Here is a 70572-nt window from a genome sequence, read left to right on the forward strand (position 1 = left end):
CTAGATTACGGTAGTGCCAATCATCTGGAGTTAATTTAGCTTTATACATATATGTAGTTCGAAGCAAGCTTTTTCCCTTAAGCCTTGAGGTGTTCGAGGAAATTAGTCACTTTATTTTCTATTATTTTTTTGTTTTTCTTTTTGTGTAGTATACATATAGAAAGAGAGAGAAGGCCAGAAGATCCATAGATTATGGTGGAATGTGGATTGACGATTTAAATTAGTTTCTGTCAGTCTTACGACTTTACAAATGCAACGTGTTGAAACACGTAATATCCCCTTCTAATTCGGTTTAATTCTGTACAGATAGTTTGCGTTGTTATATGTATACGACTTTTAGCTTGATTTTACGTGTTATTTCGAACAACACGAAAGGCGGACACATTTGTCAGTGTCAAGCTGTAGGCGGCGAAGCAGTCCTCTGAATATTTGACTAAAGGAGGAAGAATTTATCGTGAACTCAGATAATTCAATTGATAAAGGCAGCTGATCCGTGAACAGACGGTTTCAGATTCCTTGAGCGGAATCCCTCTGGCCTAGGTTTTTTTTCCTTTGTACCTCGCCGTCTATTTTTCTCAATTCTACTACGTAACGTGAAACATCACCGAAGCCTGATGTTTCAGCACTATTTTTGCAATTGCCAGTATATACTGTTTCGTGTTCATGGATGTGCCTGATGATTGCTAATAAACGTGTTGTTAGCGGACGTTACATAGGTGTAGTTAGCGAGCTAATAAAAACGCACCCAAATATACGTCTTTGTAACCGATTGAACATTTTTACGTCACTCGTGGCGTGTACTGTCTACAACCCCTTAACCCGGGTAGAAAGTGATCTACGGTTTCCCCAAGATCGTTTCCAAGGTTTCACCCCTCGGTTGGGGACGAAAAAACTCGGTTTCCTAATTTAAAAGACTCCTCTTCCGTAGTTATGCGTGACGAAGAACGAGGTGCCTTACTATTTCGGGTAGCAACTCCGTGGGAGTGTTCTACACGTTCATACTGAAGAGAAGATGCTCGACATCTGCTCTACCACTTAAATACCCGGTATGGACAAGCAATTTACCGTGTATCTTGCTCGTATCGTCTAAACTCTAAAACACAAAAGAATATTAACCTCGTCTCGAGAATTAAATACTACCACAAAATATACCGTACGAACGCATAATCGGCTGTATACATATAGTTTAGTATATTATCTTCGCAAGAGAGAAAAAAACGTGTCCGTGAAGACATCAACGTCTCCCTAATAAAAGGCTGATCGTTTAACTTGTCTGTGGCCAGAAAATCGCGAAGCGTAAACGCGAGCCAGCAAAACGAACCGGTTCCGTTGGCAAAAGTGTTCCTCGGATTATATTTCGCCCGCCACCTCCGGTTGTGCAAAATTTTCGTCGAGTCGCTGAAATTTGGCTCTTCAATTTCATCCCCGTTCTCCCCAGCAAGCTACTCCCCTTGGACGGCACTTCTAAAATTATCCCCGTTGCCCTCGACACTGCGAGGAGGCGAGAGACCAACATCGAACGATTTTTCCACCGGCGAGTAAAACCCAAAGAGCCATTAATATTTGAGACCGTCGAGAGCGTGTGGAACAGCTTCCGTCAAATTGTGGCTTGTAATGCGAGTCACGTTAACTTTCCCCCCGACTTCGAGACACCGCGCCCGGAACTAACGGAAATAAAAGTTTTAACAACCGTAGGTTTACCATGTGTAGACGGCGAACAGTCGACGATGCCAAGTTCATGGTTCCGCCAAAGTATTTTCATATATCACTTTCCACGGTTAATAAGAGTCTGTCTAGAATTTCACTTTTTATTTTTTGTGAAAACTAGAGACACCATGCTATCGATCATTTCTGTAAGTAATGGCACAGAATTCTTCTATTTTGTAAGGGCAATTGTGGCAGGAAAGCCATCAGTAGCACATGCTGTCCGCAAGACATCAATTAGGATAGCCACAGGTGGGACGTGCTGTCTGTACTAGTCTGTAGACGCCTTGATTAATCGTACTACATAGGAAGGATGGTTACGCTGTTCTGAATGTAATTGTTTGATTTGTACAGTCGCCTGTAAACGATTTTCCTCTCTAGTAATTTCCCCCCTCCAGTTTACCCGCAGATTCCATGCGTTCCATGATTGATTCGACATTGAAAATGAAAGTTGCGTTGTAGGTATATTTTAGTAGAGGTATTACTTTAAATATAAAAGATAGAATGCCCTTATTAAAGATGTGTGTGTGTGTGTGTGTGTGTGTGTGTGTATAAACGACAGATACTATATATTTGTCCAGCACGTCGTATCGTAACCTTAATTCAAGCATGTTGTATCCGATTTCCTTTTGCCCACCCTTTTCGCCGGATCGGTAATGCTCATGCGCCGCCTGAACAACCGTGCACCGTGCACCATAGGCGCAGAGTTAAAATGAATTTCTAACTATGAACGACAGTCGGGTTGTTGCCATATGGTCGCGGGTATGAGTGTTTTCGGTGAGCATTTATCGAGCGTAAATATTTTCCGTAGAACTGGATTCCCAGCAACCGTGGCGAGATGAGGTGGAAAAGGATCTTCCGAGGTACGACTTTGAACTTAATCCGAAAATAGTTCCCTGTTTATTTCACATAAAATATATCTCATTCTATCGGAAGGAATTCGGTAGATAATAAACATTATCAGAAAATACATTTAAGCATCTTCGTAACAATTTGTCATGTCACATTCACTGTTAACAATGAACGATCCACATATGAGTTGTGTAGAACCGTATCGCATCTCTGTAAGCGGATCAAGCGTATAGAATAAAATTGAAATCGTGAGAACGATTTCGTGACACGCCACGCGTTAAATACCACATGTTCCATTCGGATGTTTTCGTCTTGTCCTCGGAATGACATATATATACATACTTATCTTCGATGGAATCATTTCGAGCGGCCTTCTTCAATCACGCATGGATCTATGTACATAGATCCGTTTAGATCTCTGAGTCACATGATGAATTCTTTTTTTTCTGTTTTTATAGAGATTCGAAGAAAGGTGGTTAAATAACTTCGTACATCCTTTGTTTGTTTTTCACGGCGTTGTTGACTGCCGCCCAATCTAAAATTAACATGTTTCGTTCGATCGATTAATTATTTATTACGTGACAACTAACCTTAAAACACGCCCTCTCGAGAGCGCCGCGATGACGCGCAGCCTTGATCATCCCCGATACGGAGCACGGGGCACGGGCGCACTCGCTCAAATGCGTCCGCCATAACCTTAGCCTGACGTCATTCACTGACAATTCTACTTTATCGTGAACATTCCACGGGTGCACGGAGAGGAGGAAAATACTGACATCCTTATCAGTGTGTCGTTGGTGGTTTTATCGGAACTAATTCGGTGACTTCTCCTCTCGCCGCAGAAATGTCATACGTCGTTTATTACGGCTTCGTTGCCACTGTGTGCGCGTTACATCGATAAAGAACGGTTGTCAGGTATACTTAGGTACAGAATTTTTCTACCTCCTCAATTTAGACGATCTACCGATTTCACGCTTGTTTCTCCATGTGATCCTTGTAATCTACATACTGCAGAGGTAGCTGAACCCCAGTTGTATAGGCATCTGTCATGAGCCACAACAGAGATGTAAACAATACAAATATGCTTGACCAAATCACCTAATTATTGACAGTTGAGACCCTCTTGGGTTACCATAGCATTTACTATGTTGCATTATCAGAAAGGAATACCATGTTTGAGAAACCTTGACATTGCTTTGTGTATGTGAGATATACATTGTTTCTTTATTTGATTTTTTATTGGAGACTATTCTTTTATTAGTGTTGTTTATTCATGTTGTCGCGTCTATTTTAGGTGCAGGCAAAGGGGCTGCAGTGATGGAAGATCCACAAACACCTGGATCTGATTGCAATTCCAATCCTGCCACAGATTCCATACAACATGACTTGATTGGTTCAGAATTTGTGCAGGATAATGTGGAATATCAGTGGTTCATTGATTATGGGTAAATTTACAGCATAACCGAATATATCTGGGTTTTTAATTGGTTTTTGAAGAATTCACATATTTATATATAAAATTTCAGCTACAGAGATGGAGGACTTCATATTCATCCTAGTGTATTATCCTCGCTCTCTGCTTCATATTCCCGGGAGGATTTGGGTTACTATGATGATCTTTCCCGTAATCTGGATGCTAACTTGGCTGAAATTGATATGGAAAGTTTTCGTACAGCAGACATTCATACTTTGCTTACAGCTTTGCCTGTAATGTGCACAGACCCAGTTCAGCATTCAGAGGTAAATATCAGGGGAGTAATTATATAAGCTGTTAATTTTATAACTTGTTATTATCGATGTTATGTTGCAAGTAAAATTGCATAATTTGATTCTTAGAAAAATGTTTTCTGTTATTCAAATTCGGACAGGTGGTTGTTTTAGAAAATATCTTATTTCGGTAGATAACATCTTATATCATATTTAAATTGTGAATGACAATTAATCGCTCCATTGTCATAAGAATATACATACGAGAATGGTTCTATTTCTTCCACACTTTCTGTAAATAGTTTGTTCTAAACATATTGTGTATTCCAATTTGGTGGCAGTTTAACTATCAAAGGGAACGATATGCCAGTATATCTGGATCTGTTATGGAAAAGCTTGACATCGGTTCATCTATCAGCCCTCATACTAGCAGCCAGGTATGACAATGGCTGAGAACATTAAACATCTTTTAGCTCGTGTCGACAATGAGAAAAAGTGATTTGAATTGACTTGAGTTTTGCTTATTATAAAGGTAAAATGCAGTTTGGTTGCAGTTCCTCTCTGCATGGCCAGTGAAAGAAATAAGTTTAAGCTGATTCGATTGTGTAACAAAGAAAACGTTGTTACATATTGTTCGACTAATAAAACGAATTATGCCATTTAACCAGTGCATGGAAATAAGCTGTGCTAGTTCTGCAAAGTGCATGAAAGATCGTGTATCGACATATAAAATATAATAATATAACGTGTCTTGATTTAAAGGGAGAAGATTCAGCCTGTTCAACGACAGACACAATCTCCATTTGCAAGTCGTCGTTGCTCTTTTCTCCCCTGAAAGAGACACCCGTACTACCACCAGGGGGTAGTTACAGCGTTGACTCTCTGGACTGCGAAGACATGTTACTAACATGCCAAGTGAACAACAAAGATAACTACACAATTGCCTTCGAGGGTAGTATCACAATGTATTCGGATGGCTCTCAAGATTTTGAAAATCAAGGTACAGATATAAACGATTTCCGATCTATAGTAGTAATAGCACACAAAAGTTATTTTCGTGTGTTTTTCACAGAGAAGCAGAAAAATTATGAAGCAACAGAAACATATTATAATAGGAACACGGACTTGAAAAATGTATTAGATTTATCAATGGCATGTTCTGATTCTAAAATTTATACCACATGGAGTAATTTAAAGCATTCTTCCATGAACAAAATCATGACTCGTCATCCATCAGGCAATAACAATACTATACCAGAATTTTTACAAGGTGTCGGCGGGAATATTTCTGGGACAAATAAAAGAAGTCAGAGTTTGCCGGACCTTACTAAGGCTACGCAATTACAGCACATTAATATACCTCTAAATTTTTCCGTAAGTCTTTTGTGACATTTTCCATTTCGATAAGCTAACGAAATGCAGTCTTTCTTAATTGAAACTATTTTTTTAATAGGTCGATTCTGCAGAATCAAATAATCATGTACAACAGTTACATAGTTCAGGATCCGTAATGAGCCGGTCTATAAATGAAGAAAGTTCAGATAGCGGAGAACATAATTCATCAGGGAAAAAGCTGCAGAACTTGAGTCTTGTGAAATTATTTATGAAACAAAAAAGTATGAGTGCAGAAGGAATGAGTCTTACTTTCGATCAGTCGGACTCTGTTAGCGATAATGGATGGCCTACAAGCAATAGCGCTAGTGATAGTGGTACTAATACAAATACAAATACCCAAATACAACGGCAAAATATAAATAATACCTCGAAATGTCAGGTACCGGGGGGCGATTTTTCTATCAATTGGGTTAAAGGTGATCTTCATAATAATAAAGAAGTAGAAAATCAGAAGGTCGTTTCTGATGACATTCCAAAGCATTCGTCCGTAATCGTCGATCACAAAAAAGATGATATGATGTCATCAGCATCTGTAGAAGAATTATCAGAAAGCATGTCGAGGTCGTCGGATTTGACGCATGACAATGATAATAATGTTCAGAACAGTTTTGACGTCATTCCTAACGCGTTCGATCATCAACGAAAATCAGCGTGTATTCGATCGTACGAAAAAAAGTATTCAATTTGTAAAACGACGGGCATTCAGGCGATAGCCGAAACAGAGGACAATGGAGTACAGACATCGTTAGTATTTACAACAGCCGTCGCCGCCGCTGCCGCCGCCGCCACTGCGGAGAAAGAGAAAAATCTACCTTTACGAGAAACAATTGTTAATAAGAAACCAGTATACGTTGTATATCCGAATTATGCGTTACCTGATTTATCGTTTCTCAATATCAAAGACACGAGGTTAGATAATGTAGCCTTAAAACCGCAGTGCTATGGTAAGAATAGGGTTAGCTGGAAACAGCGTACTGGTAGATCCGGTAGACCGTTTTCCTGTAACGACATAGATGCGTTGCGTCAACGTGGATTCTCGCATGTTAAAGATTGGGAGTCGTTGACATTCCTTCTGCCTGTCGAGTACAAGAAGATTTTGCACGACGTACCAGAAGTGTCGAGACACATCAACATCAACGAAGAGGTGAAGAAACCATTGTTCTGTCTGTCGCCCCCGATGCGTCATAAATCTCGACCTGTAAGCGAAATTATACCAAATAACTCATCATCTACAAGCAGCACCGCGACTCAACCATCTTCCGGGTACCGAGGTTCTTCCACGATATTAACAGATTCCTCGACGAACCAGCAAACGTCGAACAACGCGACTAATCCACTATATCTTTACCGTTACGATAGTATTAGTTCCGAGGCCAGTCTAATGAGTAACGAGAAAAAAGCGTACAAGCAGGTGATTAGTAAAACCAAGACTGCGGCGGCGGTCTGTCCGTCTCTTCCGAAACGATCTATCTCATTGCCACACGGAGATCGCGAGTCCGACGTTTCTAACGGGAAAGTGCCACCAAGACCACCTTTACCTAGAAGTATTTTAAGAAAAAACAAGGTTCCTGCGACCAAGAGGTACAGCATGTTCGAGATGGGCGATGTGGAAGAAATAGAGGATCAAACACCTGAGGCGAATAAGCGAATGTCGTTGCAAGAGCCATATTACATGAACAATGATCTGCAGCTGTTGTACCGTGGACGAATCATCGACTCGGAGAAAGACGTCGATGAGACGGAAGAGAGATACCACGAGAGGATAAATGATGTAACAAGCACGGGAGATATAGAGACTGAAACTTCAGAACACAGCGAGGACGATGTGAAACAGTTGGAGGACTATCTGAAACGTAGTGGTTTCTCTTCGCAGAGTAGCGATGGGGATACAGAGGATCCTGATGTTAAATTGAGATCGTATGTAAGAAAGTTTTTAGCTCTCAGAATGAACAAAGATGTTACCAAAACTACGGATATGTTAGAATCGCAGAAAAAGACTGTCAGTTTTGCTGTAAACCAAAGGAAAACGTATTTAGACAATAAGGTGGTAATATTGAGACTAGAGAATGATTCGCTTGGTAAGCTTGAATATTATATAAATTTTTCATTCATTTCAGACCAGTAACATAAATGCCGTTGCAAACGAGCAAACTAAAGATTGTGCATTTACGGAAGAGAGAAGGGATACAAGTCCTGAGAATAAACCGTTAGATTTAGACGAGAAGAGAAGTAAATATAAGTTTATTATTACATATGTTTCAAAGTAATTGTGTCGGCGAGATATTAAAATGTGTGAACGAACTTTCAGAAATGATATTATCCACGAATAAAGCGGTAGATTTATTGTTGAAATATTGGAACGGAGAATCTATTCATAGTAGACAGAGTTATGGTGATAAAAATGAGTGTGCTCAAATCTGTCTTAGTAATCTGTGTCCGGCATTATACGCCATTATGTCGGATGGTTTGAAACCACATTTAAATTCTACATTTGGACCAATAACGAATAGCGTTTGGCAGGTGGTAGAAGCGTCTTCGCAACAAGGGCCGGTTACTAAGACGTTGAACGAACTAGTACAAAAAATCAACGGCGAGGATATCATTACAGAAGGAATGTTGAAATTTCATGCATTTGTATTTGGTTTATTGAAGTAAGTTAACCGTGTTCGCGATGTGATATATGTATTTTTCATAAGTATATCCTATGATCAGATTCGCTGACGATTTTTCTTTATATTTTCAGTTTAAGAGCTTTAGACGCGTGGTTCGCATATCTATGTACAAGGGAATCAATCTTGAGGAAACACTACAATAATAATAGTTTATTCGTGAACGCTTTGGCCAATGCCAACGCACGAGAAGCCGTCGACGCTCTCCTCCACATACTGAATCCCCTTGCTTTTTGTCCATTTCAGTTAGATCTTCTGTATCAATATCGCCAGCTTCACAATAGTTTCGGAAACTTGAATAATCATAATATAAGTGTAAGTACCATCGTAAAAAAGTATCCAGTATTATCACGCCATCTACGATCAAGTACGATGAATCTAAAACAATAAGAACTACATACATACAATTCGACTGTTAAAATTTCTTTCACTGTGTTCGTTCAAGTCCTTGTCTAACAGAACCTATCGGAAGGCCTTTTATTGAAATTTTCGTATTACTGACTTAAAATCCAATTCTGTAGGCCGTAAACTTTCGGAATGTCGATGCTACCCCGAAGGAACAACATCATTTCGACAAGACAGACAGTTGTGCAATGGTTTCTAGTCCAAGGAAAGTACGGCCAAGATCCTGCATCGCTTACAGCAACTACGACGATAAATCTGGAACGCATAAGTCAGATATGGAAACCGTGAAGAAACGTTTGTGCAATCCAATCGGGTCAAAAGTATTTCGGGCTCTGGATAAATTGGCTTCCGAGGACTCTGAAGATTACACCGACAGTTTAGAACACTCGCCGTTGAACAGGGCGTCGAACAAGCATCGTCCTGTGACTCGTGTGAAATCTCATAGTCCAGTGAACAGAAGAAACGACGAAGACAACATGTCCGGAGAGGCAAAGTTCCGAAAGCTTCGGGAGAAATGGGAATTGATCGGCGGAAAGGAGGACGCAAAGAATCAGCCAGCCACGTCGTCGTCGTCGTCGTCGTCGTCGTCGTCGTCGTCGTCGTCGTCGTCGTCGTCACCTTTGTCGCCGACGCGGACACCGACCAGTTTAGGGAAATCAAAGATTCCTAGGCTTCTAACGTCACCGGTGAAACAGCCGAATACTACCGTGACAGGGCCAGCTAAGCATACAAAATCACCTGTCTCGGGGATTCCATCCTTGAAGAAACCGGTGATGCTACCGACGACGAAAACCACACCAAAAAAGCCTGTAGAATTAAGAAATAAAGAAACAACAAAGCGTACGAGCAGAGTGGATCAGGAAGCAGTGGGGACAACGCGAACGCATTTAACGCGTCCCAGTTCTCTGCCCTATAAATCCTATGGGGTAATGTCTAAAGACAAACACTTGGTGTCCCCGCAAAGACGAGCAGCGTCAACATCTTTACCACGACCAACTACTACAGCTGCTACCGCGAGAAATCCACCCGCAAAAAAACCTCTAAAGTAAGTTCAACGAAATTTTATTTTCTCTTTTATTAGATTATAGGTAGCGAACGTGTTAATTCTTTGTGTTTTTTTCTTTTCCTTTTCCAAGGGAAAGTGTATACTATTTAGAAAAATATTATTATATTTTATTATGCACCTGGCATCAATTAGCGAATTCTGCGAAATGCACTAGTATTATTTGCATGCAAAGCTGTAACTGATAGTTAAATATCATTTTTGTTTTTCGAATTTATCGATCTTGGTATGGGTTTATTTAGTTTCATGATTGTAATTTCAAGTTGTCCATAACCCCTTAGTAATATTACAGATGTTAAAGATGTTAAAAATGTGTGCCTTTTTTTTTTTCTTTTTCAGTTCATAGATTGCTTAACGTTTCGTTCGTTTTTCTGTTCTTCTTTTTTATAGATTAGTAAAATAACAGTTCGCCCGTCTCGGTTCCAGAGAGGTACGCACGATCACACAGAAAATTCCGTCAGATAATAAGATGCTTCTCGCGTTCGGGGAGGGCGAGAAGCTGAGAGTGATTCTAGAGGTAGATAGCAAATGGTTGTTATGCGCGAGAGGTGATCGAAAAGGTTTGGTTCCGCGAAGGTGTGTGTATAATATTCAGACTTAGCCCCGCACGTAATGTCGGCTTAAAAAATATACAGTATAAGGTGAAAAAGTTTCAAAGAGACTCGGAAACGTAACCACAAACAAGGATTAATATATATTCGACGAAGTGATGAAGAAGCAGTGTACAGTGTAACAAAGGAAAGGCATAAGAATTGTTTCTAAACTATCGCATAGTAATTGTTATTATCCATAATTGTTTGAATCGCTTGAATTTATATCGGAAAAATTGCAAATAGTATTGTATCACTCATAAAACATCATCAGAGAGTACGAAAGAAGAAACTAAATAGATATCGCTAGTCATAGGCTTTCAAACCAGATTATATTTAATTAAATTGAACATACACCTATTTATAACCAGAATGTACATATATATACAGTAAAAGTATATGATAATAATATGGATGATAAAGACGATAATGACATGTAATAACTTATGATTATTATGAATGTAACTGTGATCATAGTGTATAGGCGAGTAATTTTATTAACTGCGACCGTGCGGTGTAACGTTAAACTTTTTATTTTTACTGTTGTAACTTATATTATTTTTTAGTCATGATCGATTCCGTTGGTGTCGCACCGTTTTACGTTCAAGCGTCTCATTTTTAGTTTTTAACCTGGTGTATAAATTATTATCGTCGCGCGCTTGTGATTCGCAACAATCACATTTTTTTACTTGCTTCATGTATTCTTCAGTATGCGGAGGGGGCATACAGTGTAATCAAATAAAATCTAAAATCGTAATTGTAAATTGTCCCCTGAATATACTTCCTCTCGTTTTACGGTATACTCCCTTTGTAAGGCATTCTGTTCATTTAGAGTATGATAATACATCATAATATTATGAATCGACCGACAAATAGAAATCAAACAATGCAACTGCATCGTTAGGAAGAAAAACTGAACCTTTGTACAACATTATTATTCGATAACTTTTACGTCCAACTTTTATTGAGCTGTGATAGCAAAATTCTTTATTGCCTAGCTTTCTAAAAAGTTTATTATTTTGGGTGCCGTTTGTTATGCAATTATTACAAATGAAATTGTTTAGACATTTAAATAGACTATATGAATTTTTCGAGCACCACTATTCTATTCCCCCTTGTATACTACTTGTATACTATTGCAATGGTTTATAATCGCTGTAATGATGATTCTCTACTCCGAGGAACATTTTCTTTCTATAATCGACATACTTTCTATAGAATTCTATAAAATAAGGATAACGTACTACAATCTACAATTAATACACTTTATTGAATTACTTTCTCAGTTGTAAACTAACGATTCCACACTGCTCAGTGTTGTAAAAATTTGTCAGATTGTTACAAAAATTTCTTTGCTATCATGATTTTAAAAACAGTTGCATCCAATGTGCGTAGGAACATTCTATTGCTATGAGTTGTATTCCTTTTAAATGACAATTGAGAAATTACTCTTCTTCTTTAATACTCTTACCTGCTAAATTAATAAACTATTAAAGTTTATGTACAATCCTCCGTTTATACGGGTAGACTGGATGCGCAGACACAAGAACGTGTCTGATTAGTCTACATTATAATACCGTGTATAATTAAAATCAGGATATACGATTAAACAAAAATGTTATAAGAACAATTATTATGTAATGAGCTGCTTAAAACTGCGTATTCACGATAACAAGTACGGTACCAAAAAGCAGACGGTGATATTGAGCGTCGTCTTACACCATATCACTATATTTACAAACATGATTTTAACAAGTGTTTTATGTTATGTTGAAAAGACCATTGCAATCCAATTGCGATCGACTAAAGCAATTTAGCTAATTTCTGCAGCAAGAATCGATATAAATAAAATAATCTATTAAAATTGAACACTTATAAAGTATTGTAATTCAAGCGGCAGAAGATGATGGAGTATTTTATAATTTCTAATATTTAGTCAAAATCTTTAATGTACCTGCACTGATGATATACCGATACGAATCTCTGTATACTAAAAGTCACGAGTTACAATATTGATTTACATTAATATACAGTATATTATAGGTGACTGGAATGCCATTACGGTACTGTCAATATTAAAACCTAATTTACATATTATACCGATGGGATATGATTTCAGTAACAGACAAGCAATATGGCGTGATACGTTGTATGCATGTCTTATGATTTGTATATCTACCTATGTACAAAGGAGTTTCAAAATACCTTAATACCTCACCATTGCACTCTATTGAATTCATATGCTTAAGACCATAAAATTGAAAAGATTATTTTTTTTTTATTTTATTTTAAACAATCGTTTTATTCGTACTTCAGTCTTCGCGTTAACAGACTGACCTCTTTCGTCAAATGCATTGCTTTGTAACTTTATACACAAAGATCGTTTTTAGTTAGGCAACATCAGCAATGATGAGATTAGAACATTCTTATTACATGATTTTCACAAATGAAACTGTCAACATATACATCATATATATATATATACACATATATATATACACATATATGTGTGTGTGAAATTAAAAAGAAAAGAAAAAGAGATTTATAATGAAATTTTTTTAAAGAATGCAGTCATCTGCCTTTTCGATATGTAAAAGTCCAAAAATTGTTTTAAATCTAGATAGTAGAGCAATTAACCCATAATTGACTCAAATGTACAGAATCGCGTGTGGTCGACTGTCATGTCCAGGTAACTGTGTTAAATAAACTATGTGCTCTATGATATTCTGATCGCATAACATTAATATAATTATATCGTATTGCAAGATTGAATATTATACATAAAGATCTGCCATCTTCTATAAAATAAACATAATACTATACAATCAATCATGGGTTAATCGACCGTTTATAACATCATGTATTTTATGATTAATAGGTACACGTTACCGATTTCAATGTGCCTTACGTAGCTAGAAATGAATATACAAAGACGAAGAAGCTCTATTGTGTGCATATATTATTACCCTTTTGGCACTATTAAAGCCTATCATGTCAAAGACAAAATAATCGCAATCTTCTACTTGCTCTGCTTGTAATTATGAATCATGAATAACAGTCGAAATACAGTTTTAGGCCTCATTTATGTTTACTGTAACGCTTAATCCGCACAATTATTATCACAGCTTATAGTCCAATTATAACATACTGAATTACATTAAACTAATTTAGAATTGTAAAGTCCATTTTGTCGAGTATTCGTAAAGAAAGGTTTGTTGGCTATTTTAGTTCTAATCGAGGCAACTCGGAGCAAGTAAAAGACATCCATGTATTTAAAAATTGACTCACTGAAACCATAATTTCAATATATCTGGGTTATTCGAAACGTGCATCTTGAATGGCCATTCCTTTTTTTGTTTTTGTCACTATCAAATTTAACCCAGAGAAAATTTTACATTACATACTTCAGAGTATCATTGTTTGATGAAAATTTAAATTCCAAGTATTCCACTGCTGAATCACACAGAATCAAAAATTTTCAAAAGTCTATTAGTTACTAATACAATATTGAAAGGTCAATTAGTCGTATTTTTTCCTGAGTAACATTGCCACAAGTTAACAATTGATTGCAGTATTATCAAATACTATTTAAACTTATCCAGTCTGGTTATGCAGTCTTTAATGTAAACAAGTTGGATGGAGATTAAAAACAGATGTAAAATTCTGATCTTTAGAAAGAGTATTGTCTGAATGCAAATCATTAAATTATTCAACACTTTAACCAATATTTATTAATTTAATGAATATAAAGTTACTCCCGTTACTCCACTTTTTTACACGTACACTAATTAAAACTAAGAACAAAAATTAAAGCATGTTAGTTCAAATGTATGTATATGAAGAAAGCATTCTTTTTGATCAAGCCTTTGATATCTCGTAACATTTATGTGAACTGTAGAAAGTCGGTTCAAGCAAGATGCTCCGCTTCTTTAAATATTAAAACATAAATAATATATAATAATTACGTATTCAAGACCTTACATGTCCATTGTATGTACACTGGATGCAAACAAGACTCACTTCGAAGCTAGGTCATGTGTATACGAACTAAAAAATTCCGATGTTTGACAAAACTGTATAATTATACAAAGAAACTACCACAATCGAAGCAAAGTATAAAAGGAAGACTTACTTACTTTGCTTAATCAAATTTAATCCATGAACATAAACGTTGCATGAATTTTGATTATTCAATGCATTTTTGTATAGCGTGTAATATGTAAAATCAAGAGAAAAAGTTACTAAATATACTAGAAGTCACATACATACATACATATACAGAGTGGTAGACTAAATATTGCCATATTAATGTTTTCGAAACTATGAGAGTGAAAGAAAACAGAAATTTTTGTATATTAAAAAGAGTTTATCTACTTAAAAAGGCATGTATATTAAGCAATATCTGAATATTAAAAAATGAAATTATACTTCCGTATTAGATATTCTGTAAATTTATATGAATTTAATTTAAATAAAGGTGTATTCATCTCACGAGGTTTTTTGGTTGGACGTATTATAAAGTAAAATAAAGTTCAGGGAGTCAATCATCCGCGAAGTAAATTGGTCATCTTAAATATCGTACCTATATTACAAAAATGCAAAATAATCATAGTTAGCTCGGTTATTTCGTGCGAAATCCTAATAAATTCCTCATGGCTTCCAATCAGTTAACTCGACTGTTCCTACCAGGTACTTTGTATAAGGTTGTTGAGTCATCTTTTCTTTTTTTTTTTTTTATAACAATTCACATACGATACCACTTTACAGATAAAACTCAATTATTGAAATTCACTTGGCTAGTGTTTCTTTTCTTATCCATCTTGTTATCTCAGAACAAACATTGCATGGTTGCTTTACATCAATGAGGAATGTGACCGCCGACCATCCCATATTAAAAACAAAAATTTGTACATTCGAAGCTTAGCAGTATATACTTCATTTCATGCAGTAAAAGAGAAAGAAAAAAGACAAACTACAACGTTCGCATTAATCAGTCATACTGCATGCACAAAAAAAGTATTTTTAACCGCGTTGTACGGCTTACAGTTAAACAAGATTCATATGTGCGAAACATGAATATTTTAAGAGATTAAGAAACTTCGGAATCTCTGGTAATCAAATTGCCTTTCACACCAATAACCCAATTCATGAATGATTATACATTCGTATGATTCGATTCTCCATACATTATTAACTAAAAAGGTTATGTAACGTATTACAAATTAAATAATTTTGCATGGTTACAAAATTTAAAAAATGTTAGTGATTCATACGAAAATACTCTACACATGAACGAGATACACTAACATGTTAAAACATCCAAATAATGTCGAATAAATAACAGTAATTAAGAAAAAAAAACTGTTATTGTAAAAGTATTTTCACTCGATTTTTCGTTATCTAATCCACAAACACAGTAAAATGATCATGATCCCTCGCGTTAGTTCGAAAAATAAAATACTTATTTAAAAAAAGGAATAGAATGAAAAAAATATAATAATTATCGCGGCATGACATGCAGTATTTCGACATTCCTCATTGATGTATGTATATGATAAAAATGTTTTTATGATACAGAAAATGGTTGTGCAATGTAACTAAAGCTATAATACACGTAGTTTAACTACATACTAGATTCCTTAGTGGTGATAGTCTCGTTGGTATTATCAACTCTTATTAATGTCGACGAATGTAAAACAAGCGTCCTACTCAACGTAGCAACTCTTTCCATTACACAAGAAGCTGAAAGACGAGCTTCAGCATCGTGATCCCAACACTCTTCCATTGTATCACATATCGATTGAAGTCCCTAAGATTGTGACAGACAAGTTCATTGAGATCACGTGTGTTTATTAACACACGTGAATCGAATAAGCCTTATAATAAAAATACAGTAAATTTTATAGATGTATCGAAAAGAATTTACTTACAGGATGTTTACACCATGTTTCTAAAATGAGTGGCCTTTCTTTCTTGTGCACAACACTTTCTTGCATATCCTCCAACGTCGGATGAAGACCCACCTCATCCTCGAATGGTAATCTGTATTCTCCAATTGGTCCCTGATAGTAAATAAAACTAACATAATAAACCGATCGATAATATAAATATTAAATGTTTAAGAACATGAAAGAAATGAAAATTTACATCTTGTACAGTACATCGTGAAGCCAGCTCCCAAAGCACTAGCCCACAAGCGTACATGTCGATTCGTAGAAACGAGTCTCTCGTAAAATTAATTGCACCTTCTAAGACTTCTGGTGCCATGTACCTTCTTGTTCCAACCTGAATGCAATGATGTGGAAAATAAATAATGTTTAACACAGTACAGAATACTATCTTAGGTATCCTTAATAAGAAAAAGCAATGTAAAATCACAGTTGAGATTTTCTAATATATTTAAAGTGTGTGATAAACATACCTGTCCATGTGTGTCACCACAAGGCTTCCCAGGATGAAATATCAGTGCTAATCCAAAATCTGCTATGCAGGCACTCATGTCGACTTTAAGCAGAACATTTTTTGACTTAAAATCTCTGTGAGCCACAGCAGGCTTGTAACCGTCTGCTTTGTTGGCTGGAATCTCTTCGTGTAGATGCATCAGACCTCTGACCAAAATAATAATGACCTCGTAGTAAGAAACATTTATACGACATTTGCGAAGTATGCTTCAAGATTATATACCTTGCCATGGACTCTGCTATTCTGCACATCTCGGGCCACGTGACAACATTTGCTTTCAAATAATCGCATAACGAGCCTTTCTCATGGTAAGCAGTGATTAACCAGAACTCTGCTTGTAAATTGTCCCCCCGTTTCTCAACGCCTATGAAACGTAATATATCTTCGTGATCCATGTGAGCAAGCTTGAAGATTTCTTGTTCGGTCTGCCAAGACTGCTTGTCCTGTATAGGGAACACCTTGACAGCGACGATTTCGTTTTTCAATTGCGCCTTCCAGACTGCTCCGAAACGGCCTCGAGCTTTGATCTCCAGCAGCTGTATAGGACGTAGCCCCAAATTGGGAGATGGTTGCGGCAATGGAAGAGGTTCCAAGGTCGGTACCTGTGAAATTTACTTTGTTAGAATATTGTACGTCACGTGCAGTTGGTAGTACCACACCAAAAACAAAACAATAACGTTTAGTAATTTGATATTATGTACATATGTCTTCCAAACCTCGTTGAAATATCCCAACTTCCTACGTCGATAGCACCAATACAAAAATGGTAAAATAATAGCAAGGAGGAGCATGGGTATGGATACTGATAAAACAAGCGTGATTATTTGTTGTTCTGTGTTTGGAACGGGTTCTGATTCTGAAAGAAAACTCATATTTAATAATACAGAAAAAATATAGATCGTACAGATTTATCGCGCAAGAATTTCATTTATCTTAAAGCAATTTTACATAAACGCATACCATGTGGAACAGAAGATTGGATAGGTTTGGAGGAGGATGTTGGATGGGGGTCCCATGTGAAATTCTGATTACACATGTTACCATCGCAGCAACAGAAGAATAGTTCCTTCTTTCTTTCTGCACTGTTCTCGATGCAATGTGGCCTGTCATAACAGTCATTACTATCAAGAAAACATCCCTGCAATTCACAATAGTATTACTTCAAGGTCCAAAGTAATTATTTAAAGAATAAGTACCATAAATGGATAAACACTAAACTATATTGTACCTTCAATTTAATTATAGACTTTTTGGTAATGTTGTCAATTTGCCACAAGACATAACAGTGGTTCCTTTTGCCTGGATCATGCGGGCCACATTCTTCTCTTCCTGAGCATTTCTGGGGGGGGGGTGTGGGGGGGGGGTGTTGTTTTTTTTTTTTTTTTTTATCCTAAAGTAGGTCCTGAAAATTATAATTGTTTATAATCTTTTGGTATTTGACAATAACATATATAATGTACAGAAAATTCAGAATAGTATACACAATTATGTTCCAAATACATATACAATGATTTAATGAGCATACCAAATTATACTCAATGCCAAAGACATATAAGGTTGGACAAACTAAAAAATTTTCACTTAAAGAATGGAAATTAAAGAAATTGTTGATTCCTCTATTAAATGTTTCATTACCTCAAAAACAAAACAAAACAAAACAAAACAAAACAAAACAAAACAAAACCTTCGTCTTGAAATAGTTCTTTTGTTCCATTATGTTTTATTTATTCTTCATTCTTCTTACTCAATAAATGCTGTCAATTTATAATGTACTCATTGCAGAAGCCAAACTGTTCAATGTCATTTTTTATAAACTTTTCAACGTTATTCACAGTATTGGTTACACGATTGTTTGTAAGTATTTTACATGTCACAATATAAAACATACATTTGAACTATTCAGGTTGTGTAATGTTTTATGATATATTGATATCTAACAAATATCGTTAACATCAAAACGTTTTCCACTAGGTAGTTTCTCATCCGTCGAGTTAATCAATTTATAGTTCCCGAGAGTCTCGTGTCTTATTTATACAGTCTGACGAAGCGCGTTTGTAAACAGAGAGGTGAATATCGATAACATGGATCGGCCAGGATTTAGTGACAATTTGAAATACATTAAGCAAAGAGACGGCCCGACGGCACCCCGTGATCACCGGGGGAAGAGATCGAGGCGGAACGTGTAATTTGCGTCGCGGACGCAAGTCTCGTCGAACGGGGAAGATAATGGTGCATACAATTACCTAACAGTCCTAGGACGAGATATGGCAGTATCGTCGCATATGCGGGCATCGTGAATGGCTCGTGAAAAGCATACCAGAGGAATTTCAAAGTCTAACAATAAGCGCACAGTGCTCGCGAAAGATGCGGCTAAAGCGCCGGACTTTGGTGCGCAAGGTCCGGGGTTCCCGCTTGGCCCTTACATCTGGCTTCTTTTCTACGTGATCTGCACCATCGCGTATCCCCCGCCACCCTCTACTCGTCCCTTCTCGCCCAGCTCAGGGCTCACGGGCGAATTAAAGGAAGAAAAACAAAAAACAAATGAAGATAGGCAACTAAAGGAATCGAGTCTATTAGCTATTGAGCAAATTGTTGTAATTCAGACACATCTCTTTTCCTCTCCCCCTCTCACGTTGCTGCAGGAACGCGGACACCATGGATCTAAATATGTCATTTTTCACTGTTTGGATACTGCGATTCCGATCACTTATGAAACAGCCAAGGGAACGGGAACGAACGACGAACTGAATAGAAGATTTACACGCGAACGTAGGGCGAAACGCGTTACGATAAGATTGACCAAAATCATCCGCAATCAGCCGAACTGAGCCGAACTACGCGATTCGTGAACGTACGTGCCAGACGCACGAGAAGATTGATCATGAACTGATGAATCGCGATAGACCAACCGCGAACCAGCGCAAATGAAAATTATTGTATTTGTATCTCGCGTATCGTAAAAAAATATCAAGAGCAGGACAAATGAAACTGTATTCTTTTTTTTCTCTTATTTAGTAGGAATGACAATGCAAGATTTTAACTGATATCTATATCGATATATATATATATATATATATATATATATTATGTTTATAAGAGCAGGGTTACTATGCATAATGTAACGGGTCACTGTATGCCCACTGTTGACATAGGAAATCTCTTAGGTCTGATCACTGTCTTCTGAAACTCACTGTTTCGTTTTTTTAAATATTTTACAACAATAAGATAAGAATAAGAACGTGAAAATTGTTTTCTACCCCACACCGACAACCATTGTCAACTCGAGCTCGAGATGCATCGGCCGAAACGGGAGCTCTCTTGGCTCTCTCTTATGCAATGGTAGTCAATGGTACGTAATTATAAATATAGAAAAACCGTGCATATCAGAATTATGTATTGTTTCCGAAGCTGTTACATTGTTTGTTCAGTCCTTCTGAATCAATGTTGTATACAAACAGTTGTCACTTGTGCCTTTTTAATTAAGGTTTCATTTCTTGGTACATGAACATACATATGTACATACAATCGGGAATTAGGTCAAATAGATTTTATGGCGCCATCTACGGCAAAACGTTCAAGCTACTAGTCAATCAGTATCATTTTTTTGCCGTTAGGTGACTCTACTCTGTAATTTTGTCAGAAGTCTGTCAAGGAACCCTCGGAGCATGCACAAGAGACCCCGTGTGTGTGAGTAAGTGGGGTCATAGAACCCCCGGTGGAGACGATTCGGACCCCGCGCGGTCAGAACGTGGGGTCATAGAACCCCCGGTGGGGACGACTGGGAGCCCGTGTGGTGAGACCGTGGGGTCATAGAACCCCGCAGGGGGACGCCAGAGACCCCGTCTGGTAAGAACGTGGGGTCATAGAACCCCCGGAGCATGTACAAGGGACCCCGTGTGTGTGTGTGAGATGTACCAGGAAAATAAGTGGTGTAGGGGAAGGGCCTTTTACTACTTGGTATCGAGAATTACTGAAATTTATGCCAAATTAACATTAGGTTTAACATTTATTTCAGTACTAGAAATAAACTTTGCCAAATGGTAGAAAGCCCTTTTCTTACGCCACGATTTCCCTCAGTGGAAGCAGAGTTTGCTCGCGAGGGTACAATTCTCTCAATTCGATTGAGAATAGCACCAAGTGATCAAAAGTCACGTGTTATCGCCATGTTCTTGATTGTATATGTATATGGCAGTGCATGCGCTGTATGTAACATTTTTGAGGCGTTATTTTCGCCAACTGACGCTACTGGTTATACCTAGAGGCACCATAATAATTATTGTAGGGTCTCTAGTTTCTTTACTACATTTGTCATTAGATATTACATGTTAAATGAAATACCAATTAAAAACTTCATAACCAACAACTGTGCCGATTTACACTATCATTACAGGGGAGAAGTACACCACAAACCATTTAAAAACATTTTTAATCGAAACCAGTGTGGTTATTTTATACTTTTTCAAAATATTCCGGAAGTCATTGCATATCACGATATAAGAGGGAACTCTCAATTTGTATGGTAATTCTGGGTTCGTCGAAGTGGGGTGAATAACTATTTCGACCGTCGTCATTCGAGACGGTCAGTAGCGCTGACTGTTACAGGAAGCAACTGCAAAGGAGGTTCAAGTCACGTGATCGTAACATAGTGTGCTGAAGACATGGCGGACAAAGAGGATACTGAGAAGACCATCGCCGAAGACTTGGTTGTCACCAAGTATAAAATGGCCGGCGAGATCGTAAATCGTAAGAAAACGACTTAACGTTCTCTAATGAAGCGCAGGAAACAAACGCAAAATTATCTCGTAGAACCACGGGTCCTGTAATGTTGTTTTTTTCCGGCTGGCCATATGGAATGTGGCGCGCTAATGCCGGGCTTCCTTACCATGTGGGATGGAGTAGTATTGACTATTACAATTCAATAACTCATCGATAACCTGCGTCTTCCATGTTTTCGCTAACGATGGATCGAATAGAAATTATTTATGTTTTTCCATTTAGTTCAAGCATCTCGTCTACTAATTCTTCTGTAATCGGAGATCAACATTTTCACTTATGACCATAACTTATTCGTCTTCTCGAATTCTGATTTTTTTTTTCATTTCCATCAAAATATTAGTCGTTGAAGAATCCCTGGAACACCTTCACATTCTTAATGTTATTATTCGTTTGCGTTCATTTTTATCATGGCTACAACAATTACAAATCGTTTTAACTGTGCTTTAAATAATTTTTTGTACATTTTTTACTCTGATCATACCGATTTGATCATAGATTCATTGTTTATTACTATAATGTTATTACTTGTTATTTCAGGAGTATTAAGGCAAGTTTTAGATAAATGTGTTATTGGAGCATCTGTAAGAGACATTTGTGAGTATGGAGACAAATTGTTACTAGAAGAAACCAGTAAGGTTTTTAAGAAGGAGAAAGAATTGAAGAAGGGAATCGCTTTTCCTACATGTATATCAGTTAATAATTGCATTTGTCACTTCTCACCAATTGCAAGTGAAGCAGATCTCATACTCAAAGATGAGGACATGGTAAAAGTGTAAGTTTATTCTTTAATAGTACATATATTTACCTATTGTAACCTTATAAATAAAATGTTTTGTTTGTTATCAAAAGGCTTATCAATTTGATATTTTCAGAGATCTTGGTGCACATATCGATGGCTTCATAGCTGTTGTCGCGCACACTATTATTATAGGTTCTACATCGGCAAGAAAAGTAACTGGTAGAAAAGCAGATGTAGTGTTAGCTGCACATTATGCATCTCAAGCTGCATTAAGGCTTCTAAAGCCAGGTACAGAGGTAAGTCTCATGTATTTTACACACGGTGGATATTAATATATTAACAGTACCAACTATTCTCTATATAATTATATCCCTTACTTTTAGACTTATACAATAACAGGCACGGTAGAAAAAATTTGTGAAGCATATAAATGTAAGCCAATTGAGGGAATGTTGAGTCATCAGTTGAAACAATTCAAGATAGACGGTGAAAAAACTATAATTCAAAATCCTAATGATGCGCAGAAAAAGGAACACGAAAAATATACTCTTGAAACTCACGAGGTATTTAATATAGCTATCGGAGAATTGTTTCAAACAATGGAAACATTTGTGTGTGATATACTTGCATGTATTTGTATCAGGTATATGCTATGGACGTACTGGTTAGCACTGGTGAAGGTGTAGGCAGAGAACAAGATACTCGTGTGACTATATTTAAAAAAACAGAGGAAACATATCAGCTGAAACTGAAGGCATCCCGCATGTTTTACTCTGAAGTTACTCACAAACACGGTTTGATGCCGTTTAATTTGCGTACTTTCGAAGACGAGAAGAAAGCAAAGATGGCTGTGGTGGAATGCGTGAGTCATAGGCTGATTGAACCATTCCATGTAAGTTTCTGTCAAATACAATTTTTTTTTTTTCTTAACTTAATTCCAGTATTTAACATCTACTTTTTAATTATTTCAGGTGCTGTATGAAAAGCCAAATGAATTCGCTGCACAGTTCAAATTTACAGTACTGTTAATGCCTAATGGACCACATAAAATTACAGGGCTCCCCTTTGATCTTGACACTTTCCAATCTGATTGTGTTGTTGAAGACCAAGAATTGAAGGTGAGAGTTATACAGTGTTTTCTTTAATTTCCTGACCGATTTTCTTATTAATTGGTTCTTTTTCTCAGACTCTCTTGTGCACTTCGGCAAATCCGAAATCCGCAAAGAAGAAGAAAAAGAAGGCCGAGAAGTCTGTAGCTGAAGTGGCAATGGAAGTCGACGCCAAGGCCTAACACAACCATTTTAGCGTTCATTATGACGTCTTAACATCGTGCACTTTATGTTACTTCCTGTTTAACAGCTTCAGAGCAGAAACTACGCACTATTCGACATTACTATATACCTTGGTACCTGTTCCATCATTGGAGCACGTCATTTGCAAATTCTGACCCTTCCTGGTTGTATTACCCATATGACACTCGAAGATCATTATTTTCCGTGTTATACACAAAATATTTGAGTCAGTTGAAAAAGTGTCAAGCTTTCTGCCCTGTAAGAATCGGATCTAACGACACATTATGCCGTCACTTATTCACTCTTACGTTTTTATACCCGGAATATCTTTTAATGGACCATGGTATTATTATACACTGAACGATGATTATTCATAAGACATTTTGCAACTGATGTATTACATATTTCAAGCATGTGAACTTGTTTCGCAGCATAATGGTCGGTTTTATGACTGTGTTGTGCGAGCTAGATCGACCGAGCCAGAAAGTGAATCGCACGTGCATACTGTTTCTTTCGTGGAAGAAACAACAATAAAGTACGATTTTTATTTCGTAAATATTATTGGATTCTAACAAAAGTATATTACGTTGAATAATGTCCAATCTGAAATTTTAGTTACATTAAAAAGAAGTAACCGACGAGAATTATTGCTAACCGCTGTTTTCTAATGCACTGTCAAATTGTGGCATTCGCTCCACTCTATTCACTTTGACACTGTTGCTAGTTGTGCACTAGCTGCTTTTGAGTTCATTTAAAAAGAAAAAAGATAACATCTAATGTCGAATTGTACAATTGGAATAACAATGTCCACCATTCGAATTCCGTATAAATAATGAAATGCCAATGGATTCACGGAGTATTTCGTTGCAAAAAATTTCCCAACCGTCAGAAAATATTTTAATCCATTCGATTCAGCTCCGCGCAAATTTTATTGCGCACTTGAGTGAAAAGCAAAAAAAACAGAATCTAAGAATAGAGGTGTTCTTTGGGAGTAATCGACTTGCCGAGGTAAAAGGTGAAAATTATGAAATATTATAACAATGTAATGATAGTTTTGTATGAGGAGGATAGATAATGTATCTGTTATAGATATTTTTTCTACTCAAGTTGTGCATATGTCGAATGTTACCGAGTGTGCTTGTAAAACAAAAGATGTCTTAGTCCATCGTGCACTGTCCTTCATTTGCCCTAATTCGAGTATCGCCTCATTCTATTTGATACAATATGACAGATGTATTTACTAAATATGGAAAAAAGATGGACCTGTGTATCTTTCTTTGTAGAATTTTTCAGGAAATACAGTTACTGGCGAGAATTAACGATTAAAATTAAAGATGTTTTCTTTGCATAGAGATCATAAACCAAGTATCTAAATACATTGCAAAACGAGGACTGTGCACATAGTTCATACTTAACAATTAAATTTAATAGGGTGATATGAGATTGTTATTAAAAAATTAATGACAAGCTAACAAGTATAGATTTTGACACATGCATATTTCTTTTTTTGTTTCTCTCTGTCAGGGTTTTCACATATTGATGCATAATCTGTAAGGTACTGTCTACTTCTGAAGGTATAGAAAACACTTTGATTAAAAGTTCTGATTGAACAAGATAGAATTTTATGGATTATGACTTATTAAGTTTTCTATGCTATATGATCTCCAATGAAAGCGAAAACGAAGCATCAGAATTATCGAAACGTATTCGCAGTCGTGTCTTTATTATAAATGCAACAGGTATGTTATATAAACTAACATAGTTTTAATATCCGCTTCTGTTATATTTAGGGATAGGCAAAGTAATTAGTGCTACTTAAAAAAAAATAGCAATACCAGTTTATTACTGAAATTTTAAGGAGTAAATTAATATTAAAATAATGTTACCGTGTGATATCGTCGAACACAATACCACATCGAAGACTCCTTGATTTTGCTGAATGAATTCTTGTCTCGAAAAGATTTTTTAAACCAAACAAAAAAACTGATTAAATACTGTAAATACACGATGACATTTGTAGCCAGAAATTCTTGAACAAAATGAAGTTTTATGATCCAAAGGTATTTAACTTAAACTACACAAATATCAATTTTATTACAATTGCATTAGGCGTCGTGATGTCGGCAACGTTAATCTCGCTACCATTTCTTAGTCCGAGATCGACTAAAGTTTTCGTTAAGTTCTCACGTGTTTTCTCCTCGATACTCGCTACAGTTTGCATATACAATGTTTTATGTTTACCATCCATATAGGTGGTAAGACCTGGATTTTTCATTTGCAAGTCAGATCTTTCGCAAAGAACCTCTATCAAATCTTTCAGTTTGAATTTAGGATTGCTAATCTCAATTTCTTTTGGAATTTGGCTACATGCAACACAGTCTTCTTTTTTCTCTGCTTCGTAAGTGTATGTATAGATACCATCCAAGTCATTGAGCACCTTTAAGAAGAAAATTATTTTCAAATTGTATTGCAGAATTTAAATCTGTATTATCGAGTTTATATATAATTACCATATAATTATTCAGGGAGGCACTGCAACTACTAGCAAGCTTGAATGCTTCTGTAGCACAAGTTGCTGCAATAACAGCATTTGTTGATGCAACAGCAGGTATAATATTTTTAACTACTCCCTGAACCAGTCTGTACGTTAAACCTTTTATACCAAATTGTGTTGCCCTTTCAATGGACTTTTCATAAATCCAATTTACATGCTGAGGATCATCACCATCTATTGGGCAATCAAATGGATTTTCCTTTGGCCACTGAATTACTTTCACATACTCTATACAATGCTCTGGTAAACGTGGAGTGTTTGCTATTGTACACAACGGGTACGTGACCTAGATTTAAGAACAATCAAAATGAAAATAAGGAATGTTGTCTCATGAAACGATAATTAATATACAGAAACCCGTATACTATTCACCTGAGGAGGATACAAATCTAAGGTGCACTCGATACAAGCAGTGAGACCAGGCAAAATTACCCTCACATTTCCTTTAAAACCCTCTGTTCCTCCATCGATCATTGGTATAACGCTAGATCTATCCAATTCTCCATTTTCATAGACTAAAAGGGACAGTAGCATACCATTAATCCATCTTCTTGCAATTATGGAATCCAAGCCACAAACTATTATATGAAATTGCCTGTAAAACTCTTCATCTTTGTCTTGTATTTTGCAACAGTGTGGCATGACCATACATCCTGGAATTCTGGTATTTACAAACCGTGCAGCTACTTCGGCTTTCGACGAGCCGATATCTTTACGGCGAAAGAGAAACTGCCTGTTGATATTAATTTCACAACGTTCCATTAACTTCGATAACTTCTAGACATTTATTTAGTTTAATTTATCGAATGTTATTGTTGTCATACCGGTTAAGGTTGGACAGTTCGATTGTGTCCATGTCGATAACATGAATCTGTCTGAATCCCATCAACGCTAAATCCTTAAGCAACTCGCATCCTAAACCGCCGGCACCGATAACAAGGATCTTACAGTTTTCTAATAAAAATTGCAATGTCTCCGAGGACGGCTCAAAATCCGGTCTGCAAAAAGGACCAGATCTCTCTAATAATTTTCGCAGATTGCTCCATCGTCTGTGAGTATGGTCGGAGCCCATCATTGGACTATTGTTACTTTACGAAATTACGATCACGTTATAAATTATAATAAATATATTTCAACAGGACATTATTTACACTCCTTGTATAAAATAACCTATTCGTACGTGACAATCGGTGCGTTTATTGTTTGCGATATCCCAACACGGTAGCGACACCAAACCGACGTTTCTGGGCACATACAAAATAGCGACGCGACAGTGACGTTTATAATCTATAGTCTATAGTCTATATACTCTATACTCTATATGAAGCAGCAGTAGCTACATAGTCTCGCAGTTTATGATTCTTGTCCTTTTTTTTTTTGAACTGTTTTGGTTTTTTTGAAAGTAAGATACACATATAAACGTATTTCGATCAGTGATTCTATGCTCACAGAAACATTCGTATTGGCTTCAGTATTCGATGTTTGGTTTAATATTTTTCTTTGAACATTCAATGTGAAGTATTCAATAGTCAAAACGGAGTATAGAAATTTGCCCATTCGACGTTACGTCGAGACTCATTCATCGGTTCCGTTTTTTATCTCCTAATTCAGTGATTGGAATATCTTTTCGTATACCGTTTCTCGAGCGGACCGCCTTCTATCACGGCATGTGACGCCTCATCCGAGAATCGATATGTAAATCGGTGTTACACGAACGAAACGGTGAGTGACGCCTCTGCCAATGTTATATCTGATATCAGATTAAAAACGACGACCGTTGCGTACGTTGACCGCGAACTTCGAAACTGTTTCGTGACGCGTCCGCGGCTGTTTCCCCGTGGAACAAATTCAGTCTCTAGAAAATCATACGGAACTCCTTAATATTCATCGATTATGTTACGCGTTATTACGCGGCGGGATACGCATACACGTACGAGACAGGATGTTTCTAAACGTTCGGTACCAATTTACTGACGCGACATTCTTTTACTTAGGACATTCACACTGTGCGCTTTACGCATCTGTCCTCTGTGTATAACAGCAACAGCACATACATACAAATAAGTATCTTCACTTTCTTCCTTTCCTTCGATTAATACATGAAAATACGAGCGAGGTTGCACAGGAGTATTCACAGGATCTTCGTGTAAACTTCCGTTTTGAAAAACCACTTTAGAAAAAAGTGGGAATTAATAAACAAGAATTCGTATTCTTCATTAAAGATTCTATTAGGATAAGGTTAACAAACATTCTTTTACTTCAGTGTATATGAATACGTATCGCGGTAATACTGTCTATTCTTCAGTGATCTCTTGAGGTTAACAGCACTGGTGTTTGCAAACAGCCTAAGGGTGTGTGGCTTTTAAAACATCGTTTAGGTTAGTGTCCGCAAGAATATTCCCCATTCAAGACTTCATTAACGACAAGGACAAAATTTTCTCTATTGTCCGATACAAGAATGGAAACGTGACGAAATTGATATAAGTACAAAGTGGTTTTTGGTGGACAGTTTCTTGATAGCTGTCCTCCGCTAACGACAGCTAACGATAGGCGATATCCAAGTTTTATCAAACGCATAGTGGACCCGGCGTCACAAACACGATTTTGATGGGGGTATAAAAGTCGTGTAATGGTCGTTATAAAACAGAAACGACATAATGCCATTGTACCGATCAGAATATCAAGAAATCAATCGGGGCGGGGGGGAGCCGGGGAGCACCGGTAGCCGAACGGTCCAGATTTCTCGGCCACCCTGTATACCGCGCTCATCCCCCTTCACGGGAAACCGGGTGGTGTAGGAGAGACGGACGATACACCCGCGGCCGCCGCGTCCGTCGAACGAAAAGGTCGCGCTTTCTGCTCACGGAACGGAGTAAATTGTTAACTCGCCGCGGACTGGTCGCCCTGTGGTAATATCGAACGTAAATCGTGAGCACGGGGGCCTATAAAACGGACGCCGTGAAACAGAAGCGCGCAGATACCCGTTCGATTCACGCGTCGTGGACGTACTCGGCCACGACCACCGCGCGCGCACCGGGACGGCGTGCGGCTCCTTTCGGCCCCGTGTTTACATGTTGCGCGCGAGCGCACGTCAGCAGAGATCGATACGAGACGAGACGGCGCGGCGCGTGCATACTTCTATACACATGTGCAGCCGCACCGGCGGTGGCTGTGTGGGTGTGTTCCAGTGAGTGAGATAGAGATAGAGCCTTTTACGAAATAATATCGGCGGCGGCGGCGGCGGCGGCGGCGGACGGACGGACGGACGGACGTGTTCGCACGTGGGCTACCGTCGTGGATATGCGTCCTCCTCGCGGAACCCCAGCAACCATTCATCCGCGTTTCACGTTTTAAAGATGCGCGGCGGCTGCCTTCGTGTTCTCGAAACCGTCGATGAAGAACTGTCTGCCGTACATATACATTGAAGCCGTCTAGTGCTAAAAGACACAAGAGACGGAAAGGCCGAGGAAGGTGTGGACCGTAGAGCCTCCTCCCCTTCGTGTTCCGTGAGAGACTTTATCGAGAGAGCTTCCTATGGGATATAACATCGCAAGCTGGGAAATGATACGCACAAGGGAGGAATTCGCGGAAAAGCTGGGCCTGGGCGCCGTGGACGAGACTCACGCGTTGCTGAACAACATGGTAGACGTCAGAGCGTGCTACAAACCCAACGGAAAAGTAAGATAATATCGTTTTCTGTATTGTGATATACTCGTTCAACCGTTTTCCTCGCTACGAATGATCGCTTTATGATATTTCAGCTTTATATTGTACATATATGAGATCGCTTATTCACTCCTGGCTTCCCTTCATTGAATAGACTACCGATATTTACGCAGGATAGAACAGGATGAGAATCGACGAAGGTTAGGTGCAGTTACCAGTTTATTTCGCGACTTATTGTTAGCGATGTCCTTAATCTTCGATCAGCCGATGCTGGGTCACTTCGGACCCGTCTTTGGATTCTCGATCTAGCGGCAAATAAATGCACCAGTGAAATGCATGCAGACATGTGTATCTACGAAGTGGATTCATATTCAATTCTGTAATATGAAAGTGTGACGTCATATTTCGTGCACGTTGTGTGTATATACATATTTGAGCGATGAACTAGACATGTCTTTTCAAACGTTTTTCTACGACGTTCTGGACTTCAGAAAGGTAGGTGTAAAGCATGCGAAACGAAAACTTCGGTACGGGTCGATGTCGACCCAGTATCAGCTCGGTACCACAGACGGTTGCCTACACGCGGGGTTAAGTGGCAATGTACAGGGTGTCCTTTTTAACTGGCAACGGTGGAATGTTTCCTAAGGAACTGAAGCTATGGAAACAGTGTTTTTACAAAAGTTGTTCGGTATGAATAATTTTGTTGGCATGTAGAATAGTGGGGTGATTTCAAGGTCAAGTTGATTTTTTTAATCGACAAACATAGAATTTAATTGAGATGGCTGTACAGTACTTAACCTGCTTGTTATTTTCGTGATCGATGAGGTGATGATACGCTATTTTTTTGTATAGTTCGAATAAGTAATAAAAAAATCGTGATTACGTGGATTTACAAGAAAGCATCGATCGGCATTGTTCCGTGTGCAAATCGCGCGGTAATCATTAAAATAAACCGTGTCGTTGGCCTTTTGTTTCGGAATGAAGGAGTACTTAAAGCGCTCCACTTTAGAGAACCGTTCCGCTTGATTTGAGGAAATTGGTATTGATTGACGGGGCACGCGATGAGGGGGACAAGTGTCGCCGGTCCCATACTGTTTTTTTGCTGTTTTCTTTTTGTTCTTTCAACGAAGTATTCGTTAAAGTTTAGAACGAACGACGCGCGCGAGCGGTTTGATTAATCGAGGAAATTGACGGATAAAAGAATCGTTCGCGATTACAATGCTAATTGGATTCACGACGATCGGTCAGTCTCTCGTGCGTCCCGGAACTGCTACGAGCAAAAACTTCATCGTATAACGTTTCAACGTGTATACGTATGTATATGTACCGTTGACGGACTGGAGGCGTTCGAACGAATGGAACACTCGAAATGAACTACTCGTGCACACCCTCAGAAACTCCAGTTAGTTTCTCGTTGAAAGAAAAACCTCAAGGATCTGCATTTTTGTCTTTTCAATTCAATTACATTACATTTTACCAACTATTCAAATTGAAATCTATACGTTATAGAAAAGGTATAATAGTAAAACATCGTTCCGGATCACTGTATGCTCCCCGGCCTGTAAATCACGTCGGGTAACAACACATAGGTAGTAACGTAGAGCTTGCGCGTTTTGTATTCGAATGGTCACGCTCGCGGCCGTTAAACATACGGGGCGACGAGCGTTGCGCCACGTGATTACAGTCCGGCCAGTGTTCAGTGTGTGGTCGGTGTGGCGGGTGTGCGGGCATCGCGCGAAGCCGCTTTGTCAGTACTACTCGAACGACAGCTGTGAACTAGCGTGAAACTCCGTCTGGATTATCGTCTCCCTCCCGTTGCGTGTTGGGTCGCTTGGCTTCGTCTTCGCTGGTTTCATCGCGGATCGACGGGAACTCGTGCGCGCGTATACGCGATTCCGTTTGAATTCACGCGGGCAGAGATAGTTGAAGATTGCATGTGTTAACGGGAAAGAAGGTGCAGGAACCGCTTCTGATACAACTTCCGGGCAAAGTGGCACCGAATGAATAGGTATATCTCAATATCAACATTTCCACCGATGGAGTATTCGGACGCCCTTGTGAAGGGTGTTTGCTGTGGAACTAAATAGTATAGGCATGCGCTCTCGTCGATCAGAATTCAGAAATAAGGGAGATATCTGTTGCTTGTCTTTTTTACAGGGTGGTCGAAGAAAAATAAGGCTCTGAATGGAGTAAAAAATGTCTGATCATCATAGGTTCTGAAATAAATTCTTTCGATGTAAAATTAACATTTATATTTGCAAGATGTCATAAGTGAGTCATTTCGCGATACATTGAATGTAAACAGAAAAGTCGGTTTAGAAGTACATTAATCCAAATTCAAGGTTGTATGACAAGAGGGAATACGAGATACGGAAGGAATATCTAGAAAATGCACGTCGATCTATGATCCGCGGATGTGAGTGCTGTATCGAAAACAAATGTGAAAATAAACTTTGCGTTTTTCTTTTAGAGAGGACTGATTTTAGCACCTATTTAGACATTTTCTTTACTCCACTCGGTGAATACGATAAGCACCCAAAGTTTTAAATCCTTTTTACTTGAACACCCTGTATAGAAAAGAGATAGGAATTTATGAAATTTATGTCCCATGTTTTGTTTCTTTCGCTTGGTGGATGCAACAGGATCTCCCCGCACTAACAAGCCCCTAATTCTTTCGAGCAGTGGTTATTAACGAACAGCGATTTCACATAATTTCGTTTACAAAATCGAATTTCAGATGTTTCTTTCATTTACAAACGCGACTGATAAAGGAAAATAGGTTGGTGTAATTTTAAGTCGGTGGTGTGGAGATTATACTATATGTATATATACATATAATCTGTCGAGAAAGTCCATTCATTTTGTGGTCGATCCTCTTTCCCGAAAAGAGCTAAACAAACGATTATTCATTAGCAGGTATTCGAATATTAAACGAGAAATTTCAAGTCTCGTTCGGTTATCAATTATTATGTTTTGCCGCGAAATTTCCTAACGCTCGCGTTCATCGACGTTTATCAGTTGATGCGGGTTTTTATTGACGCGATGAATCATTCCCAGTGCGTGTTTTCGTTATTTTACAATCAACGAAAATATCTGAATATATACGTGGCTCGATTTACAAAGGCCCCTGGCTAGGGTTCCCCGACGAAAACCGCGGACGACAGGAATTAACGTCGCGCGATAACGAGACGCGATCCTCTTATCGTGTAGTCCCTCGAGAAGTCGCGATCGGGTGGAACGTGTCGTGGAAATCGTCTTTCTGTTGCTCGACGTTGGGTGCCTGTGCACGGGCTAGGAAAACGGAATCAGGAGAGGTGTTGAATCGAGCTGGAGAACACGGAAACGACCTTGAAGGTCAGTTATTGGGCCCGTGGACGATACCGATCTCGAGGCGTGACGTAAGTGCACGTGTATGTACTCGACGCGAGAGAGGAAATGTATGTATAAAGGAGACACGCGTTTACCGTACAAATCGCGTCGTGCAACCGTAGAATTTCTGGACACGTGGGCAGAATATTTGTTCTTCGCGAGCAACGTTGGCTGGGGTCCTTGCGAAATCGAGACTAACAAACCACACTGAAAACAAAGGAGCTAATGTTGGGCAACAAAGTACACGATACTCGAAATCCAAACGGACTTTTGATCGAACTGAAGTTCTCGAGTATCGGATAACGGGGATTCGAACGAAAGACACCGAAGAATGGACAGTGTTGATGCACTGATCGACGAGTCTTTCGGTACCGAGAAATTCAAGAATTCCCTCTAAAGACTTATCTTTTCTACTTGTAGAAAAAAAAAAAAAAAAAAAAAAAAAACACGTCTGTTTAATATCGATATTTGTCGATATGAAAATAACAAGATACGACATATGTATATCAGTCTGATAATTTTGAAATTACGATTTAAGGATCTGGGCGTTCAGGGGTTAAAATAAAAAATCAAACTTGACCTTCGTATGACCTCTATGCGTCCACACAGAAAAGAAAAGTTACAAATATTGCGACTCGTAGTGTAAAACGGTAAAGCGCGCAGCTGCGCGTTGAAAATCGCTTTTGCAACCGGTCGACACGGTTCGCAAAACGTTCGTCCGCGGAGAGAATCGAGTCGTTTCGCGGTGTTGTGGTCGCGAAGAAAAGGGACGAGAAACGATAGCGCGACCGGCGCGGCGCCCCTGTAATTCGTTTCCTCTCCTTCTACTCCTCGTCGACACACGACACCACTCGTAATCAGCCGAGCCTCGTGTTCCCCTTTTGTTTCTTCCAGTAAAGAGGGAAGCGTAATCGGGCGTGTTTCGAGGATAAACCGAGAGTCCCGTACTCTAATCGTTCGCATGCATGGGTCCTGGAGCTTGCTCGAATTACAACGCACACTTGGTTCCTGTTGCGCACCGACGACCATCTCTAACCAACGCGCGATACGTATCCTACCCGAGCCAGATACGTATCAGACATGACCAACGATAAACAGGTGAGTGGTTTCTCGGTGTACAGGTGACTTTTCGACCAGTCCAACGAGTGTTCTCGACAGCTTGTGTTTCTCTTTTCGTTCTTTCGCGTATCTCTTGCTGGTTAGTATAGGCTACCGAATACCGATAGCTTCTGGTGTTCGATGAATTCCTTCTTGGAGTCCTTCCAATGGTAAGTGTTTTTTAGGCCATTAATTAGGATTCGGGGATATCGTTCTATTCTGGTTTTAACGTGTCTTTTGCAGGATGATTACGTACAGGTCCTCATCGATGTCTGTATACTATCCTGATGACATTGGATACTGGTAGATAATTGTATTTATTGGTAGCATAAGTTTTTTCAATAAATCCTTCAGTTCTAAGTTTAGGGCATTGGGGAGACGACGACGACGACGACGACGACACAAGTTGTTCTATTTTGAACTTGATATACCTACATTCTTGTAGAATGGTACCATATGGGTCTTTGTTGATGTAGCACAGCTCTTTTCTTCTTTGATAAGATAAGCAACACGTAAAAACTAGGAGTCGGATGATTCGTGTGCAATAAGAATAAATTGGTAGATGAATCATTGGAATTATTTTTCCGGAGGACATGGTCTATATCCCTGACTAGTGGCAACCCAGGCTACGAAAGTTTCCAACATCTCAATTGTTCACATCCAAGAGTATACGTATATGTATAGTATATATCAGAGGCTTGCGAACTGTCGAGAACGCTCACACTGTACAATCAGTTTCTATGTAATTAACAACACTTTTCTATCTATCTGTCACGTAAAACGAATGATGTACATATATTGCTCCCAAAATTTCTTCTTTTTCTTCGCGAAAGAAAGGCGTCGAACAAAATACCCAGTTTTCAGTCTCGAGACTTTACGCACGATGCACACACTCGTTGTAGATATGTACATGTATATATTCATATGTATGTTTTCTTTATGCGTCTTCTTGGTGAATCTTGTTTGAACTTTGATTAATTTTCAATTGCATGGCTCTGTGTATTAGTTATCTCCAAGATTTTGTATTATATTTATCCAGCAATCTTTTTATCGATGTCTACATTAAACACACTTTATTCTCCACGAATAAAATATCTCGATCGAGACAAGAGGATGTCACGATGAGTTTGAAAATTGCCTCTGAATCGGGACCATTTGGCGACAACTAACGAGGCAGGGTTGTATTAGATTTTTACGAATTTCTGATCCAGTACTTCTATATTTCCAGGATCACCGAAACGCGTTGGAAAGTACTTAGACGTTCACACGTTTTAGTATCAACATAACTGACACGTCCGTGATTAATATTACACTTATACGATAATACAGTTGACCCTAATTGCAGTTAGCCTGCCGCGCGACGATTATTAACGTCGGTTTGCTCGTTAAACACGATCGATTCGGTCTGGGTTATCTGATCACGCGTGAACGCGGACGATTCGAGGAATGTTACGAGGAACGCGCGTAACGTGACGGTGGGTAATAAAAGAATGATCTCCAATTATAGCGGTGATCGTTTGCCAATATCTACCCCATGTGTACAAAGATCTTTTGAGTTCTTACGAGGATCAGTCCGTAAAATACGCGCGAAAAAGAGCCGCCACGATTGCTGGGCGATGTGAAATCTTTCGAGTTAGTCGCGCGTGATATGTATGCCCGCCGGGGCGAGCAGCGTAGCGCGGCGAGACAGATCAAATTATGCGACTTTTTCTCACGTATATACCACGTGAATAAAGAAAGAAAAATATATATACATATATATAGGTATACGAAACGAACGGCTTGGCCGTTCCGGTGCATCTCGGTGAACGGTGGATCGCGGGCGGTGATCGGCGATCAAAAACGAGCGTGATCATCGGACTTTGTCCACGTCAGTTTTTCGTAATTTCTACATGTAACACATAATTGCCAACCTGAAACGGTCTCCGCGACTGGACGATCTAGGAAAGAAGAAACCGAGAGCGGGCATAGACCGATTATTATTATTGGGATCCACGGTAGATTAGATTACCAGATTTATCCGGTAAAACCATCGATAAGACTGATTCGTAATCTTTCATACTGGTCCGAGAAACTCCCCAATTTTCAAAAATTCTTCTGCGTATGTAACTTATTCGGTGGATTAATTAGGATCAAGCCAAGATCGTTTTATAGACACCGGTGCAACGTTTTTTTTTTTTCTCGTGTCTAACAGCCCAAATCATGTTATAAAACAATTATCTTCAATCCTGTTATTTACAATTCTATTAGGTGTATAACTGTTGCTCTGTTTCCTTGAATTCCGATAGAAAAAAATGAAGTTGCAACACGAAGGATGGAGAGTCAGCCGTGCGCTCGAACAAATCCGTGCGGTGGTCATTACGATTGTGGTAGCGGACACAGTGGGAAAAAAACATCGAAACGATTCGGTGTGCGTACAGTCTATTCAAGTCTATTGTGTACGATATACGTATTAATGTTAATGCATTAAACTCGGGAAGCTTTTCAAAGGTTTCAAATGTGACCCCCTGATGAAGCTAGCGGGCAATGCTTGTCAAACATTGGAAAAATATATTTCTCAAGGACACAGTTTACATCTGAAACCCTCAATAGTAATAACTGTATCATACCTAACTATTTGTTAGGTACAGTTTCTAGAGTCTTGGAGTCCAAAATCGTCTTCACCGTTCTTCAAATTTTTTGCAATCGATGTCAACGACAAACCAATCTGGAAGATGACTTCCACTGGACTAGGCCTGAGTTAGACATCACTTTCCTAGCACAATGACACAACAACCGTCGGTAGACGGATGGATACTAGATGTAGCAAATTCATTTTCCACGAATGGGTCGCTCTCCATCGATAGGAAGAATTCGACAACAGATGTGTCTCGACTCGGTGGACGCGTGCTTTCGGCGACTTCGTTCTATAGAACTTTCTTCTTCACGGTTTCTCTGAGCCCGGAGAGAGTCTCGGAGACGCATAAATATTTTTCCGCTCATGGTACTGACCCCGCGAGTCGCGTCTAACGACGAACCCGTTGGTGGTTAGGTACGTTTCAACGATCTTTCGATTTCGTTTCTGGAGGAGATCACCGTTGGGGGATGTTCGGAGATCATCCAGTTGGCGGACGCGACGCCATCTTCGGTAAATCTATTTTATTTTCAAGAAAAATCGTGCTGAATGTTGAGTGATCCGTTGAGGTTTCCGATGTTCGATACACTAAACTCGAAAGCTGAGCTGTAGAAGGGTACTACACGGATAACGGTATAAAACATCCTCACCTCGATAGTTGTCCCTCGGTCAGGACCGTGTCGCAGCACCGTATCGAAGCGGGTGACCATTACCAGGCACGACCTCTGTGCCGACCTTCTGAAATCGAACCCTGATCGACACTCGAGGCCCACAATGAAGCAGCCCCAAGAATCACGAGAATACCTTTCTAATCGAGGGAATAGTTCGAGAGTTTCATCTTACCGATTAATATCTGTAACCGAGAAAAGATTTTCTGGTGTTTTCAGTCCTGGTTCCGTGGAGTCCGTAGCAGCAAGTTCCGGCACGTGTACGGTGTGCCAGCGAAACGGGAGAAATGCTACGACAACATCAAGATCACGAAGAACGCCCACGATTCGCAGTTCTGCGCGGTGAATCCGAAGTTCCTCGCCGTGGTGACAGAGGTGGCTGGCGGCGGGGCGTTCCTCGTGCTACCGCTCGATCGCGTGAGTTATCTTGGCCCGATCAAATTTTATCCCCCACCCAACATTTACTGCCCGTATACACAGGACACACGGAACAGATAATGGCCCCGCGGAGCGCTGAATTTTACACATCGCGACACGAATAGCCTCTCGTTATCGTTTGTTATCGCGACCCGTTCCATCGCTCGAAGCCCGCGATACAAACGTAATTAGAATCCCGTTAGTACGTAACCAGATAAGAATGCGTTTCGATGTTTATCGACGGATCGGATTCTATAGAGACGCTTTTATTTACGATGATTGTGTGATCCTCTTTCAGACTGGTCGGCTGGACTTCAACGCGAGCAGGGTCACCGGGCACACTGGGCCCGTTCTAGACATCAAATGGAATCCGTTCAATGACAACATCATCGCATCGTGCTCGGATGACTGCACTGTACGATCAGGCGTTGCGTATAGACTGCTCGAAATAGATATGAACCTAGGCGACGTCTGTCTCTTTCTGGTAGTTAAGAGTAGCCGATGTAGCATTTGTTAGTGTAGGAGCTGTACACCTGAGTGGTTTCAATTATTTTCGGTACAGATATGCCTAAATAACTTGGTGTGACACTCGGTCCAGGTATATACGAAGTCAAAACAAAGTACTCGAGTAGTTACAAGATTGTAGGTCCAGCTACTACACTTAAGTCCAACTATTTCGAGCAGTGTCATTTTCTTCCCTAGCCTGTTTGTCACCTCCAATCTTTACATTCTGTTTGCTGACGCTAGATCAAACTATGGCACATTCCTGACGGGGGCCTCTCCCGAAACTTGACCGAATGGCTGGTGGAGTTACAAGGTCATAAGCGCCGCGTCGCCTACATAGAATGGCACCCAGTCGCCGAAAACGTCCTCTTCAGCGCTGGCTTCGATCATCTAGTGATCGTTTGGGACGTGAACACAGGTGAAGCGGTCAGCGTGATCGACAGGCATCCCGATGTGATCTACAGCATATCGTTGAATCGTGACGGCAGCTTGTTGGCGACCACGTGCAAGGATAAGAAGCTGAGGGTCTTCGAGCCGAGATCTGGCATCGTGGTCTCCGTACGTGTCCGCCGATTCATAGATGGAAATTAATCGATACGATCGACGATAGATTCGGTGAAAAGGGAGAATTTAGGTCCTAAATTATCAACTTCATCCCCGATACTTGAAACACTGTACGCATTAATTTAGAGACCAGGGCAGCAAGATTAAGACCTTACAAGCAGTTAAAAGATTTTAGTGCCCCTGTTGTCATCTTCTCTAGTCAGTCTTCTGCCAAGTATACCTATCTACCGAATCTCGGTGCTTGACGTGTTAATGTTATCTTTTATTCTCGTTCATTGACTCGATGCGATGCCCGTCTTTTAGGAAGGAGTTTGTCACGCAGGGACAAAGGCCAGCAAAGTAGTATTCCTCGGCAGTTCGGGACGTCTTCTGACCACCGGGTTCAGTCGACACTCCGATCGACAGTACGCCATCTGGAGCCAACACGACCTCGCAGTACCACTGACCTGCGAGACCATCGACTCCTCCAGCGGGGTCGTCTTTCCGTACTACGATAACGACACCAACATGGTGTATCTTGCGGGGAAGGTATATATACATACCCGTATCGACTATGTCTCTTCGTAAAAGTGGTCCACTTCACACGTAACTCCATAATATAACCAGTAGTCCGATATAACTTCCGCGTCTACATAGAACGTATCTTACGATACGTGGTTAGCGTCAACAGTGTTCCATGACCGGTCTTGGACAGATGCATTCAAGTGTGGCTTCAAGTATCGAATGAGACATAGTAGGAGGGTAAAGGTCCCAACTACTGCCGCCTTATTTATTTTACTTAATAAAAACGTGTAACATATAACGAATTGTATACAAGCGTTATTAACCGAAGTTACGTTACAATCTTGAGGTGGCAGTAATAAAGTCGGCATTAATAGTTGTAGCAACGTGTCCAGTGACAAAAATGAATATTCTGTCCCCAGGGTGACGGTAACATCAGGTACTACGAGGCGGTGAACGAGGCTCCCTGGATGCACTACCTAAGCCAGTTTATCTCTGGGAATCCTCAGAGGGGATTGGGCGTGATGCCAAAGAGGGGTGTCAGCACCTCCACCTGCGAGGTGTTCCGGTTCTTCAAGCTGCACGCGACTCGTGGAATGTGCGAGCCGATCTCGATGATAGTCCCACGAAAGGTTAGGTCACGTTACACGATCACTTTCGAATTACCACCCCCTGGTCTAGTTCGGCCAGCTGTTGCTAATTGTCAACTTTCACTTTCGCCCGTCAGAGCGACCAATTCCAGGAGGACTTGTACCCGGACACCGTGGGCACCTGTCCGGCTCTATCAGCCAGAGACTGGATCAGCGGCATCAACAGTCCACCGATCTTAGTCTCCCTGAAAACCGGTAGGACCGTTGAACTTTTCTCGTTCTGTTCTTTTTTTTCCTACCTTCACTTCCTTACCGTCGTGTTACTTAGCCCGTTTATCTACGGAAAAAAGCTTGCCAAAAGGTGCCACTACTCTTATTACTGTGCATTTCTTCGCGGATAGAATATCCGAATTATTACTGGTATTTCGCTACCATCGCATTTGGTCCCAAGCAAATTTTTTGGGGGCAAGCCGTTATAATGGCAAGAATAGTATCTAAAAGGATTAACAATTACTCCAATTGAATGTTACTCAGGAGGCAGTATCACCACGCACAAGCCGCGCGTTTACAAGCCAGCCCAAATGCCAGCTGCGACCGACTTGAACAACAAGAAGAAGTTCGCGTTCCTATCCACCGAGACAGTGCCGGATTACAGGCCGATAGAGTTCCACGAGATGTCCGAGAAGAGTCAGAAAACATCGAGCAACCAAAGCACCAAGTTCCAGCAGCTCCAGCAAAAGTTCGGGAGCGCTGTCCTACAGGTAGAATCGGTTGCCTCTGAAAGGCGTCTCTCTCGCTGACTCAATTTTCTACACACAGTCTATTCTTTTTATTCACAAATAATTAGGAAATAACGAAAACTTGTTGTGTTTTTATACTGGTTTCAAAAATTCGAAGAAACTGCACAAGATTTTGTTCTTTCACAAATTGTGGTTATAATTTCTGATCGGTACATTTCTGTGCCGCAGAAGAACAACATCATCGCCCCACGCCCTGATAACAAGATTCTAGAGACCGTGGACATTCCCAACAACGAGGCCGAGCTTAGACTAGCATTCGCTCGGCAAACCGACGAACTGAGATTGGTACGACGACAGCTGGCCAACAGCCAGTTACGAGTCAAGGAGCTAGAGGACCAAATGCGCAAGCTTCAACGCCAGTAAAGCTTCCCCCTGAGTCCATATGCCGTATCCACTCGCGGGGTTTTTTACTCTGGAGAGGAAATAATTTCCATAGTTAGACCCGACAACAGTTATATAATAATTGCTTCTACTCTCGAGAGTAAAACTTACCGATCCGAGACCACAGAGGTGTGTCAACTATTACGCTCAATGTAGCCTTTCCACGATTGGCCGATTTTTATATAATCGAATTATTGTTTGGACATTTTTCGAGATCAGAGATTAGGAATGATAGGAACAATATGCTAGAGAAATGTTTTCTTCTTCTTTATCTTTTCTTAGAAGTCGGCTGTGGTTGAGAAATTGATGTTGGCCCAAAAATATAATGAATTTCATTCATTTACCGATTAAAACCAGAAGAATATATAAAGGTGGTTCTTATTTATTTCGTACTTTCTTCTGTAGCTTGAGTCTAATCAATTGCACACCTCTGTACGCTCAACGATCTTCGCTTCGAAAAACATATTTCTTGTAGGTTTGTTGCTAGTTGTACGAGAGACACGGTACTTAAAGTATAAACGACGCGATAACGTGCACCGTTCACGAAACGGTGCGACGCCTAAGCTTTACCTGAACGGTTGCACGAATAATGGTGCATTAGACTCCCTGAATCGCATTTTAAAGGTGCAAAAATGAAGAAAAAAAAGACTTCGAACTTTCTTGAAATGTACTTGCTGTATTTACGCACGATGCAGCTGTGTGTTCATGTCTATTTAAACTGTTTTCTAGTGACCTTCTCGTCTTTCTGTCTTTTCAGTCCGTTTCCTAGCCTCCGTATACGACGGTATTTTCGCCGTTCCGAGCGCGCAGCAATGGAGCAAACAATAATTTAGTCAATTTCCACTCTGAGAAAGTTCAATGTGTAGAGATCCTGGGAAAAATAGATGGGACGATTGTAATTTACACTATTGCCTTCACTGTACAGACGAGCTTTTGTCTCTGTGTATTAGCTTGATCTTATTCTCGTCTTCGTTCGTGCACTCGATACATCATAAATAGCTCGTATTAAATGTAAAAATTGAACTGCACTTGACTTTTCATCGGTGCAGATAGAGATGATTAGCCGTTTCTTTGTCTCACACGAGATTTCACAGTGTGTAATGAAGTTTCATCTGTACCTTGTGCACTGTTATTTTTTCGTATGTACAACCTCTCTATACACCTTCTACTTTGCGTCTATTTATACTAGTTTTTCGGTACGTTAGGAGGTACGTAAAACCTCGAGCAAGTATTAATTGTTCAGTACACGGAGAATTGTACCTGTCTTGTGCATACGCACGTTTGTCGTATGCAGTTCATCCTTGTAAAGGCTGATTCAAACTATTGCTACAAGCTGCAGATGCCATGGCAGAACTCTATGCGTTTAGTTAGATGATTATCTCTTTTAAAGACCTTCAGGTTTTTACTTCGTAAGACATATATTTATTCGAGTGTGTACGCAATGCATTTTGCGTAATAAAAGTAATCTAGATTTATGAGATTCGAATAGCGTGCGATGGCCACGATGACAAAAGTATGTTTATACATTCCCATCAGCGAGTTCTATCATAACCTGAACAGCTTGTACCTGTGACTTTGAAACACCCTTGTATAAAATTCTCTAACGTAGAGTGATAGATAAATGCAGATCGTCGAAAAATCACGGTGTGCATTCTAAAAATTGCAATAAATATCACCCGGGAAATACAAATGAAGCACAAGATACGAGGACTTAACGATAACGATCGGTAACGTACAATAAGGTGCCCCCCAAACTTAATTGCAACGTCGACGCAATAATTCTCGATGCATTTATGTAATATTTCTACTAGTAATCGCTTTAAGTTTATCGATCAATTAATTGTATTATATTTATTATTTGATTTACCGTTACACGGGTCGATGCTTAATCTGAAGTTTGATCGTCGATGAAAATTAATCACGGTAGCGCCTCTTTAATTGTCCCGATTCGCATTCCCCGCTTATAGTCATGCGACGGATGTTCCAAATTTTTTTTAAACATTTCTGTACACAATGTTTTCGACTTTTTTCGATCAGCCCAAACTTCTCGTCAGGAGTCCCAAACACGTTCGAACAGTTGTTGTTTCTCGAGTACAGGACAACTACAGAGGCAGTACCGTGGATTAATTTCGCTAATGGCTGTACATTAATTTATCTAATATTTAAGTTAACACTACACTGTGTTCTATTCGTTCGTTCTTGTATGTAAGATAGAGAATTCGGTTCGTTAACGTTTAAGCTGATAATCGTGCGTGTTCATCACTGCCACCCCCCCCCCCCCCCCCCCCCCCCCCCAAGTGACGATATTTATTGTACACTATGATTAATTTTTCGATCGTTAGGCTGATACGTTCTTTTTATAAGGTAGACTGTAGAGTGCGCAATACGTGCACAGTGGGAATATATAGCGGACACTGTGATCGATGAACAATTGGAAAGAACAACTGTCGCGTAGGCTGAGTATTGATGGGAAAGAAAAAGAGAAGAAAATAGAAATATGCAATTTTCTATTATACGGTCAGCTATACTTATATCATAAAGTAACGCCGATATATGTGTGTATGTGTGTGTGTGTGTGTGTGTCAAATAAAACATTATCTAGGACCAACAAAACGGGAAATTGTTAGTCACAAGAGAAGTCTATTACCGCTTGATAGTGATCCAATTAAGTAATGGTTTATACACTGTTTATATATATATATGTATTTTTCATACGATATATATAGTTGCAACGTCAACCGATAAATATATATATATACAAAACTTGAACAGAATTCCTCACCAATTAAGATACGTGTAACGCGTGCTTGGAATTAGTCATTCGCAGATTTAAAAAGAACAAAAAGAAACAACAGTGTGTCATTCTAATTTGTCAATGTATGTTCAATTTTGGTTTTGATACAGCTTGTAGCGCGATGGAAATATGTCTTTTTAAAGCATTCTGTATTTACTTCTGCGTCTAGTTCAACCATACATATATAGAAATCGTTCCTTCTGGTGATAGAACACCAGCATAGTCGTCTCTGCAGGAATCATACAGTTATCGTATAGCCCAAGGTGTTCTCACTCGAGTGGCTAGAATAACCAAAGGGTTGAAGACCAACTGAACCGTTCCGTCAACAGTTTGAACAAGTTCTCTGACTTTCATGACACACAAGAATGAAAAGTTTGAACTTTTCTCAACTGTTGACTAAAGTTGACCACTGTGTTGTTGCAGACATTGTCACTGTTAGACTGTGGATTTTATACAAAGTACCAGAAGTTAGAATTTTCTATAACGTGTAAAACTGTTTCATGAATTTTCTTAAATTGGTCTACAAAAATATGAATCCCCAGTCTAGTCATCATTGATATCGTGAAAATAGTATTGATGATATTGATATTACAGTCGATGATGATTTATACATTTCAAGGCTTACATTTACCGAGTATGTTTCCATTATGGCCGCCGCTTCAACGAGACAAAGTTTTTGCTTTTGTCATTCAATACGTGTGTATAATACGTCGTGTCGAAGAGTGCTATCCTATATACTGTTCACTTGTATAAACGGATATACATACATATATACCAAAGAGCGTTAACATACAAGTACCTTGCCGATTCATCGTGAAACAATTTGTTATCAACAGTTGATCGACTATCATAATGTATTTATACGCAGAGAGAACGTGAAAACCGATGTGTAAGGCAAACGGGGTATCTTGTTCGTGAATAAAGAACAAAGCATCCAATACAATGTGCATTGTTTTATGGTCCATATGATAAAATACAATTGTTCTGAACTACAAGACTGCGAATTTCCTGCTTTTATAAATTAATCTATAAAAATTAAACTTTACATAAACATCCGCAATCTTTTAATCACTCGCATACACACATAACACAATTTGTGTTCAAGAATGTTCAAACTGCTTACTAGTATAATTTGTTCAGTGTGTACAGTGATGCATACTTTGTACAAAATCATACAAAAGTGAACAATATAGATCTCTATTCAAAAATATATGTATATAAAAATAATAAAAAGTAGCTCTATACAAGTTTTAAAAAATTAAAAATTCCACAAGGAAGGTAACTTATAATAATTCGTAACTTACACATTATGGACGGATTAACACTACTTCAAAAATTCATTTCTGATCAACACATTGACTGTCCAAATTTTCACTCCAGTAATATCATAATGAAACAACAGATTTGTTTAAGTTTTTCGATATCAAGAATACAATACACTGTCAACGTGTTAGTTTTCCGATAGTAGGGACAATTTGCAATAATTTGTTGTGTAACGGTGAAGGGGGGTAAACATTACCTTTGAAATTTCGCGGGAGGTATGAAATTGTTACGCGAAAGTGTCTACCTCTGGAGGAAAAACTTATGAGCTAACAGTACCCCGATCGGTATCATCCACGCGGTAGTTGGTTTGAAAGTGGTCGCTGGATTGCAACCATCGCCAGAACAGGTGAAGATGCAGGTACGGTAAGTTAATTTATCTCCCTGTTGATTCACGTAATCGCAATAGTTCCCCAGATCCACAGCTGAACAGAATCGTTTTGTACCTATTCCACCTGTTGTTGTAACACAGAAAAAAATGTTCGGTTGTCCGTTGTAACAATTTATTCGTTTACCATCGAACACACGAAGCGAGGATAACACAACGTGTATACGTGCGAAAAGATGTACGGTGGCAGAAGAAAGAAGCGTGCACAGAACGAAATAAACATGCAATGATTCTATGTAGTCATGGAAATTTTTTAGCACAGACCGATCGATTAAAATTTCGGATCGTTGACTGTCAAGTTACTTTCTTGGAATGAATTCTGTAACTTTTTTTTCAAATCCTAACAGTCAAATTATAATTTATCATTTTAATTTTTTCCTGATTCTTTTCTAAGAGTGCAAAAAATGAAATCAAATGGAGGTAAAAGAAAACTACTTATTTATACACGACACTAAGAAGTCTCAGAACTACACGATAAAAACCTCCATATCGTCCGACTGATTTGATGCAATAACGTGCATCGTAAACGTGACTGCAGTTCGATGGTTGCAAGGTACTTAGAACCAATTTGTCGTCTCCGCAGACCAGTTCCCCTTCCGATGTACATTGATAGCAATCCAGACTTGTGGCTTGATTGATTAAGAAAGCACTGATTAAAGCTTGTCTTATTACCAGTGTGTGTATCGTGGGTTAGGTCTGAGGTTAGAAGTCTCTATAATAAAAAATAAGTAATAACTATTCCAAAAAAGTACGGACGTTAAAGTGAACAATGTTGCAAGTATTCATATTATAAACCCAACAGTCTGGATGTTAAGTTTCAAACGAACCCGGCCAAAACCACACAACCATTGCATACCATAGATGTATACCCGTCCGTGTAAGCATGATTTCAAATGTGTCCAGGCACCGGAAGATTAATTTGAATCGAGATGATCGACTGAACATGCTCCGATTGTTCCTATCTACATGATTCAATGAATAATTAATACCAAGCTGACCGCACGATGTAAGGTTAGTTTCCATTCCAAAGTGTTATATTCCCCAACCTATTCATCATCGCATGGCAAATTGTGTACTCGAAGGTAACGATACATACATAGTAATACTTCGTAAGATTCGAGCTTTACGTCCTTTACACTTCTAACCATTAATCATAATAGAATTTTTCAAAATAGAAATGTTTTGAATCTTGTGAGGCATTGTTGCGCACTCGGGTAGCAAACTCAGCGGGCTCGTAAAGAGAGGTTTGATTCTGATGGTCAATAAAGGATAACACGGTATTAGAAAACTGATTCGCTGTTCCGAAAATTGCATTTATGGCTCCACTTTGTTTACAACCACGTTATGCCATTACCGTCAAGTGAAACACAATTTGCCAATATTTGTTTACCCTCAAATCGGCCAGTATGTTTCACACAGTACTGGGCCCCGAAAACAGCGTCACACGACTCGGGGCCGATATCGACGTCGCTCGTAAGAAATTCGTTGCATTGGAATGGATGCGTGTTGTTTGTGCTGCTGCACTGATAGCATCGTAGACTGTAGCCTGAACGAAAATAACCCATCAAAAGACAGAATGTCCTTTCATCTCTGATGTCGATTGCATATGATATTTTTCATCGATAAACATATCGATTTTAACGAACAGTTTTTTTGGAGAAAAAGAACCGTAGCTGTACATATTTAGAATTTATGTTCACCAGACTATCCGTGATAATAGAACTATAAAAGTCTCTTAAAAGTTACTGTTGAATACAACGGGTGAATATGTCAAAACAGATATATGATAATATCGAAAGAGGTCACAAATAAGACGATTTATCATACCAGATAACATTTGACTTTTATGAACGAATATTTGACCTGTATCTCAGCCATTTATCATTGACTCGAATCAATCATTTTTCCATTAAAGATAATCGTTTGTCCTAACATTGGAATTTTTCTTTTAAATCTAATAATTTACAAGTAGTATACACCTATTAGTCACCTGATACCTATCTATTTACATACGTTCATACCCGTATATAACGTATCCTTTGAAACTGATGAACAATAACGAACTTTAATCGATAGTATAAGTATCTACAATAGACTAAACAATACACGTCTCGACGTTGTGCCCACCATGTGGTCCCTTTGTAAACCGTAGCAGCATTAATAACAATAGTTCCAATTTTCCCTACTTGTTACCCCGTGGTGTTGACCAATCTAGCTGCCGAATGATTAATTTTACATATAAAGTCTGATACGCGTTCGTTCGATTAAAGGATCAAAAAATTACAAATGCCCCGCCCAAGGGACGCCACGATGTTCAGGTCGTTTGGTTACGTGCATTAACCTCTTACCACTTTCGACGAAAAGAAATAATGCCGCGAAAAGTGCTAAGCACCTCGTGCCGTTGTTGGCGCCCATTTCGAACGATCCTTTTCCTCACAGATCACAGGCTAGACCGTTGTTCGTATAATACCACGGGTGTTCAAATATAATAATTTTTAAGGAACACTTTTAACCATAACAGTGCACGATGATAACCTTAGCACGCGTTCACAATGACAGAAACCAGTGTCACAACGACGCGCGAATGCGACTGACTAAACTGACTTAGGTCAATGGGAAGGGAAGGGATCGGGAAACCACGAGTTGTGGGTTGTGGCCGAATCGTTCCGACTGAATACGGAAATCTCCGAAGCATTTTGAAATGATCTATAATCGATAAAGCGGCAATAATTTGAAATTTCTTTTACCGTTTCACCAGCACAATCGAAACGTATTGTTTATTGTATATCGACGACGAAATGTTTAACATTAAATACCGGTGTACTCTATAACTTCTATGTATTATCTTATTCATTTTCGTTATTATATATTATCATTTATTTTCTTCGTTTTACATAAAACAATATAACAGATTCTGAAATTTATACATACACGGGATACTTAATATGTATAATAGACTGCGGATTTTTATGTTTAAACAATAAGTCTTCGAAAACAATAATTTAACATAGTTTACCATCAACGTACTAAACCCATTAGTACAATAAAATTCCATTTGAGTTCACTTCTTGTGGAATTGGTCTAGAAAAATGTACATTTACATAAACGTCCGCAGTCTGTGATAATATATCTATAAAGATATTATATGTATACGCATGATTATACATATAGATACAATAAATGGAGGGATTCATCGCGATTTCAAATCAATCGAATATAAACAACGGAAGAAAGAGACATACGCGTGAAATTTTTCCATCGTATAACGCAAACATAATACTCCGGAATTTGTTAAGTTTACAAAAATTATAAAAAAAAACGTATATATCTCACTCTATTAACGGCCGCGATAAAATTCCTTAATGTTCTACGACAGTCATTTTCTAATTAAATAATATTAATTACAATTTTCACGCACAGCGTACTAATATAATTTCTCGAATCTTAATGTAAATCATCTGAAAGAAATGGTAAAGCTATATAATCAGTATTACTAACGCATCGCGTTCCTACATACATTACATAAGTATACGTATAATACATTATACGAATTAATTTAGAATATTGTTTGGGCACTGCGTTATTACTCAACAAGATTCTCTACCACTATGCTGCCTGTACTCGTATCTTTCGATTTGGAAGACTTCAATTTACTCTGTTCTACATTACGACAATACTTTTTAATCGGTTTCGAAGTATCTTTCGCGTTCTGTTTGTTACGTAAAAATAACGATTTCGATGGTGACTTCATATTGTCCGATACGTTGCCGGACGATTCCCCGATTTCCGGTCGCGACCTGTTCATTCTCGAAGAGATGATTTTTAATCTCTTCGCTCCGTGTTTCACGATCGCCGTTTCTTCGGAGGACAGTGCCATCCGTGCTATCTTCGACAGTTTGCTTGTCGCCGTTAATTTTTTACTGGTACAGTCCCTCGTTTGTGATCCCAACGGATCGTTGGCACATCCAAAATTTGAATTCCTTAAACGACCATCCGGACTTTTTAAAAACGTCTTCACGACACCCTCTGATCTGATCGCAGGTATTTTCGAATTACTCTCGACGCTGTTAACGCACTGATTTTTTAGCGGTCTACGAGCTACCGTTTGTCGTGGTTTCTTGTTACTTTTTATTCGTTTCACTGCGGTGTAAAGCGACGTGGTCCGACGTATGATACATGCTTTTTTTGCCAGGTTCGTTTCGCTCTTCATCGAGCACTTCGCCCCTATCGAGGAATCGTTTATCTGACATTCGGCTCCCTTTAAATTGAAAGAATCTTGGGATACAATACCATTATCATCCTGCGAATAAAAGGGTGTTTTTTTAGGTTTTTATTAACAACAACAATATCTGTTCGAGAACATAATCAAATACAATGCGATCAATTTTGTATGCTGTATTGCTTAATGTACATTCATTTAGACCCTGTTCAGAGTCAGTGATCACTGTGTGAGAGAGAGATTAATTTTGTTCTATTGATTTCCTTGTGAAACACACTGAATGTATGTATACACAACATTTATTCTTCGATTTTGTAATTGAACTCACTTCATGTATCGCTGGGGGAAGAAATACAGTGTATTCGTATGTGTGCACTTGTACAAGTGTATGTTATAACAGGATACATTGTAAAAATTCTATACACGAATTTATACATAATATCATTTTTCAATTACTAACAACATTTACATATGTATAATAAAGAGCATGGTAATAAATATTGTATTTACTCCGAGGCTATGACTTTTAATAAATTATTTGATGTGATTGAGTATTCTTATTTTAACAATGAATTCTATATAATGGTACAACACACATTTGTAATTTTCTGTGTAATAGACACATATACTTGATATTTCTCTTAATACAGTCAAAAAGTATATAAAACAGTCCATTTTATTATATTGAATGAAAGACTTAAAAGTTCCATAATTATTACCATTTATTTAATTAATGACGAAATAAAGTGAAATATCTACGAACTTCAATGTGAAACTTTGATTTGGAAATCTGCACATCTTTTTGTGAGAACACTCCGTCATCCAGAGATTTATGGTTCAATCGTCTAAACCACTATTTTTTGCATTTCGCTAAAGAAATAGACATTATTAATTACACATATGTGTATTTCTCACTGTCACTCACAACCGTGAAACAATTTTCAAGTGCATGTGATGCTACTTTAAGTGCACTTATCTATTATCACCAAAATTGTAGTGCATCAAAAACTGATTAAAAGAAATAAAGAAACAAATACATTTCTTTACCAGAAGTATAAGCATTAGCAGTGAGTATTCAATACTCAATTAGTCATAGTGTGAAAAGATATAAAATCTTACAGTCTTTATAATTATATACTAAAATTGCATTGCAAAAAAAGTTATGCAATAAAAACATTGCATGATATATTTTTGTTAATACAATCAACACAGCTAAGCTTTGTCTTTTGTACACCTTGTAATTTAGAATAAATTATCTAATAAGTCTACAAAGAACAAGTAGACAGTTTTTTCATAAACTTTTATGTAAAAATATACCAAATATTATTGTCATGCATACGTATACGGAAGACCCATTAGTTTGATATATTAAAAATTTTACAAGATCTACAATAGTCACGTATTTAAAAACAATTTATATACTTGACAAGTTCGAGAATTCAATATGAAATCTTCTCACAATATTGCAACACTATAAAATAAGAGTATATCTTTCCGGCAATAACAAATGTATAACTTAATGTCGTTGAAATGAAATAATATACAATTTATATGTATACAAAATCTCTCTCCCACATTTTCTATCAGGAAAATAAAGTGCAGTCTACCTAGGCACTAATGTGTCTTGATAATTAATACACAAAAGCGTACAAATTTAGTGGCATTATAAATTAAGAGAGTACACACTGTCTTATATCAACAGCTGAAATTTCACTCTCATTATCGACATCAAAATTTACCTTATGCAGAGGCTTGCCGAATGGCGTTGAAAGATTGTTCACGTACGCTAATTTTAAATAAGATTTTACACCCCTTAAAGAACGATACTGACTATTTGGCAATCGACTATTAGGATTATTACTTGTAAGGTCCAGAATCGAAGGACCTAATGCTGCTCCGACCTGTGAGGACAGCAGTTAATGACAGTATTACTTATCCAATTGAATAAAAGGTGTTCGTGACAAAAGAGATAACAAAATATATTACCGCTTCATAAACTGCTGGGGTATATTTCGGTGGAACAAATATAGGAGGCACAGTTTTGTTGACGCCATCACGAACCCTTGCTGGCATTGTGTTCACCAAGCGTCCAGAATTGTAGTTGCATTCAAGGGTGTAACTACGAATGAGGCCAGTCAATTTATACACAGCAACCCGTCCCGATCCTTCCCTTGACATTCCATCCCTCTTGTCTCTATATAAATAAAACTTGTTAAATGGAATAGAAAACCTTAGCTACAATGCTTTCTCCAGGACTTACATAATATACATGTTTCTCTCGGTAAAATTGCACGAGGTAAAATGGAAATTTGGGTTGTTGATTGACATCAATTTTGGCAGAAGCATACACGTTATTGTATCGTCTGCGTTCTCGAAATAGTTGCCGTACATGAAAACACCTTTTTTCGAGGCATGTCCATGAAGGTCAACGTACAAATATAATCCAGAATCTTCTTTAGGTAATTGTCCTATGCCAACAGCAGAATAAATTGTTTTATCTGATTTAAGTTCTACAGAATTATCACTCTCTTCTGTACCATTACACAGGCCTTCTCCACCACCTTCACATAAGTTTGCATAAATAAATAAAAGAATTTTTGTGTCACGTTCAATAATACAATTCTAAATATCATACCCTGAGGCATATCATCCATGCTGTGTGCTCTGGGTAAGGGGAATTCCTGAAAAATTTCCAGCTGATCTTTATGATGTTTCTCATCTAATGTCATAAGTGTTACCTAGTGTTAGAATTATTGGTTAGTGTTTACTTATTTGCCACTTTGAAAAGAACAGGTCTGGGTTAGTACATGTTAGTATTGGTATGCATAGAAACAGAATCACAGAGTGTCATGTTTTTGCCATTATATATAATTACCTGTTGTAGCAATCTAGTTGTTGTATCACGTACGATACTTGTAATTCCACAAGAGGAATCAATAATGTTTTCTCCATTTTCGAAGCTTACACTCGAAATCTCATCTTCTTTTGGCAGTTGGTACGTGTAATGGTAATACCTTAAAAATGATTTTTTTTAGAATTTTAGATTTTTTTTGAAGAATTCAACAAATAAGAAGAACAGTGGCAATTATTTATTACCTTATTAAATTTCTTGCAGCATATATCGTTGGGTGTTCTTTTATAGAAGGATTGAGGTATACTCTATTAAGATTAACACCCCTGGTGTCCATTCTATAGTGACCTCTAGCCACACCATCAGGATTGAGCATTGGTATCAACTTGAACACATATAGGCGGCGGAGGTTGATTGCCATAGGGTCTTCACGATTCACAAGAAAATTAAGAAAACCATTGAAAACGAAGCTTGAAGGTGTTTCTCCTGGATGGACCCTTGCACTAACGAAAATTACCTAAAAAAATTTATCTTCATTCAAAGAACATTCTGGTTTTAATAATTTAGTTTTTACCAAAACTTTGAATATATCGATCTGTATACTTTTTTATTCCAAAATTTGAAGGGTCTGTCTTCGTGTTTCTCAGGAAACATGTCGATCAGTCTATCTTCTCTCTCTGTTGATATATTATGAAATGAACTGATTGTAATGATGTCTAATCTTCGTCCTTCCAGAGATTTTATTGCACATTCTCTATGATAGTAAACATCATCTGTACATGTTATGGTTCTTTTTGTTACTCTAGCTTCGACTCTTCTTAAATAATTTTGAAGATCAGTGTAAGAGAAAGGATAAGTAAATGCCAAATATGTAGTGGCTTTAGTATTTTCAGGAGTACAGTAAAGGAATGACAATGTAAAATCACTGCCTTTCTGATCCACCTAAAATATCAAAAGTTTGTAATATTTTCACAACAACAAGAGAGAGTTGATCATTAAATTACATTAAAATTTACGCTATATGTAGGTCTTTCACGAATTCGTTCCCAATGCAGATGACCAGGTATGACTTTAAATACTGGGCACATCCCCTGGCTGAACATTTTCAGTTGTTTATTTAAATTAATTATATTAAACTTCACATATATTCTTGGGACATTGGCTTTGAAGCCAAAATAAAACCATGTTCTATTGCCATTTTGAAATTGTGTGCCGTGACAATCATGTTTCGTCCATATGTTGAATTCATACTCCACAGAGTCTTCTGAGGTGGAACTTTTACAGGATTTATTTTCTGTCTCATTCGCATCTAAGGACAATGAAATATTACATTATTAATTCTGTGATGTTAAATTACGAATTTTATATGTTTGCAATATATAAGTCAATGTAAGGAGCATGATATAAATATTGCAGTAAAACTATTCTTGAAAATGTGAATCTAAATAAACATGCAGTATCTACATGACAAATATAGGTCAAGGGAAGAATACGAAATTACCCTTTTCAGATGGTTCTGGTGCTTGGACCTGTTCAACCCTGGCTAGATTCGCTGAATCGAAGTTGTTGTAAAATACAAAGCCTCCGCAAATGATAGGATCGGCTGTATTCGCCATGGTGTGTCAAAGGTTACAAAGTTCTCTGCAAAATACTGGTATGAAATGTTTTACGCGTGTCGAACGTACATGATCGTTTTCAAAGTAGGAAAATTCGTATTAATCGTGTTCTCACTTTCTCCGATATCAAGCTCAATTTTCCCCGTTCGTAGCGTTACTCTCATATTAAAAGGGTCATGGTTTGACAGTTATCTTGAAACCGAGACGATCTCGATCGCTAGTCTGTGGTTCACGCTACGAAATTAATCAACGCGCCTTAGAAACAAGCCGAACGTATTTCTATTGTGAATCTCTCGCTCAAATAATACACAACAAGCTCTGTCCTTCCAATATTTTCACTAGCACCATTGTTACGATTAACGCAAACATGTTTGCGAGCTCGTCATAGCTATTCGTATAAGTACCCGACCGATCAGCGATTATGACAGAATCACGAGTGGCACCATTTGTCAGCTGTTTCAAATCTCTTCTGAATATATTTCCAACAATATTAATAGAATTTTAACATCAGCCTGTGTTACAATGTCGATCCGATCGAAACTTCCACGAAACGCTTAAATTTTCGAAATGTTACATTTTCATGCTAGACCTAAATTCGATTGTTATGTAAGTTGTATAGTTTTTGTCTTTTAACATTTTTTGTCGCAAATTATATTTATACCTGGGTTGCACGAAAATTATCGGGTGTTTTTAAGATAACAGCGAACGTCAAACTTATGTTTGACCAGTTGTTTAAGTTCACGACGAGCTATCGCACTTTGATACGATGTAATACTATTTGAAATAAAAACTGTGCCACACGATGAATATATAGGCGCGCTTTCTATTAAGAATTATTAGAGTAGGCATAATTTGGCACGATACTCTGATTATTACGTGCTCGTCTAAGCCCAAAGCCCATTGAATTCTAAGGCGCGAACAGAAATGTCCAATCCATGCGTCGTCATTAGAGATGGCGTGCAAAATCACTAGCGGTGATTTATCACAGTGATCGCCGAATCACGATCACGATCGTGATTTAACTTCATTCACGACCGTGATTGCGATTTTTCAAATGCGAAACATTGTTTCTAATTATTCTTTCACTTTATACGATATAACTCGAATTTTTGTTTTGATGTCGTTAACGTTAAATATAAAATATACAGATTATGTGTCGCGTGTAAAGAACTGTTAGGTTTCTCCACCAATCAGAAACGATCACGAGAAATCACGAATCACTGTGAAAAATTACCGTGATTGAGAACGAACGTGATCGAATCACGAGTGATTCACAAGTAGCAGTTCACGCCATCTCTAGACTTACATATGAGTAAAAGTATCGATACCTTTGTGGTATCGATTTAACCTTAGGCGCAGTACCGAGTGGCGGCGTTTAGCTAATAAAAAAGGCACTATTTAGCTAACAGACGTTTTAATAAAAAATTAAACATAACTCGGCAGTTCACCGCAGATGGCGTTAAGAATGCTTTCCAAAATGAGACGGTAATTAAAAAATGTACTGTATCGATTCAAGGGAATTCAACAAACAATTGACAGCATTAAGAAAATTAATTGTACAGGTTTCTTTATGTTTGAAAATACATTATACGCCATTAAATATCACAACCTAAGAGAGTAATTCCCATTTTTATCGGCGACTCTCGACTTGCGACATGGTATGGACGTTGATTCTGATCGCTGTGTACGAAACTTCATCAGCAGCTAGCGCCCTCCTCGTTGTCTGACAGTGTGGATAAGAATTAAGTCTACGAGAGTCGATGTCAAACATTTCGGTGCATCTTGATCCACCTTGGAACACATTTAATCCTTCCAGTTTACGACATTAACAGAATAAAAAACGAACCAGTAAAAACAACGATACCCAGAATCAACAATAATCGCGTTACGCCAAATTAATAATCGTAGGTAATACTACGCAAGTCGGAGTCGCACGTCTCGTGCGAATATCTTTCGTCTCGATATGCCTCGTTCTTCGATGTAACGCGTGACTACGGAGAAAACGTAATTTCTATCGAACACCCGTGCGTATCTTCTTCGTGTACAACAAGAGAAAAAAACGACGTCCTGTCGATCACCTGTTGTCGTCAACACGTCGAACCGTTCAGTTTGTCACACAGGGTGTCGCCGTATGGAGACGATGGGCCTACCACTGTCAACGGTTCGGCTCGATCGTCACGCGTACACGTACACACAAGCCGCCGCCAGACGATGTGGATCGTACCCACACCCATGCGAATTCACCTATCATAAGAGCCACGAGCACGGTGTCGTGTAGCTCAGATTGTGTTCCGCAGTGACCCAGAGAGCAGCGTCGTATAAATCCGCGAGGACCACCAAGTGACATTCGAACCGATTTTCACGTACCGCTCCCACTCAGTTACTTACGTGGCGGGTACTCGACGCTTGAGGCAACATGTGCGGTGAGTAACAAAAAATTTGTCTAGTCACACCCAGTGACGAAATTGTTTGCAAACTTTTCAATTTAAAATCATCGAAGAGACACTTTCGATTATATTCGAGAGAGAGAGAGAGAATATACGAAGGAGAAAGTGTGCGTGCGTCTCTTGAATTCTCCGTTGAAATCGTGGGTTCGTTCTGACAGCCCGCCTGCGAACTTTTCAATCGCTCACGCTGGCTGCCCGGCACGATTCTTTCGTTCGTCGTCGTAGTTCGATCCGAACATCTGGTATGTTTAATAGTAGTGTAGTCGCGCATGGTTGTACGAATCGAATGACGTTTACTGTTGTACCACACATGTATTTAAAGGTCCCTGGTGCTCGCGAAATTCAGGCTCGTCTTAACGCGCTAATTATCATCGAATAATTTACATACGTGTTATTTAAACATGACCGTTTCTTACGTGATTATTCGTATTGCTATCTTATCTCGTCATAAGTGATTTTCCTGTATTTATTTTGCTACTCCATTTCCAATAGGATCGTTTGTTTCGTATTGTTTTGGGAAAATTGTAATGTATGCATTCACAAAATGCTCGACAATAAAGTTTGAGAGAAAAAGTGGGCTTGTAATTAACATTTAACTCTAGAAATTAGTACACAAATGTTACGAAACGAAGCAGAAGAGAAAGAGAGGGAGAGAGTTATTATCCGATGTTACTAATATTAATGATCGTGCATTAATGTTATCATTATTTTTTTTTTTTTAACGAAATGTTTTCTGTGGATCGGGGTTAACGACAATTCGAACGAAATCGGATAACATTAACGGGATATTATTGCGTGGCGGAATACGGTACCCGTGAGTACTCGTGTATTTGTTTTCATTAAAAAGCGATTCCGTTGCGGGGAACTTTCTCTATAACCTCCTATCCGATCAGATATTCCGGTAATTTGTTTCTCTATAACGTGACCGCGTAATTTATTCATGAATATTAACCGATGAAATCCAATCTATCTCGTCGTTCGGTGGAACGATTGACGCCACGGCCGAAATTTTAATTCCAATAAAGGAGCAGTGGGAGGGAGCGATAACAACGTCACGGTCGACCATGTCCGGTTCATTAGACACAAATGTTAGAAGAAAATGAGTGACGCGGGTTTTCGTTAAACGGAGCATTGCGTTTGGTGATAAAAAGCGCGACGCGTAAAGGAAGGACCAAAGTAAACACAGTCAGTGAAGCTTTTGACGGGTACACAGTATTATATCTGATAAGAAATTGAATTCCGGTGGATTCTCTGATAATACATACATATATGTATGTATGTATATCGCGACACAGCAACGGTGACACGTTGCATCTGTAGTCGTTCGCAGGAGAAGAAATGGATGGTCGCATTTTTCACTTTCTTTGCCAGGCTTGCCGAGTATCAATGTTTGTTCCTTTCACGGAACTACGTGGATCCGCAATTAAGCTACCATAAATGCAATCGGAATTCAGGTTTTGGGATTTTTCGAGCGAATGTCAGATAAATCGGCAATTAAAATGTACCTTCGTGTACTGTACCACAATAGAATGTTTTCTAGTACACAGTTAGGTATAATTAGGCTAGATATCACTCGACACAGTTGGACGGAGCTAGGAATAGTCAAGTACAGTAAGGTGTAGATAAGCATAGACAAACATAATAAAGTGTAGTCAGGTGTAATCAAAGGTGTAGGACAAGAATAGTGAAATATAGTCAGGCATTGTTGGACAGTATTGAGAATGAATTTTATGGTCAGCCATAATAAATTTAGTCAAGTACATACTGTCAGGTACATACACATATAGTCAAGTTCTGTGACGTATAGTCACGTCTAGTCTCGCATAGTCAAGTACAGCGAAGAAGTATATTCAAATGTAAACTACATACATACATAGTCCATCATAAAGAGGCACTATAACATTCCAATAACGAACGTTCTACTCCATTTCCATTACAAAGGATCTTTGACTAAAGACTTCATTTCCATCTCATCTTCCATCTGCGCAACAATGTGGCTAATTGGAATCTCTCAGCGCCGTGCCCATTACACAGCATCTTCTTAATCATACTCTTTTTTTTCTTTCGGCCCCTTCCTTCTAACGAGTGAATGCTTGGGCGAGATCGGAATTCACTTCCTGCGAACGACGTTCGGATCCGCGCGGAATCCACCCTCGAATTGGTTGGTGCCCACACACACATTGTAGGGAAAGTCACCACTCTCGTGTATGTGATACAGTTGTTTTTGATCGTTTCCCGAGCGGCGAAAGTCCGTCCCCTCTTTTGCAGGCGGCGACTTGTTTTGAATTCGAAGAAAGGGAATTCGACGTGCCTGTGACATTCTCCTCACCGGATAGACACACCGGTCCAGCGACGTGATTCAAGATCGTGTAATCACGGGATCGAGACGGTGTGTGATTCCCCGTGAACAGAAAGATTATTGCCGAATTGCAGAAAAATTGAATGGAAGATTAAGAAAATCCTGTATTCGAGAGGAAATTGTTCGAATCGGGCGTTTTAATCGTGAATTAAACATGTTTACGTTCCCTTTTTCCAACGTGACAATGTTCTTGCGAACAAGCTAAACATTTTCTCGATTGAGAAGAAAAAAAGACCAGGATGCGATAATGGCTGAACGTCTTGAATAAGTTGCAAAAAAAACAAATACCAAGAACATTGCTATCCGGCGCGCCAGGAGGAATTTCACGGGTAAATATGTACGTGTGCATCGTGATCCGTAATTCGATGAAATCGTAAGTGACAGACACCGACACCTGTGTGTAATGATCGTCGAGATAAGTTCGTTGCTGTCCTTATTTTATTCGGATTTTCTTCGATATCGTCAGCTTTCACTTCAATCACAGTTTAATTATACGTAGCCTGGAATTCCATCGATTGCTCGTCGATCATAATCGAATATCGGTTAGATCACGAGTCGAAAGGAAAACCACCGTCTGTGTCGCGGAATCATCGACATTCATGGAAATTTACGTTCACGGAGATTAATTCACAAATATCGGAATGCAATAGAAAGATTTTCTCATTATCGTTTAAGATTTCATTTGGGAAGAAATAGTGTAGGAATGTTATACCGCTATGTTATACTTTGTCAATTTTCTCGCTTCATTGATTTCAAAAATGAAAAAATTTCTTAATCATTTCTTTTGCAAAAAAAAATTGTGCGATTCCAGTCACGGAACACGTTTTCCGGACACACACGCGCGCCTATTACGATTTTTCCGGTGAATGATCGAGGTGCGTGTATGTACACGATATACGGTCGACGACCCGCCGTGTTTACGTCCCGATGAACGATCTCGAGAAATCTGCATGTTATGTAGTGTACCTTATGTACCTTATTTGTGTCTGCACTATTTCTTCGAAAAATAAGGGTGACCAACAATTTTTTAAACTGAATGCTATATATTTTCTTCTATCAGATGAAAGCGTGTGTCAAAACGAATATCATTTGTATACGACACAATGACCTACCAGATCATAAGGCGTTTTTATTTAAAACTGTAAAATGGTACACGGTTTCATGATGCAGACAGCCACCTGCGACTTTTCTTGCATCAGTGACGTAAAAAAATGTGTCTATTCGTTTCCAAGTATATTGAAGTAGTTTGGAAATATTAATCATTGAAATAAAAATTGGTAATATTGATAAAAGCCCCCAGCTAAATAGATACGATGCCAAACGAGGAAGCTACTTTAAAGGTGCTTACGTTAGGACGGATACCCTGTAGATATACATATGTATGTATAATGTCTGGCTGTGTGTATGTGTATTTGTATTTGTGGTATATGGTACTCGCCACGAGGAAACTTTCACCGTATTCGCCTCGCGGAGAATCGACCCAACCCTCCCGGCTCGATTAGGCTGCGATTGTGTTTAGTAGACTCTTAGAGATGTAGAGTATGTATGTATGTATGTATGTATGTATGTATGTATGTATGTATGTATGTATGTATGTACGTATGTATGAATGTATGTATACCAAAACGAAAGGAAAAAAAAAAGGTAGCTGAACAACATCGTGCTTCGTCACGGTAAACTTTCGATGGACTTTGTGAACGACTCGAGTCACGCCGATTGCAACATTCTACGGTCTCTCTGTTCCTATTAGAACACGCGATTGGATCGTATGCTTCCGTAATTTGATGGAATGTTGTTTGGAAATTGCCCGATTGTGGGTTCGGAGCTCTTTTTTCTTTTCTGGTGAATGGTTTTCTTGTTTGGCTGTGGTAGACATTATCGAGACACGGGGTGGTGTAATTTTGGAAATTGATTGGGTGACCAATGATCGAAAACAACATTTTCGAGGCAGAGCAAACATTCGTTCAATGGTCGAAAACAAGTCGTCGTCGTCGTCGTCGTCCGATTTCTTGTTAACTGTTCTAACTTCATTTTTCAAAAAAGATTTAGTTAATCGATTCACGCGTGTCTCATTGGCCAAAAGAATACTAATTCGCCATAATATATAAAGAAAATTCGATCTAGAAAACAATAAATATACTTTGAAGTAACTTAACTCCGAAACTTTGAAAGTTTTTTTTTTCTAAAACGGTTGACTCTCCAAATACTAGCTTCCAAAGGAATGTGGCCCCGACTTTGTTTTCCCCTTTGTTCGATGTTCGAAGAATTTTCGAAAGTTCACGTTGGAATTTCTACCAAGTGGACGACAAAGATTGCAAGAGGATCCTTCGAAAGGTTCTCTGGCCCAGGACATTCTATCCTCCTTTCACTTATCATCCTCTCGTCCCTCCACTCTTCCAGAAGTGGGAACGAAAGTTGTCGCGTTCCCGACTCGTTTTACCGTCTATTTCTGTTTACGCACACCCGGAATTTGAAGAGCAGTGACGATATCCTCCCAAGAATTTCCCGCCCCGAAGGCCGAAACCGCGAACCCGTCGAACGAGAAATCCTGTGCGTCAAAGGACCTACGCCCGACGCGACGTTTCGGTTCGCCTTTCGCCTCTTTTTTCGCTGTTATTCGTTTCTTTTCGAACGACCAACTTGCGATTCCGCGATCCTCTAGTGACTACATAGAGTCTAGTCGATGGACAAGTAGAAGATGCGATGATCCAAGGTTCATGGCTACTCATCATCCAACATATGTACGTAATATTTTATAATCTAACGATATGTAACCATTATCTGGACACAATTGTCCTTATTTCATCGGATTAGATACGTCGACGCGGGAGATGCCAGTCGGCAGCTTTCTAGTTCATTCTCTGTCTGCTCCTTTGATTTCCCTCTCTAGTTACTAGATTATAGAAAGAGCTTTTCCGTTTCTTTTCGAACTGGAGATACGGTACTGTATCGCGATAAGCGGATAATTGTCGGAGGATGCAACATAGATCGATCGGATATTGCAAACGATAAAGGTTTTGGATAATGTGTATCAACGAGGACACATTAACTCTTAGGGCTGAACTTCACTTCGCATCGCTGTCCATTTGCCCAATCCGGTCATCTTTTACTGTTCTGTCCGTAGTTAGAGACGATATTACGATCGTTCAGGTGTATACCGTTAGCCTCGAAAACGGTTTCCTGAACGTTCGATTTCGTGTTAGTAGGTCGTGGCGTGGAACGGCCAGGTTAGCCGCTCGAGACAGGGAAATACGTGGTGGTGCCCTGACTTCCAAGTCGTTCGAGCTTTGCTTCGACGAAACGTCGTCCCGAGCACATTCTAATCGGTTTCCGCGAGACAGGGCGGTGGTTTACTCCTCTTGCAATCTTTATGCGTATGATCACGTGGAAAAAAAAGTTAGCTCCGTGTTAAAAATCATCGATAGATTACCATCGTTCGTTCCACGTTTTCCATTGAAACGCGTAATCGCAAACCCAGACCTTCTTATCGGGACAATTCACTAGCGCGATTACCCCTTATCGATGCAGCAATTGATCGATTCGTGACAATTTCCGGTCGATGGTCATTCAGCGGACGGAACGTTTATCTCGAGAAACGTAGCGATCTCGAGTGCGGATCCTAGGACAAGGTCGTCGCGTTGACGTAACAACGTTTTATCTGTGGAAGCTTCGACTGCATTTCGTTGCGACAGAAATTAGAGTAAATATTATAGTAATAGTATTATAGTAAATAGTATACTTTATACTTTATACTTTATACTTTATACCGATTGTAATAGTAAGTTTGGGACTTGATTCGTGAGGAAATCGGCTTACCAATAATCTACTATTCGTTCCAATGAACTGGGTAACGGATTTGAAATTTCAGACATGTTCCCGCCCTCTTGTCCTCTTTCAAAATGACGGTGGCCGGAGGACAACCAGACGAATACGTACATGATCATTGATCTGTTTCAAAGTAAATACTCTATCTAACAAGGAGAATAGTCGATTACTTATTGGAATACGGTAATAGTACTTGTAAACACTAAAGACATTTCCATAAACCTCTAGGTACCTCATTCCAACTTTGCCATCACTCTACATATACATAGGAATTACACATTTTAATGTTTTGTCAGAAAAGTAATGCCAATTCCCATAATTCACGAATGTTATCCTCATTTACCGACGAATTGTTTCGATAACATCCAAGCAAGAATCCGCGTATCCGAATACCGGGAACACAAGCTGCAGTCGTTGTACCCCCGTTTAAAAACCGATCCCAGAGCAATCGAACGATCAAAAGAGACCTTGCGATAAGACGGTCGGTATTAATGTTATCGCTGCGAACAATCCTTTCCGTGCTTGAACGTAATTAACCAGAATTTTTCTTCTCCCCCACCCGCGCGCCGAATTGCTTACGTGCACCGGGAGATTTCTCTGAACCTCCGATACAGGATACCGATCCCCCCGTATCGATATGTCGCCTAGGCGAAGAAAATTCCGTTATCGTCTGATCGTAGAATCACCCGGTGACGTGATTCGTCCGATTGTCCATCGACAGGTCTAACTCGGCGAAATCGAATTACAATCCTCCGGTTCGCGCAACCACGCACCCGCGATTGTTCTGTTCGCGTGGCCGCGCCGTCGACAGTTACTGTTTTCATACGTATCAGCGGTTCCAGCCGGCTGCTCATCCCCACGGGACTTGCGATGGGCGGTAGGTTTGAATTTTTTTTCCAAATTCCCCTACAGTTAATCGAGTTTTTCACTTAGGGGCTTTACTACGTTTTGTCCGAAATGTTTGCATTATTCGATTAAACGAGTTAACCCTTTTAGACCTGAGATGTGAATGTTTCTAGTAGGTACAATAGTGAATTTCGAACTGTATAACAAACCTTTTAAGAATTTAAAATAACAAAATTTTCTTAACCGATACATCATCTAAAATCTAAACAATCTACGGAGTTAAATAGTGTAATCGAATATTTTGTCCACTCTTAAAAGAAAATTCAGGTCTGAAAGGGTTAAGGGAAGCTACAAATGTACTTACTAGACACGACAAATAGAGAAGCCGAGGATCGCGTTTCTCGAGACGATCACCTGTGCGGGACATTCAGAAGATCGTCGTCAAGTGATTATCGTCGTTAAAATACCTACTGGTTACGTGCGTTTATCAAATCTGTTTGAATGTCTGTGGTCAATGTTTCTGTGCCGGTACCGTACCAGATCCTTTACACTTTACGTGAAACCTTTATATTATATCTCTGTACTGTGGAATTTGTATAGTCTGTAGATTTATAGATAAGTTACAAGTGGGTAAACTTTCATTACAAAGTCAGCCTGCAGTAACACCTGGAGATATCTCCTTGTTAGTGCCGAGGAGCATTCGGACACTCTTCGAGGATTTACTGTGGTCCAATTTTTGTCTAACAAAATATTTTCTATACAGTTTAAGGAAGTTCCGGTATTTTTGTGGCGACACTTACGGTTGGGACACATTGTATATTATTCTAATGATTTTTTTTAAAAAAGTGATATTATATTTGTCCTTCGCTAAACGGGGTAGATCATCCAGTTCCAGGAATCGGAGCGTTAAACAATCGCGTAAACTCGACCAAAGTGGTGCGTGTTAAAAAGTCTCTCCCTCGGTCGGGCGAGGACATCGTCTCGAATCCGATCCTCTTGAATTCCACCGTCCAAGAACACTATATATATATCCCTCCTTGGTCACCACGACGGTATCCCCGGTGTATCGAGCGCGCGAGAAACGCTCGCGGAGCAACGCAAGTAAGAGTAACGTTACACGCGCGCAGCCCCTTGTGCTCCGCTTGCTCGCGGGCTCAGTGCCGCGGGGGAAATTCATACAATATCAAACATGTAAGTACAGGCTCGAGTCAATAAGAACTACATACAATGATTTTTCGACACAAGCAATGCGACACGAGCAACGGCGTTATTCCCATCACTGGGGGCCGAATCCCCTTCTGGAACCAATAAAAAAAAAAGTAAATAGAAACTGAGCATAGGCTCGACTTCGGGCAAAAAACCTAAAAGTTAGAGGGGGCTGAAAACCTGTCTGCCTTGCCAAAAATGCTCCGAAGCGGACCTGAGTACATAGCACTCGTTTCAATGAATCGAAGCATATCACTTTGGGAACACATTTTCAAGGTGATTATACTTTAAGAAAATACAATAAAAAAAAAATCAAATTTTTTTTTTTTCACCCTCTTGAGCGGTTAAAGGTCTCTGGGTAACACTCCTAAATTCTGCCCAACTCTGGTTCGAACGAGCCGGTTTCGTCCGATTCAGACAAGCTCGTTCGCCCGCGCGCGCTTTCCCTTTCACCTGGCCGCTGGCCGCGTGCGTCGCGAATTACCTGTCTCTCGAGGGAACGTGTGTGGATTCGTTCACGGGCGACGACTTTAAAAGAACAAAAAGAGAAATTGAAAAGTCAAAAAGGAAGAATACATTTTTTGTTTCATACGAGGCTGCTTCGTTTTCGAAAAAAATCTAACTTTCAAATACACTCACAATATAACTTTAAATAATTTCTTCTAAAATCTATTCATGTATAGATTATATTCACGAAGCTGAAATAGGGGATATCAAAACGATCGAATATAGTAACTTCATCGAATACATGTACATACATATGTACAGTGCGTATATCTTGGGTCGGTTAGAGGGCAAGACGTGTTAGAGGCAAGAGCGTCACGGCGTGTCGATAAATCGACTTGTTTCCGCGTTTTACCGTCGACCTTGGCGTGGCGAGCTTGCCGCGGAAAAAGCCGCGGAAAAAGCCGCGGGGCGGGAATAGAAAAATCCCGTATCGGTTAATGCATCGAAGGTCTGTTTCTTTCTGCATTATCCGTTCTGGTAAAGGATGGGGGAGGGAAGGGTGGAAAGGGTAATTAATAGACCGTTGAAAAGAGGTTCGATGCCTGTCCTAGCTTTCGAGCTGAACATTTCGGAACGTATACATATAGAGAGTAACGGAATGGACGGAGGTATCGAGATGTTCGATTCGATCGGCGTAATCACATGGACCGTTTAACGACGTGTTTGAATGTTTGTTTTTGCAGGAATCTTCGCGTACCTGAATTACCTGACGCCGAAGAGCAGGAAGGAGATTCTAGAGCTTTTGGTCGGTGGACTGAAGAGGTTGGAGTATCGTGGATACGATTCGGCTGGTAAGGATAATTCACAACTTTTTCTGTATTACCACGAACACGACGGTTCGCGCGAAGAGACTGGAATAGAAAGTGCGAATGAGATTCATGGGAAAAATACGAGAACAACAACAGAGTCACTTAGAGGCATTTCTGTTCGATTCCAGGTGTCGCCCTTGATACCGCCGATGGCAAGGATATCGCGATTATTAAGAAGCAGGGAAAAGTCAAGGCTCTCGAGGAGGAAATCTTTCGACGTAAGCATGCTGTGACAATTTCTCCACGATCGATTCTCCGGTTCTTTAACGGTTCACTCGCTGGCCTTGTACAAATGGATTAACTTATATCTACGTATACATGAGAATTTCAGTTGGAATTTTATGAATATATCGCAACTGTTGATGTTAATGAAGATGATTCGATTGAAATTTATGAATTTTTTCGGTAGATGTGAATATCGACTTCGAATCGAAGACGGTCAGTCACGTGGGTATCGCTCACACACGTTGGGCGACGCACGGTGTCCCATCCGAAGTGAATTCGCACCCTCAACGATCGGACAGCGAGCACGCTTTCGTGGTTGTGCACAATGGTAAAGCTATACGTCGCTATACGTACCGTGTATCGGACTGGTCAGAATTTTGTGTACAGAAATTATTGACAAACTGTCAGACGGATGAAACATGGTCGTACAGAGATCAGTGTCCAAAGAGACAGGGACGCTGTAACGACGTTGCGGACGTTCGTACAATCCTGCTAAATTCACGTCAATCAATATTCTCGTAGTTAATCTGTTGCACAATTTCGAATATTTTCCTTCTTATTGTTTAAGCGAATCTTCACTTTGGAACTTGTTCGCGATTCATCTGAATATATTCTTAAGACGAGATAATATCCGAACAGATCTAATCAAAACCACTATAATATTCTGCAATTTCCTCGGAAGACTGAATTGTTCCTCGTTCGATAAAAAAAAACCGCATTGTTCACGGCAGGTATCGTGACCAACTACAAGGAAGTGAAGACGTTGCTTCAGCAAAGGGGTTGCGTCTTCGAGAGTGAAACCGACACGGAAGTCATTGCGAAACTCATTCACCATCTCTGGGCACAGCATCCGGGTTACTCGTTCCGCGAACTTGTCGAACAAGTTGTACAACAATTGGTGAGCGTTGCTTCGAATAACAATGGGACAGAGGCGGAGAAGACAAATACGTGGTGTTTGAATATATCGGTGTAGTCGAAAGCCGAATACATAGTTACCAGTCTGTGAAATGTAAATCGTGAATAATTATTACATATTTACAATTACGCTTGTGCCACAATTATGCATTATGGCCATTATGCTAATATACATATCATAACAATGTAGCATTTTTCCCCAATTATTCGGAGATGTTTTAATAGGCAATTGTGTGTGTGTGTGTGTGTGTGTGTGTGTGTGTGTGTGTGTGTTAATAATAATTCAAATAGTGCTCACTATTTACTCCTCTACTAGTCGCTACTCTACCACTACTACTCACAAATCTTTATTCACAACTGTCTACTCACCTCTCGTTACTAAATATTACTTTATATTCAATATATACACATTACTCGATATATTCACCAATGATAGTACTAGTAAACCACTTGTTTCGTTTTACATTTAAGAACGATTGTGAAGAAGGAATCGTGATTTCAGGAAGGCGCGTTCGCCCTCTGCTTCAAGAGCAAGCACTTCCCAGGCGAGTGCGTGGCGACGAGACGAGGATCACCGCTGCTGGTCGGCATCAAAACGAAAACGAGACTGGCCACCGATCACGTGCCCATCCTCTATGGCAAAGGTAAGTTGGTGAACCATGTCCGAGACGTATGGAGACTGACGTGTGTTGGATAGAACCATTTGATCCCGTATTAAGGAGACAGGTATAAATCAGTCGAACTTTAAGACAGATCACAAGGATATTATCCGGTCACCCGAGTCTAGCATTGGAACGTATTGCTTTTTCACCAGGTTTGAGGGGCGACGGGGAAACAGTTATAACACTGTGAGTCGTTAATTGAACCGTTTATTTAGACATGCGGTGTAAATGTAGTTTCTGTGGTTGTGTGTACTAAGTAATCCGCAATTTTTTCGACGAAATCGGTATTCGTTTCTGTTAGAAGTTAAGGTTCCATACTGTTCGTGTCACACTACATCAAGTTTAGTCAGAAAAAAATTAGACGTTTTGAATTTCCAATATATTCCCTTAGAAGTAATGCAAACGGTGAATCACTTACTGGAACACTTAATAAATAAGGACAAGTGTGTTGGAAATAAACGCGAGACAATGGGGACTTACACCACATTCCGGATAAACGGTTGAATGATCCTACCAAAATCTCCTTCCATGGAGATGTTGGTATGTCAGTGTTGGTGGAAATGTGCGAGAGTGTACTTGGAGGTAACAGTATAGTGAGATACTACTCAGTGAGGTCTTAAATCAGGTCTGGTCTGAAAGTAATCTAACAAGGAAGCTAATATTAATAGGAGACGCTGCTGTCACGATACACGTTATGCAGGCTCGAAATCTATGTTTATGGCTCTACCGAGTCCATCGATTCACTGTATCGTCACCACGCAAGTGTACTTATGGTTTTTCATGTGTCAATCGCAAAGACTAATTGTCTGTTATTAATAGCATGCATTCACCCCGAATCTGAAGTTGGAGCTCATTTCTAGTGTAACTAATCTTCCTGAATACTTCCGGAAGTACTCACCAAAGTAATATAACTCATGAACTGTATTTTACTAATGAGCTAGAACTACACTAAAGTATAAGTAGTTTTTGAGAGATATTCGATTGGAAGTTAGATATTTTATACTCTGTATCGTAATCGCTTCCATCGGACCACTGTTGTCGTCCAATTAGTCTTTTAGTTTTGTGATACCCGGAGAATGTTGTAATTACCAGTGATATGTGTATCATCCTCTTCTTTCTTTTCGTAAAACAGTGCTGTCCCGTATAGTTTAAGTTACATACATTTGTCGTTTATTCCCTTGGAACCGTCGATGAACATACGTTGCATGAGAGCTCTCTTTTGGTGATACAGTCTTGAATGGATACTACATGATGTTTCTTTTGCATGAACACCTTCCGGTTTTGTTCTTCTTCAACTTTTCGTCTCGTCAGATGACAATCCACGCGTAAACAAAGGTACATATATACACTACTCTACACTACTCTTACATTTTTTTTTCTCCTCGAGGACTGGACTTTTTCTTCGTCAAACGCGTCATTAATGTAAATACGATGTCTTTAATAATAATAATTTCATTGAAAGTACGAAGTTTGTATTGTTTGCTTCACGGAAGGTCCAGTGTTCGAGAAACGCATGCAAAGAACAATTCCGCTTTGTAATTGCGATATGTGTTTCGAATCGTTCGATATGTCGCAAGAAGTTTTCTTTCTTGTACTACTAAGCGTCTGTCTGGCCTTTTCTAAATTACTGTCTTTCAGTTTCTGTTCGTAACAATGTAACAAAGTAACATTGGCTTTTTCTTGTTCACACGATTCGGTTTACAGTACACCATTGGTCAAACGTGTGGGACCTGCTAAATAATTGTCTTTTTTCGTCCCAGTAATATTAAGCAACGATCTCATATTTCATAATACGTTTCTTATGACTGTTAATAATTATTCTTAGGTCACTCGAAAGTAAAATAGTTGCCGCCATAGTGATCTAGAAGTCTTTAGAAAAAAATATCACGAAAAAAAGAGTAGTCCAAGATGTTTTTCTCGAAATCACTCAAACTTCATATACCTACTAATTTCATTTTATAAACAATTTAATATTTATTCAGAAAGACCTCGTTAAACGACGTGAGTGTTTAACAAGTTGCTTTCTCTTTACGTGTTTATTATATCTGGTCCCACGCTTTTGAATAGTTCTACCGATTATTTATACGAAAGATGTGTCGTAATATGTACAATCATACTTGTAATCGTCTCGAAACATGATAAACCGTACTTATTCATCAGAAAGTGTACACATAGACAAGACGGTCGAAGAATCAGACTCACT

General features: G+C 39.1%; 8 protein-coding genes across 15 annotated transcripts in view; 4 read left to right on the top strand and 4 right to left on the bottom strand.

Moving 5' to 3' along the window:
• Positions 1-10588, top strand: part of LOC107187303 — an 11116-nt gene extending 528 nt beyond the window's left edge. The window contains exons 2-12 of one of the 3 annotated variants that reach the window (XM_015575370.1): positions 3851-4001; positions 4083-4296; positions 4605-4700; positions 5026-5263; positions 5336-5637; positions 5717-7702; positions 7776-7887; positions 7967-8309; positions 8402-8642; positions 8849-9777; positions 10222-10588. In XM_015575370.1, coding sequence (XP_015430856.1) covers positions 3851-4001; positions 4083-4296; positions 4605-4700; positions 5026-5263; positions 5336-5637; positions 5717-7702; positions 7776-7887; positions 7967-8309; positions 8402-8642; positions 8849-9777; positions 10222-10396 — 4787 coding nt within the window. In that variant the 3' untranslated portion in view covers positions 10397-10588. Of the gene's footprint in view, positions 1-3850; positions 4002-4082; positions 4297-4604; positions 4701-5025; positions 5264-5335; positions 5638-5716; positions 7703-7775; positions 7888-7966; positions 8310-8401; positions 8643-8848; positions 9778-10185 lie in introns of all 3 variants that reach the window. The other 2 variants (XM_015575372.1, XM_015575371.1) reach the window with 2 other exon arrangements.
• Positions 10589-15823: 5235 nt separating this feature from the next.
• On the bottom strand, positions 15824-19745 carry LOC107187122 (activin receptor type-2A). The gene is made up of 10 exons (XM_015575131.1): positions 19091-19745; positions 18236-18249; positions 18076-18186; positions 17808-17985; positions 17564-17703; positions 17070-17449; positions 16807-16993; positions 16533-16670; positions 16316-16447; positions 15824-16194 (listed from the first exon to the last, which is right to left on the bottom strand). Exons 1-10 carry the CDS (start codon positions 19137-19139, stop codon positions 16009-16011), a joined length of 1515 nt encoding a protein of 504 aa, XP_015430617.1. The 5' UTR covers positions 19140-19745; the 3' UTR covers positions 15824-16008.
• A 1695-nt stretch (positions 19746-21440) lies between these two features.
• Positions 21441-24502, top strand: LOC107187206 (proliferation-associated protein 2G4). The gene is made up of 7 exons (XM_015575236.1): positions 21441-21590; positions 22161-22395; positions 22496-22658; positions 22746-22925; positions 23006-23254; positions 23334-23480; positions 23549-24502. The coding sequence occupies exons 1-7, from the start codon at positions 21506-21508 to the stop codon at positions 23651-23653; spliced, it is 1164 nt and encodes a 387-aa protein (XP_015430722.1). The 5' UTR covers positions 21441-21505; the 3' UTR covers positions 23654-24502.
• Positions 24503-25728: 1226 nt separating this feature from the next.
• Positions 25729-27447, bottom strand: LOC107187215 (NEDD8-activating enzyme E1 catalytic subunit). The gene is made up of 4 exons (XM_015575250.1): positions 27033-27447; positions 26581-26941; positions 26165-26494; positions 25729-26091 (listed from the first exon to the last, which is right to left on the bottom strand). Exons 1-4 carry the CDS (start codon positions 27281-27283, stop codon positions 25729-25731), a joined length of 1305 nt encoding a protein of 434 aa, XP_015430736.1. The 5' UTR covers positions 27284-27447.
• A 278-nt stretch (positions 27448-27725) lies between these two features.
• Positions 27726-41506, top strand: LOC107187192 (coronin-2B-like). 5 transcript variants are annotated; one of them, XM_015575211.1, is made up of 10 exons: positions 27726-27930; positions 29565-29886; positions 37843-38040; positions 38339-38455; positions 38788-39102; positions 39412-39636; positions 40032-40241; positions 40337-40454; positions 40734-40960; positions 41168-41506. In XM_015575211.1, exons 2-10 carry the CDS (start codon positions 29743-29745, stop codon positions 41360-41362), a joined length of 1749 nt encoding a protein of 582 aa, XP_015430697.1. In that variant the 5' UTR covers positions 27726-27930; positions 29565-29742; the 3' UTR covers positions 41363-41506. The 5 variants fall into 5 exon arrangements, with proteins under 5 accessions (XP_015430697.1, XP_015430699.1, XP_015430701.1 ...); XM_015575213.1 differs by lacking the exon at positions 27726-27930 and adding an exon at positions 34138-34341 and having other exon boundaries at positions 29856-29886; XM_015575215.1 differs by lacking the exons at positions 27726-27930; positions 29565-29886 and adding exons at positions 30292-30369; positions 34138-34341.
• Positions 41507-45490: 3984 nt separating this feature from the next.
• On the bottom strand, positions 45491-48485 carry LOC107187247. 2 transcript variants are annotated; one of them, XM_015575283.1, is made up of 4 exons: positions 48231-48485; positions 47273-47428; positions 46365-46511; positions 45491-45949 (listed from the first exon to the last, which is right to left on the bottom strand). In XM_015575283.1, exons 1-4 carry the CDS (start codon positions 48295-48297, stop codon positions 45738-45740), a joined length of 582 nt encoding a protein of 193 aa, XP_015430769.1. In that variant the 5' UTR covers positions 48298-48485; the 3' UTR covers positions 45491-45737. The 2 variants fall into 2 exon arrangements, with proteins under 2 accessions (XP_015430769.1, XP_015430770.1); XM_015575284.1 differs by lacking the exon at positions 46365-46511.
• A 3218-nt stretch (positions 48486-51703) lies between these two features.
• On the bottom strand, positions 51704-54855 carry LOC107187221 (cytosolic carboxypeptidase-like protein 5). Its single transcript, XM_015575256.1, has 10 exons — positions 54684-54855; positions 54454-54603; positions 53969-54261; positions 53556-53894; positions 53198-53469; positions 52977-53115; positions 52737-52839; positions 52362-52662; positions 52088-52295; positions 51704-52002 (listed from the first exon to the last, which is right to left on the bottom strand). Exons 2-10 carry the CDS (start codon positions 54566-54568, stop codon positions 51772-51774), a joined length of 2001 nt encoding a protein of 666 aa, XP_015430742.1. The 5' UTR covers positions 54569-54603; positions 54684-54855; the 3' UTR covers positions 51704-51771.
• A 1536-nt stretch (positions 54856-56391) lies between these two features.
• Positions 56392-70572, top strand: part of LOC107187172 (glutamine--fructose-6-phosphate aminotransferase [isomerizing] 2-like) — an 18809-nt gene continuing 4628 nt past the window's right edge. Inside the window, exons 1-6 of the mRNA XM_015575186.1 lie at positions 56392-56991; positions 66442-66549; positions 66696-66785; positions 66977-67120; positions 67524-67690; positions 68210-68351. Coding sequence (XP_015430672.1) covers positions 56985-56991; positions 66442-66549; positions 66696-66785; positions 66977-67120; positions 67524-67690; positions 68210-68351 — 658 coding nt within the window. The 5' untranslated portion in view covers positions 56392-56984. The remainder of the gene's footprint in view (positions 56992-66441; positions 66550-66695; positions 66786-66976; positions 67121-67523; positions 67691-68209; positions 68352-70572) is intronic.

The sequence above is a fragment of the Dufourea novaeangliae genome, unplaced genomic scaffold (genome assembly GCF_001272555.1).
Source record: "Dufourea novaeangliae isolate 0120121106 unplaced genomic scaffold, ASM127255v1 scaffold99, whole genome shotgun sequence".
Lineage (NCBI taxonomy): Eukaryota > Metazoa > Arthropoda > Insecta > Hymenoptera > Halictidae > Dufourea > Dufourea novaeangliae.

What these genes read in the sequence shown, in the direction of transcription:
- LOC107187122 (XM_015575131.1), bottom strand. Translation starts at nt 19,139, where the DNA reads ATGCCCGCATATGCGACGATACTGCCATATCTCGTCCTAGGACTGTTA. An exon ending in AGTTGGGATATTTCAACGAG is followed by an intron (nt 17,450 to 17,563) that starts GTTTGGAAGACA and finishes TAAATTTCACAG; the next exon opens with GTACCGACCTTGGAACCTCT. An exon ending in CACGATGTACTGTACAAGAT is followed by an intron (nt 16,448 to 16,532) that starts GTAAATTTTCAT and finishes ATTTACTATCAG; the next exon opens with GGACCAATTGGAGAATACAG.
- LOC107187247 (XM_015575283.1), bottom strand. Translation starts at nt 48,297, where the DNA reads ATGGGCGCCAACAACGGCACGAGGTGCTTAGCACTTTTCGCGGCATTA. An exon ending in ATTTCTTTTCGTCGAAAGTG is followed by an intron (nt 47,429 to 48,230) that starts GTAAGAGGTTAA and finishes ATTTTCGTTCAG; the next exon opens with GCTACAGTCTACGATGCTAT. An exon ending in ATCAGTCGGACGATATGGAG is followed by an intron (nt 45,950 to 46,364) that starts GTTTTTATCGTG and finishes TTACAACAACAG; the next exon opens with GTGGAATAGGTACAAAACGA.
- LOC107187221 (XM_015575256.1), bottom strand. Translation starts at nt 54,568, where the DNA reads ATGGCGAATACAGCCGATCCTATCATTTGCGGAGGCTTTGTATTTTAC. An exon ending in CAACTAGATTGCTACAACAG is followed by an intron (nt 52,840 to 52,976) that starts GTAATTATATAT and finishes TTCTAACACTAG; the next exon opens with GTAACACTTATGACATTAGA. An exon ending in CATGGATGATATGCCTCAGG is followed by an intron (nt 52,663 to 52,736) that starts GTATGATATTTA and finishes ACTTATGTGAAG; the next exon opens with GTGGTGGAGAAGGCCTGTGT.
- LOC107187215 (XM_015575250.1), bottom strand. Translation starts at nt 27,283, where the DNA reads ATGATGGGCTCCGACCATACTCACAGACGATGGAGCAATCTGCGAAAA. An exon ending in TAGATTTGTATCCTCCTCAG is followed by an intron (nt 26,495 to 26,580) that starts GTGAATAGTATA and finishes TCTTAAATCTAG; the next exon opens with GTCACGTACCCGTTGTGTAC. An exon ending in CCTCCCTGAATAATTATATG is followed by an intron (nt 26,092 to 26,164) that starts GTAATTATATAT and finishes TTCTTCTTAAAG; the next exon opens with GTGCTCAATGACTTGGATGG.
- LOC107187206 (XM_015575236.1), top strand. Translation starts at nt 21,506, where the DNA reads ATGGCGGACAAAGAGGATACTGAGAAGACCATCGCCGAAGACTTGGTT. An exon ending in GGCCGGCGAGATCGTAAATC is followed by an intron (nt 21,591 to 22,160) that starts GTAAGAAAACGA and finishes TTGTTATTTCAG; the next exon opens with GAGTATTAAGGCAAGTTTTA. An exon ending in ATACTCTTGAAACTCACGAG is followed by an intron (nt 22,926 to 23,005) that starts GTATTTAATATA and finishes TATTTGTATCAG; the next exon opens with GTATATGCTATGGACGTACT.
- LOC107187192 (XM_015575211.1), top strand. Translation starts at nt 29,743, where the DNA reads ATGGGATATAACATCGCAAGCTGGGAAATGATACGCACAAGGGAGGAA. An exon ending in TCGTGCTACCGCTCGATCGC is followed by an intron (nt 38,041 to 38,338) that starts GTGAGTTATCTT and finishes ATCCTCTTTCAG; the next exon opens with ACTGGTCGGCTGGACTTCAA. An exon ending in CGATGATAGTCCCACGAAAG is followed by an intron (nt 40,242 to 40,336) that starts GTTAGGTCACGT and finishes TTCGCCCGTCAG; the next exon opens with AGCGACCAATTCCAGGAGGA.